We start from the raw sequence: 72,089 nt of genomic DNA on the forward strand, positions 1-72,089 counted from the left end.
ATCAAGTCCTGGAAAATTAATAGCAAAAGTGTTTTTCCTGGTTCTCTGTCACTTGAGTGGAGGAGAGCCCCAGTATTGCCATACCATGTTTTAAGGAGATGTAAAACCAGAAAAAGATGCACTTTTGCAAATGCCTATGCTGGGAATTAGAGTGGAACATCAAAAAACCAACCAACCTCTCCCCCCTCAAAAAAAACCGCCAAAACTAGATAAAACCCCACTCAAACTGGAAACAAAACAAAGCTGGAAGAATATAAGAGAATATTAAGGAAATTGGTTTAAGCAGATGGGCACAATCGTGTTAATTCTTTTTGTACACCATAAACAGGAAATTGCCACAAATTATTCCCCATTCTTATTCCCTGAGAGACCTAACTGTAAAAAAATATCATCCAAGCTGCACTGGTGTCATTGTTTGCACTCTGATTGGTGTCAACCAAGAGCATGAATATCTTTACAGCTCTTAACCATTTGCTCTCCCACTGGTTTGAAGTATTTTGTTGTGTTTAATGAAATGATCCAGTGCAAGCATATGGAATATCATAGAATGGAATAACAGAATCATAGAATATGTAGAGCTGGAAGGTTCCTTGAAGGCTATTTAGTTCCAACTCCCCTGCCATGAGCATGAACACTTTCCACTAGAGGAGGTTATTCAGAGCCCCATCCTTGATCTTGAACACTTTCAGGGGTAACGAGTTCACATTCTGTCTGGGCAACCTGTTCCAGTGCCTTGCCACCCTCACAGAATAGAATTTCTTCCTAAAGCCTAATCTAAGTCTACATGACATTCTACAAAGTCCTTCTCCAGCTCCCCTGTAGGTCCCCTTTAGGTACTGGAAAGCTGCAATAAGGCTTCCCTGGAACCTTCTCTTCTCCAGGGTGACAGTGGTTCTTCTCTGGACTTGTTCCAACAGGTCAAAATCTTTCTTGTGTATCTTTAACACTAGTGTAAACTTCAAAGTAACCCAAACATTTACAGTATAACTGGCAAGTTTATTTTTATAAGGAATATATTCTCCCACTTTAAAAAATCCTGTTTCAGTCTTAATGATGCCAGGATGCATTTTACACTAATCCAAGAGAAGCCAAAATGTCAAGTCATGTCAAAATTAGCAGGGATCATCATGTCAATCTAACATATTTTTTCTTTTTTTTTTTTTTTTTTCTAAATTTAGTTTTCCAAATATATTAAAAAGAAAGAGGAAATTTATGAAGATAAACACCAAGAAATCTGTGGGTTTAAATTGTAACCTGTCCCAGAGGAGTACTTTTGTATCATAGCAGGATTGCAGTTATAAAAAAAACACTATCTTTCCTCACTAATGTTTCTGAACTTCTACTTTAGGAGTAAATCATGTCTGCCTCCAGAGAATTTGTTTTTAACTGCATACAAATTATTCACTTAAGTGCTTATGCTAGAAAATAATTCTTCTTAAGCTGAAAATTGCCTGAAAGTTATATTATGAAGTGGGTTTTGTTGACTTAGATAGTTAGAAATTGTGGAGCTGTAGAATATATGGACAGATGTGATTCTGTACAAACACTTCATATGAAATCACATCTGGCAGAAATCATATCTCAATCACAGTAGAAGGACACTCGTGTCCTGTCAGTGGTACAAACATAACAGTACAAGAAATGGTCTTGCCAGTGCTTTTGGAAATTTTGCAAACATAAACACAACATGAGGGGACTTGTATACCGTCATTAAAGTGCTAACATGCATGTGGAGGTGCTTTTATCAAAATCTGATTGAGTTGGTTTCATTTAATCAAGAATTTTGTCACTGGAATAGAAAAGCTTAGGAAAGATCAAGAGCTCTGATTATTTTTTTCGTTTCAAGTGCATTTGGAGCAAAAACTTTGGAAAAAGTGACTGGCAAAATTCAAATGTGATCCATTTTGTTATGTCCAAGAGAGTAATGGAGGAAGCTGACCTGCTAATGTTGCATAAATCTTAATGCCTTAAACATGGCATGAGAATTTTCTAGAAACCTTCATTTTAAGCTTCATCACATAGTTTTCCACTGCCGTTGTTTCTCTTCAGAATCCAGGTGGTAATGAGGAAGACATATGGATTTTATAAGTTCAGAGTTTTCAGGGGCCATGTTTTCTGAAAATATTTCTGTGTTGTGAAAATTCCCATTTCAGGAGCTCATAAAAACTTCTGCTTTCTTCCCACATCTCTCTGGGGAGTGAAAGTAAAAAATGAACTGGTATGAATTCCTGTTTCTTTTCCCTACCAAATGCTTTGTTACCTTACACCATTTTTTAAATACTTTTAGGGGAATAAAACAATAGTTTTGTGTATTTTTGCATCATAAGCAAGGAGGGCAGAATTATCCTTATATCAAAATCTGAACAATAACCACGACTTTTTCTTTCTGTCTCTGACTTCATCTGCCATGGGAACAAGAGCATTTGATGTGGAAATACAAAGGAAAAAGGAGTCTCTTGAAAAACAGACCTTGCATGCACCTCTTCCATCTGCCTCACCCTCTTTGAAGCAGAGTTAGAGATTTTGCATAGGAGCATGTGGACGTGAGGAGTTCATGCTGACAGTTCATGCTACCAGCCATGTTTGGTTCTTAGTGATGCCCAGCTGAAGTCCATGGAGGCTCACAAAGTGCTGTTTGCTTCAGATGTAAATAATGATCTCAGAGCAGCAGTGGAGGAAACAAAGCACTTGAAATAACTCTGCTGTTGAGCAATGACAGGTGAAGAATGGGTGATGAACATTAGCTTGACAACTCTGCCAATACTTAAGCCAAGATCTTGTTGACAATACCTCTTTACAAGTCTCCTCCTGAGTTTTGAAGAACAAGTCTTGTTTTCATTTACACCTCTGCAGCTTCCTTGAAGCCAGAAACCTGAAACTGTGTTTACTCAATATTTAATCTCAACCTCACAGCAGTGCCAGGGGTTATACTCTCCTTGGTTGCAAATGAGCTGCTCTGCTAAGGAGTCACAGGAACAGAAGCATGTTGTGGTAGCACCTTGCCACTCCCCTATACGGGGCTAAACAAGTCATCAGCCTTTCCCCTCAAGGACTTATTTTGTTTTTAAGGCCAAATTCTCTCCTCCTGTATACCTCTTCATCCAGTGAAGGCAACTAGAGCAGAATTAAGTCCTCAATATATATAGCAACGGACTCAAAAAGAAGTTGTCAACTCTGTTTTATCAGATGGAGTTAAAACTGTTCAGCTAATAAGAAAAAGGTGATGGGCTCTGAGTCCTAATGAAGCACAAATAGTCATTCAGAGAACATTGGGAAATGGCAGCAAGATAGGCTGGTACTGTTTAGGATGAACCATGGGCCCCAGGCAGCACATTTTCCAACTGCAGATAGAAGCAATAAGTATTAAATTGCTACAACAGAATTATAAGGTAGTTAAGGCACACAGTTATCATTAAAGTAGTCCTTTTGTCTTTTGCCTTTAGAAAAATCCTAAGAATAGGTGTCTAATAGAAGATCCCTAATCAGTGTTAAGGGCTCAGTCTTGTACTTTGTGGTTCAAAACACTTCAAGTGAAATCATCTGTGTCCTGGCACCAGCAGAGATGCATAGATAGAAGGAGGAGTTGACATTTTTAAGTACCACATTTTTAACTAAACTGACTGTTTTCATCTGGTTCCTGTATCTAATGTAATAGTCAGTCCCCTGAGTTTAGTGATTAATTTCTTCAGAATTTATCCTACAGGTTTAAAGTGGCTGGATTTAATTTTAACACTTACCATGGGAGCCCCCTTCTTTCTGTAGCAATATATACCTGAACAAATACTAGTGAGAACATTCACCTTTCAAATTAAATTATATAAGTAAGTAGAGCCTGAAACAATAACCAAATATACTCTTGTCAATATAAGAACATGGTTAGACAAAAAGTTTATATGTGTCTATCATGTCCTGGCCTTATCTACTTTCTCAAATTGCATACTGCCATAATATGTTTAATATTCAAAGTTAATAACTTTGCTTTTAACAATCAATCAGGAAGTAATCAAATATCACATAAGGCACAGCATACCTAAACTAGGGTGTTTGTGAAATTAAATTTAAATTTTTAATTATTTTTCCTTCTATATTTTCCTACATTGGGTTAATCAAAAAAACATGAATAGAGTCAATAGAAAAATAAAAGGCTTTTTTGACAGAGAAATAACAGAAAAACTAATTGAATTTCAAGTTCTAATATCAAATATCTTGTCCAAATGATTCTATTGGTTTTGGTTGTGTTTTGTTTATTTGTTTGTCTGTAATTTTTTAATGTAGATTGTGAATAAAGATTAGATTATTTCTAATTATAGAAACTGAGAACTTAAAATTACCTTGTAGCAACTGTTCTGTGAACTCTCCTGATTAATAGCAAAGCACCAAATCACATCTCATAATTCTTTAAAGAATCATCCATAAATATTGTGAAAGTGTAAAGCCTGTTTACCAAGGCAGACTTTCCAAAATATTTCTGAAAGACTATCTGTGGTGAAATTCATACCAAATGCTCAGAGACACGGTAGCTCTCTGAATCCCTGGAAACAATGAACAGAAGAGTATGGGTAGGGCATTTTGCTTAGAAAGGAGCAGCCCTTGCTCCTTGGGAAAAGTAAATGGTTTTCTTTTCCTTTGCTTAGAAGCTTGTCTAGCTGTTGCTTGAAGGTGTGGTTTAGCAGCAGTTTACAAAGTTTGCTTTTGCCTGGGCTTTTTGAGTAGCCCAGGAACTCCACAGCTTCAGGCATGAAAAAATTTCCTGTCTCTAATCACAATGGGACTGACAGAGGCAAAAGTCTTAGAAAGCTGAGCAACACAAGAAACAGAAAAAACAATAGAGGTTGTAAGGAGAGAAGTGATAAAGGCATGTATAAAATTGAGATATATGGGTTATTTTGTTGCCAAAATTAAGGATGAGAGAAGAATGTAGGAAAAATCAAAGTGACAGGAATAATTTAAGCCTAAAACTACTGTTCAACAAATGGCCACCAAAGGCCCACCAATACAGTGATTCTGGGAACTTTCTGAATATTGGAGCAGTCCTGCCCGAACCCAGCTGCCTTGAAGTAGCTTTTCCGTGTGCACAGGGAACAAGACAATAACTTTAAAAATTTAAAATGACATTTGAGCAGATTGTGAAAGAAATTATTTAGTTTAGTTACATGCAGCAGCAAGATGTTGGTCAGAATGGTAGAGGATCCCTTGAGCTGCAAGTTTTTCATGAGATGGCCACCATATCTGTATATTTTATAAACACATGTAAGTCAGAGATTTTAAGGGACATTCAGCTTAATTTATTCATGGTATTGCTTCATGGCCATATGTATTCTTTTTTACTGGGGATAATTAAAATAGTGTATCTCTCTTTCTATGATGTGTCTGAATTTCTGTCCACTCATTCTCTGGCTAATGGGGCTGGAGCCATCCACAACTTTTTCTCTTGACCTCTGCTAATGTTAACACTTGACCTGCTGAGTACAACTCACTAGTGACCATTTGTCCCTTCTACCTGAAAAGACGTTTTCATTTTAAATAAGCAGTCCATTCCAGTCAAAGATAATTAATTGATTACAGTCTTAATGCATTTCATTCCTTCTCCACATTACCAGGCTACTCAAAAGATGCTTGCACTTGTTGCACATAACTCACAACAGGATTTGCCATCAGCTGCTGAAAATATCCTATACTTGTAAATTAAATTTTAATTACAAATGCTGTTAATTACTCTGTTATTTTCAAATGTTCTGTTTTGCTCCCTCCAAAAGAAGCTGACAGGTTTTTCTGTGTTGCACAATCATCCTGCTCATTAAGTGCAACGTTAATGTAAGAACGATCAGAGTGATCCTGTGGCTGGTCCCAGTTATACTGAAGAGCAGTTCCTCCAGATTCATTATGACTTCTTATTAAAACTAGGAATAAAATCTGGCTTTTTTGGTTTACACTGGGATGGTCCTGTGCCTTACCTTCTCTTTAGCACAAGTGGCTTAATTTAAAAACATGCAGTGTAGCAGTAATCACTTCCATTCCCTCAGAGGGGATTACAGGCTAATCTGCAAATGTTCACTGAAATTCTACCCTTACTCTCTGGGGACAAAATTATGGCACGATTAATGCAAGAGGGAGTTTTGCCATGGAGTTCAGTGGAGCAGGGCTTTCCAGCTTTGCTTTAACCTACTCACAGTACTGCTGTAATGTCTCATGAGTCATTTTAACAATGGATTGCACTGAGCTGGGAGCATAACTGGCACAATCTAATTTTTTAGGGCATGAGTTTTATACTGGAAAGGTCTACTAGGAGACACATTCTGTAAGCAAGCCTAAGAGAGAAATTCAAATATCCATGAATAGAAAAAATTACAGAGACCATTGAGATTTCCTGGTGGTTGTTGATACTGTGACTCAACCCATGTTTAGGGTAATAGGAAAGACTTCTCACAGATGTAGCTTCCACTTTGTGCCTTTCCTTAGACAGAGCTTGAGCAGTCTTAGGATCTCACTACTATAACATATTTTGTAGCTTCAATATTTGTTGGGTTTTTTGGGGTTTTTTTCGTTGTTCTTGTTGTTGTTGTTTTGTGTTTGTTTTTGGTTTGTGTGTTTGTTATTTGTTGTTGGTCCTGTCCATCTCAATTTCAAGTCCACACACAGAAAAAATTACCAGGTATGATCCTTGGGAAACAAAGTTGCAGAACTCTTGAAAAACATTTATTTTAATTCTAATTATCTAGTTAAGACTCTAGAACTTCAGAAAACCATTCAGACAAGAAAGGTATTCTAATTAATAAAAAAGAAACAATATTTCAAAGGAAAAACAAGATTAATTTATTTCACTACAGGTTTGAAACTAGACAATATTGTGAACTGTGTATGAGTACTTTTAATCATTTCAGAATTGTGCAAATAGAAAAGGAAACAACAGAGATCAAAATCTGTTACAGGCTTAGTTCATAATCAATTTTAAAATTCTCTTTGCCTCTGTAAATCTAATTCAGGCAATCAACTGCCCTGTCCCCAGAGGAATCCACAACTCCACTGAATTATTAAGTATCCTCCAGTCTGAGAGGTCCAGCTTCTTTTCTCAGTCACATAAATAAAACAAAGAAACTCCATTTTGGGGGAATAAGGATTCACTGGGGGAGTAGATTTTTACTCATGAAACAGAATAGAAAGTGATTTTCAACTTACTCTGAAAAAAATGTGAATATGAAAAGTATTTGTTTTGCTGGCTATCTTTCCATTTTTCTTTTTTTGCTTGTAGGTTGTGTTTTCTGGATATAATCAATAGGAAGGATGGTTCATTGCCTGGAGATACAATGGGTGGTAGAATCCCTCTGAGGCTTCTGAGATATGCAGAGATTGTGCACATTAACTGCTTCACACCTTCATGGCTTCATCTTTCCCTGGCCACAAAGCAGATGGAAAGGAAATCACAGGGTGTATGGGCTGCAATTATACCTATTCTTTGCAAGGAATAAAGCTCATTGTCTCCTCCATTCCAAGCTACACACCAGTTTAAAAACTGGGGAGGAAAATACCCTTGGTTAAAAGAAATACCACAGTCAAATCTTCTGGAGCAGAACTTGGGATGAGTACAGAAACAGATATTTGGATGAGGACAGCCAATTAGTAATCACAGAGCAATCTGAGTCTAAATTTTACATTTAGGTTATAACCTATGTTATAACCTATGTTATGTACCATATCTGGGATTCAACACTAATATAGCATGTTCCTTCCCCATTGGAACACTATCATTAAGTCCTGGGGTACCTGAAGCTTTAGAGTTAACCCCAAATGTTAATTCCTGTGACCTTAATACATAGGTTGCACTTCAGGCTCACCTATAGCTTTAGGCCTCATCAGACTGAAGCTGTATAAAATGTTTTGGTTTAAGAAAATTGGAAAATAAAGCTCCTCCCATATAGAAAAGTTTGGTGGAAAAATGTCAAAAACTGCTTTTTACTTACATGCTACGCCATCATTCAATCATGAAAGCTAAGTTTGTGGTTGTTTTTTTTTCAAGAAGCTTCAAAATGACATTTAAAAATGGTTTTAAATGCCTCAAGAAGCTTCACAAGACCAGAGACATGGCAGATGTACCTCCTGTACCTCCTGTTGGCAAGCTTGTGTTCTTTCCCAGCTGTGTGGCTCCCTGCACCACACCATCCCCTCCTGCTTCACAAAGGGGGCAGGGATGTGCTGCTATGAGTGGAGACCATCACAAATGGGTCCTTTGTTTTATTTTACTGTCATTCTTGCTGCTCTCAGGTGTGATGAAAATGAAGAGACAGAATGACACCTGAAGCCAGTGCTCTTCAACATGCTTCCACAAAATTCGTTGCATGTCCAGCCAAGCAAGGCAGAGAGAACTTTTTTATTAATTCTATATAATCCCTTTTTTTTTGCTTTTTTTTTAGTAACTGTATTTGTTTTACTACTTTCTTGCTGATAAATCTTTGAAAATAATTGCTCAAAAGGAAAAGTCTCTGTGCTTCCTAAGTGGATACAGCATCTCAGAGGATATCAGAGACTAAAGACAACATAATGAAAATGAAGAAAAAATTCCCCAGAATAACATGGAAAAATGCATTTCAATGTACCACTGGGTCTGATTCTTCTAAACAGTTAATGACCCCACTGCTCAACAAGGCTATGTCCAGAGGTTCTGCAGGATTTCAAAATGCAGACACCAATATGGGAGGGTATACTGCATTTCTAATGACCTGAAAAATAACTGAGTACTAGTCATTTAAGTATCTGAGAAGCTGGATCGTGTTGCTTGGTTCTGCATGATAAAATATAATATCAGAGAAATTTTGTTTTCCACAATGCATGCTTAAGAGAAAAGGAGGGAGAAGAAAGGAAGATAAAGAAGTTAGAGAATATTTTCTAATCTGCAAGTACATTCTAGTCTGGGGAAAAAATTCTTTTATAGGTATTAGATCAAAAACAACACATAAGCAAAGGAATGGGAGGAATCTTTGCTGAAAGAATAAATCATAGACCATCAAATAAAATTTTTGTTTCGAGACGAGAAGAGAGGTTTTATGTTTGTTTATTTCCTATACTTTCTCAAAAACAAGAACATTTTTAGCTAAGGGAATATTTTACAGCAGTATCCCATTCCTCTGGGGTAAATACAAGACATTGTTTAGCAACCTTTTATGATTGGAAGACCAAAATATCTTACTATATAAAGTACAACTGTGAAAAATGGTCAGCCAACAGACAAGTGGATGGATGACTTGAATGATTCATTAGATTAAGATTTTTTTAAGAGGCTTTCTCTTTGGAACTCCAACTGTAAAATCAGTAATGAAGCACAGCAATCATATAGGGATCATGGAGGCAAATAGGCAATGATAGTTTTCTCTGAAAAGAGGAGGAATCAGCACTCCTGTGCTCAAGGGCTTTATGTACATTAGATCAGAAGAAATTGCTGTGTAGCTGTTATGTGATGGGGTTACTAACTGCAGCTGAAGCAGCCCTGGCAGGAATTACTGATGGAGATGGAGTACAAGGCAGCTCTCTCTCCTTTGCTCTCATTTTCACCTGCTAGGACTAGAACCATCTCAAGGCTGCACAGGGCCAGGCTTGGATGTGATCAGCTTCACTGGCTGTTGAAAACAGAGCCTTTCTATTTTCATTAGCAGACAGTGTCCAGAAGAACAAAGAAAGTGGAAAAAGGAAAGGAAAATCAAACTGGGGACTTCTTGCCTGCTGGATGGATATCAAGAAACCTGACAGGCATGGAGCAGGAAGAAATCTTGTTTCCCTTGCAGGCTGTGAGATATTCTGGGCTAAGAGCAGACTTAACACTTGCATTACATGGATAATTTTTCACCAGGACAAACCAAGTACTTGCACATGTGAAAATACATTTTTCTGTAGATTGTGAAACACACTTTCATTTGAATGTTGAATTCTGTATTTGAGCTATTTTGCTCTGTACAACAGACATTCATGTTTTTATCTTTCTGGCAGACAGTGACCAAAGCCCTGGAGCCTGAGTGTTAAAGATATGAGTGAATACACAGACCTAAGCACTAATCAGTTGTTAAAACAGTACCAGGCCAGGGAGAGCTCTAAAACACATAACAGAGCACCACAAATAACACACACATGCTGTCAGCAGCAACTGTGAGACACTTGCTACAGAAGTACGTCTGGCATTTCTTATTTTTCTTCCTCTAGAAATTGCCACTCACAGGTTAAGTTGGCTGTGTTGGCCTTATGTCCTGGGCCTCCATCAGCTTTCTGAAGCTATTTGCCCTCCTACTCCCTATTCTTCTAAAAAAGGCCAGAGGAACCCTAATGGAACACAAGGTTTTTCACAAATTATCATTGCATTTTTAAATATACTTCTGCCACAGGATAAAACAATTAGGGAAAGATTCACTTGTAAAACATTCAGACATTACAATAGTGCTTTGGTAGGATGTTTTGGTAATGGAAAAATTCCTCTTAGAACACATTAATTTCTCACAAGCCCAATGATCATGCAGCTATTGGAAATTCCCCTTAGTGACATTTCTTCCTGACCAGACTGGACATTTCCTTGACAATTTCTTAAATTTGTTATATTCTGTAAAATTACTTAAGGACAGAAATGATGTTTCTAGATTTGTGTTTGGGGCTGAAGGATGCTAATCATGGGATAGATGTGAACAGCACAGTACAGAAACTGAAAGCACAGTTAGGGGTTTAATTTACTTTGACAATAGTCTCCACTGAAATCATCACTTCTCCACCCATGCAGCTAACCTCCCCAGGGAAGACACTGCAGGGAGCAGAAGCAAAACCAAGTATTACAGCAATCATTCATCTTTATTTTCCTTTGAAGACAATTGAAAAGGCAGAATCTGATGTTGAATTATAAAGATGGTTTAAGAGTAGATACAGCAGAGAAGATACAAGAAACTTTTGAGTTTGGTGGTATTTTTAATTAATTTTTGGTATCTGTTACTAGAGATTTCACTGATGCCAATGAGAGCTAATCTTGGCTATCACAGGATGAGCTTCCAGAGAAGTACCAAGTTTGAAGGAAGAAGCAGGGTGTTTCACTCCTTTTTTTTTTGACAGTGAGCCCACATCACCTTGAATTCAGCTCAAGAACAGATCTATTCTTTATATATTCACAGCATGCACAGTTTTAGTTGTATAGCAAGCATCCATTACCTGAAATGTGTTCATTGGTACCTATTTTTCCTGATATATCAGGGTGCAGTTTCTTTGCTCCTGTGGTAAATACTTTAAAAACTGACAATAAAATACCTTTTCAGTCCTACACATCTTCCTCCACATCCACCTCCACATTACCCTTTCATTAAAAAAGTGTCTTAAAAACAAACACAAAAGAAAATATATTCAAGAAAATAATGTCTAAACTCTTTGCTGCATATGAACTTAATGTTTTCAAAACCACAATGTATCAGACACAATTAGCATCCCATATGGAAAGATTTTCTAAATTACCTTATTACTACCCAATTACTACTACCAAAATTGCTAGAAAACTTAACTTACCATCTGTGTAGAGAAATCAGCAAGACCCTTTCTCCTGATTTTAATGTGTCTTCTAGAAGGTTTCAGTTTAACAGCAGACCGATCCTTTCTTCCCCTGGTATTTTTCTTAAATTCATTTTAATTTTTGACATCAAAAGCAAGTGTCCAGACTTGTGAAATGAAATGGAAATAGAAACAAAACAAACACAACAAATAACTTTTGGATTACCATTTGATGTAAACCTAGATCAAAGATGATTTTGGTACCTTGAAATACATTGGATACAGCTTGAAAAATATAGCATACTTCTTAAAGATTCTCTGGCATTATTTCAGTTTCAAATAGAACTTTCAGAGTAGGAAGGGCTTATCATAGAATATGAAGACACTCATTAAATCTCTAGCAATGAGTGAAGAAGGAGGTAGAACAGAGGCATCACTCATCAGCTTCTTTGCAGATACAGAGCCAGTTCAACAGGGTGACAGGGTAAATCCTGATTTGCTCTGCTGGTGGTCAGGTGTCTCTGAGAAAGGTGAAAATCCTCCCCTCCCTCTCCTCTTTTTCCAAGCAGAAAAGAATTCCTCATTAGTCAAATTGTTTTGAAATGTAGGCACATAATTTTCTGCAAACATTTCCTTATTTGTTTCATAAGATAGCCAGGAAGGTATTGCTGTATAAAGCTGGAAGGGGTGATATCTTGATAGAAAAATAAGCACTAAATGAAGCATCTTCATAAGAGAGGTTCTGAGTGGCAGAGACAGCAGAGCTGAGTTTGCCAGAGGGACTGCCAGACTACCTTATTCAGAGGAGAACTGTAGAAATCTCTTAATAAATGGTCCTTAAAATATGTGTGTGTGTATAGATTAGATATAGATGATATATACTGGGGAAATGTTTCTCTACTTATTTTTTCTAATTTCATTTTTCTGTTCTTTATCTATTAAGTGAGTGCAGGAGATATGACATACAGAGCAAGAAGTAGGTGTCTTCCTCAGAGACACCTACAAGTTCACAATAGGTTCTCAGAAGAATGAACTCCAAATTCTTATCTTAACAGTCATTTTGCTCTAATGAAACCTTTGACAATCCTGTCAACCTCCACAAGCAAAATCTTATATAATGAAAAATAATCTAATAAAGCCTGCTCTGATAAGGTAAATATCAAGTGTTAGAAAATAGCTGACTGTGTTTAATGATGTTGGACACAGCCACGATTCCTGTTCTCCCAAATTCTTTCATATGTTTGTAAACATATGAAGCACATGAATCAGAGTACTCATATATGGTGTTCCATTTAATAAAAAAGTAGCACCAATTGGCCTTGCACTATTCCACATAGGGATGCCTTCTTATGGCCTTTTGCTTCCATATCAAGTAATTCACAAGTACAGATGATGCAATGCTCATTCTAAGAACTACATGCTTTTGATAAGAAAATAGATGCATGGTGTAGATAATTGCATCTGAAATTTTCAGCAGCTCTAATATATTTACCTTCATTTTTTTTTGCTTTGTTTAAAGAAAACTGAGTCAGAAAAGGGCAGCCTGAGGGGGAAAAAAAAAAAAGCAAACAAAAATTAAAAAAAAATCTATACTTCCTCGTTCTTGCTCATTTACCTATTCTCCTTCACACTGCTGATTCCTCATGGGTTTAACAACATTTCTGGGGCCTCGACCTCTGAAGTCAAATGGGAAGACTTCTGCTTCCTAAGAGATACCTTAATTAGGTTTTGAAAGAGACATATTAATGCAACCAGAATTCCCTTGCATAATTTACATTGCTAGTTATAACCACAAAGTAAAATCAGCACGAAAAAAGAAATTTGGCTGCAAGATACTGGCTTGGATGTCTCAAGGATCACACTTTTAAAGACAAAATCTCTTTCATTATCTATTTACCAAATGTAAATACAATAGTTTGAAGAAAACATAATTTGTTACAGATTAGGAAGAAAAGATAACCAAACTTTCTATGTTTCAGCATGAAGCAGAAGGTAAAAAGCTTATAATGGTCAAGTTTGACAAATAAGTAATCTTAGAACATTAAAGATAATTGTACACAGCAAGTAGTACAAAGAAAACTTAAAGCACCAAGTACTGTAGCATGTCCACAAAATAATGTAGATGCAACACCATCTAAGGATAGCAGTCTATAGGTTATTACAACAAGCACAGTGCCAAAACAAAATTTAAATCCCAGAGAACTTAGGAAAAGTAGGAAAGAGACAATTATTTCACATGCATTGTGGACACCTGAATAGTAAATTATCTTTTCCTTGTACCTGTTTTTTTTTTTTTTTTTTTTTTTTTTTTTTTTTTTTTAATACCTTGATGGGATTGAGATTGAATGCCTGAAAAAATAATATTTAAACCAAGTATGTCTCCTTCCGGGATTTCATGATGAGACATTGAATGGCATCATGAAATTTGCAAACACACACTATAGTGCAGGAGAGAGATTTTCTGATTTTAAGGCATAGATTTTGACTGACATAAAACCACAGAAGTGTGTGAAAACTTCAATAGCCTTAAGAAAAAGAAAAAAAAAAAATCTGATAGGCAGTTTTAAGAGTTAGAGAGCAGATCCACAAGTGTTCACAGATCAGCTTTATTCCATCTTTACTGTAACTGCCTTAATTTTTCTAATTTCCATCTAGATGAGACATGTCTTGTGAACTTAACTGGAGTCAAACCATGGTATTACACATGGATCATTTCCAAAAGGAATCTTTACACTGGCATCCCCTTCATAAACACAGCTACTCCCTTCATCCAAACACTCTAAACCAACCAATTTTCCTCTTCCTCCTCAGACTCCCTGACTACCAAAAAGGACTTAAAAATAAATATTCACCTGGTTTTCATGATAAAGAATCAAATCAGATGATTAGCTGGCCTTAAGAGTGCATTCAGCTGTGATGAGTGGTAATTCTACCATGAAAAACAACTAATAAATGTTAAATTAGTTTCAGCTAAAAGCTCAAGGCACAAAGTTATGTACTGTATTTGCTGGACTTTTAACAAAGTGGAAAATGCTGCAGGTTAACTTTTAATGTGTACATAAAATGAAAATTTTTTTGGGCTTTGTACTGCTTTTATTACACCCACATGGCAAATCAAGGTATGCTGATGCACTCACTAACTAACGTTTAACTTCTCATAAAAATAACAATCTTCCCCACAGACACAGAAACAAGAACAGTTAGCAAGAAAATGTACATGACATATCTGATTACTAAGTTGTTCATTCCTAGGTGTTCAAAATAGAAGGGTTTAGCAGTGGCTTAAATCATTTGAGCAAATACCTTTGAAAGTTGAAGTCTGTCAAATTACACAACCACAGCACGAAGCTCAAAGTTTTACATCTACGTGGAAACTTAGAAATGAGGACAAGCATCAGTAGAGACAGAAAGACGAATGGAAAAAGGGATCAAAACTTTAAGCCCACACTGTGCCCTCTTAGCTGAATACACAGCTGTGTATTCAGCTTAATTTAAACTGCCTAGAAGTGTTTTCCATATACAAGTGCATTTTTTTTCAAATTTTAATAATACATGAATATATTAATTAGTAACGCTCCATGTGGCAAAAATGAGATGTAAGCAGACAAAGAACCACTAGTAAAGCATAAAAGTTCTTTCCTATTACTTGAAAGAGCATTTTTCCATCATTGGGAATTATACATTTGTTCAAAGGACCAAACTAGGCCTGATTTTCCTTCAAATCTTACTGCTTTGATGGTGTGCTGAATGTCTGCATAGGCTGTGACTTCCTTGGCATTCCCATGACCTTGACTTTGAGAAGGTGGCATTGACCACATTTAGATTAGGTGATTGTTGCAGGTCCCTTCCAACTGAAAAACTTTAACTAATTCTATTCTATTCTATTCTATTCTATTCTATTCTATTCTATTCTATTCTATTCTATTCTATTCTATTCTATTCTATTCTATTCTATTCCATTCCATTCCATTCCATTCCATTCCATTCCACTCCATTATTTTCTATTCAGCACCTCCAGTATCCACTTGGAAAGCTTTGTCTGAGGCTGCTCATGGTGGAGAGGCAGCTGCATTCATTTTAGCAAGAGCTTAAGGTGTAGAATAGCCAATTTACAGGCTAGCAGGGAGAACTACCCCAGGGAGTAGGCTGCAAAGAGCCTATTAGGCAGGCATGTCACATGTGGCAATCTCCAGACCCAGGACAGCTTATTCCCCACTGGTACCCAGCAAAGAGAACAGAATCTGACTGCATGATGGCTAATGTCACTTCACAGAATTGAGAGTGGGTATTTTTATAGCCCATTAAATAGTACAATCCTCTGTACTTATTTGCATTTGCAAATCCTGATCAATCTGTGCATTAAAGAGAAATGTTTATAAAGTGAAAGGCCTAAGGAGGGAGGGTGAAACCTTGTTTCACTAGCAGTTCTAGGAAAAAGGCTTTCAGATAACAAATCACTAGAAACACAGAAAATGTCTTTGTTAAGTATCCCGGTTTTCAGAATATGATAGAAAATATGCTCAACGCCGTTTTAATAAAAAAAAAAAAAAAAAAAAAAACAAAAACCAGGCTTTTATTTCCTTTCAACAATTAATCATATTCTAGCTGAAGAGAAATTTACCCCCAAAAGGCAGGATAAGAAACTCCTCACCACTCTGGAGCAGTCATGCTTAAGGAAGGAAACCCAGTTTTCAGAATCATAAGCTTCTTTGTTTAGGTTTGTTTTGCCTTGATGAAATCTGGAAAAACATATTTTTTGCCTCTAAATAAAAAATAATTCCTTTACACATGCTGATTTCATTATTATGTGGTCCTAATCACCATCTGAGCAAAACAGAAGGATTAAAAAAATCCCACTTCTTTGGGAAAAAAAGAAAAATCTGCAGACAATAAACATGGGAGTAAGCTCTGTAACCAATTCTGAATTCCTCTGTTATCTGAAGTGGCAGATCAAGACTTTTCTGCAGGTTAAACTTTTTTAATACTGCAAGTGAAATTTTGCCTTTCCAGCCCATTCAGATCCCAGCTCTAGCCTTCAGGAAAATTCAGTATTGAACTATAACATCTCTTAATATTTTATTTTCTCCTCATCTTTATTAAGACCTCTGTCAAGAGTTTTGAAGAGTCACAATTGTAACTATAGTTTTCTGTTGTCAAAATATTTTCATATCCAACTGCAAAAATCAGGGTTTCTCTGCACTTCTCATTGAAAATCAAGTCAGTTATCAAGAACTGAGATGGGAAATCCAACCTGATGAAAACCCCTCTGCTGCAGCAATGCTGAGTTGTATTCACCAGCATAGAATAAAAAGATTTTCTACTTTTTTAAAGTAAAACCTGAGAAGTTTACCAAGAGTTAAGACTAGTGCAAATTCCATGCAAAGCAAAATTTTCCACAGAAGATTAAGTTTAATACTTACTTATGTTCCTGAGGTAAAATAAACAGTGATTAATATAAGATGTGATTTACATACCAGTGTATTACTCACTGGACATTAAACAGTAAAGCCATGGAATTCACACTGCTTGGGGCATTCATGGGTTACCCAAAGCAAGATATTTAGTGCATGACAGACATGATTTATCACTCCACTACTTCTGATTTCTGTCCACGTATTATAGCAAAGTTGCACACAGGAGAAAAAGAGTAAAATGGCCATGAGTTAGTAGGTAAGGGAATTAAACTGTGAGACAGAACAGAAGAACATCATTGTGAGAGATGAATAATCTCTCTAACAGAAATACTCTGGTTAAAATGTATAATGAAATGAGGCAGTGCAGATAAGGTTATGTGTCTGGGCACACCTATTTAATACATCCTATAGAATATTCACTCCCATTTGAATCAGTTAGCTATATTGGAGAGACAGCTTTGAATTAGAATAAAGGCTAGAGGGTCTAAAATACATTTGAGAATAAACCTAAAGCTCTACCCATCCATACTGTGAAGAGGAAGATTGTGGCTCTGCACTCCTGTGCCAGCATGATGTTGGCATTAGTGCACTGAGGGGAATGGCCAGTGCTGCAATGCTGGTGTAGTGCAGAGCTGAACCAAGCCAATGAACTGCAGCCATAAACATCTTTTTAATTGCTCCTAATGAATTCTGAAATGGTTTGGCATTTAATTTCCATTTATAAAAATGTTTAAAAGGATGATTCATTCATTCATGACCAGATTCAGGTCATAGGAAAATAATACAATGTCATTTTTAAAATCTATTTAAAAATCTATTTAAGTTTTGGTTTTTTTTGCCTAAAGGCAAAGCTCATGGTATTCACATCTACAAAAGCTTCAACCACCACACAAAACATGCATTTGTGCATTTGTAAATGTATCAGGATGGCCTCTGAAAACAAGATTTCATGTCCATATATACCGCTGACCAAGAATTATAGAAAAGTTTGTCATGCTTTATATGCTTACAAAAAGGCACAAGACTTTCATTCCTTCTCCACTTCCCCATAACTATAAAACTCATCCATGTTGTGTCCCACCCTTAAGGGGTAGGGAGCCCCATGGTACTTACATTGCAGTTTTTCTGCTGTTTTTATGTTTAGAAGTGCTCTTTTTTTGACTGGAAATGCCCAAAAGATAATAAGTTATCTCATTGTGTATGCAATACATTTACAAGTTCCCTTCCTTTTTTCAATGCCTCATACATCTTCCATAAAGCCCTCATTAAACACTCCCAGACCAAAGATAATTTATTTATTGATACTAGGTAGTCCAAAGGTTGCCAAATTGGAGGAGGCTAAGTTATTAAAGGTTAAATCCTGAAGATGTATGGAATAGAAATTTAAGTAAATAGCTTTAGAGTTGACAGCTGGGGTTTTGGGGATTTTGTTTTTCATTTATTTTTCAATATTGATGAAGTAAGCTTGTGCACAGAAGCTCTTTCTTGGAAGCAAATAAAAAAATCACTTTATTACATGAAGAAAAAATGCCTGCCACATACTTGAAAGCACCCACTTGGAGCCCAATCTTGACTTTCTTTATATTAAAAAATGTATATTTTATCTTCTTCTGTTTAGTAGCCCTCCTTTTGAGGGATGCACAGCAAGATGATAGTATTATTCTCAGAAAACTATCTAAGATTAAGTATGATGATTGCTTCTTACAGATAAATTCTCTTCTCCAGACAATTTACCTGATTCCCAGCTCTTCCCTGGTGTCATGGCACACTGTAGCTAATGTCACATCTAGCTCTATCTAATCTGTTGTCTTATAAAATACCACAAAACTTATTTGTTTTCCACTCTCAAAATGTTCAGCTTTCAGGAACAAACTACTGACCTAGGCATTCCTCTGCTCTGCCCCTAACACTGGTATTCCAGTATTAGGGAAGACTGTGATGAACATTAAGGGTTTAGTCTGGTCTGATCTGCTGGAAGCTAACCCTGCCCATGGCAGGTGAATTGGAACTAGGTGATTATTAAGCTCCTTTCCAATCCTATGATCTAGGAGCATCCTTTCTATAATACCCACTCCTACATTTAACACTTGAAAAACTCAGTAACCATGAGTTGGTAAGCCCTTTTAGTAACTGAGTTTATCTTTTACCAGCAAAAAAATCATGTTATATTTGAAATTCCAGGGTGTATATGCATACTCTGTTCCTGTCTTTCCTGGAATTTTTGCTGTATTTATCCTCTCTGCTTTTTCTCTAAATAGTGGCAACAGCACAATGATTTGTGGTGGCTGCTTGCCCTTCTGCACTGTGCCAGTCTGCCAGTAGCTGACCTCAGCCAGGGGCAAGTCTTAGAATCAAGTCCACAGAAGTCTTAGAATCACAAAAAATTGTGAACAATCACATTCACAGTGGAAAGAGGAACTATAACCATGTGCCTCTGTGCAAACAAGAGATTTGGTGTTCTGCAGTAACCTTCTGTATTTAAAAAAAAAAAAAGGGTGGTCATGCACAGATTATGACACAAAATTGTTGGAAAAGGTGCAGAAATAAATGAATTCTACTTAGGATAATCTTATTCATAAAATCACATAATTTAAATAGCACTAAAGAGAAGGGAGGGAAAGAGATCTCCTGAGTCAGCCTCTCAGAGCTGAACTCAGTGAGGTTTGTGCAATTCTCCTTGCCCAGGAGGACAGCCATGGCTATACAGTATGTCAAGCCCAAAAGGCTTGGGTAAATTACAATTAAAAATAATAAAGCATGGGTTTGAGTGAATGGTTTCTGAGGAAAACTCATTTTTAACCTGGAGTTTATAATCTACACAACTCTTTGGTTTGGTTTGATTTGGTTTGGTTTGGTTTGGTTTGGTTTGGTTTGGTTTGGTTTGGTTTGGTTTGGTTTGGTTTGGTTTGGGGTTTTTTTCTTCTTTCAACACACTTCCTGGGGTCTAATTTTTTTTTTCCTTTTGTGAATCTATATCTTTTAAACCAAAGCAATTATATGATCCTTTGAACAGATTTTCCTTACTGTCAGTTGGTAAAATGTAAATCCCCTGCAAGAGATAATATAGCAATGTCTTCCTCATCACAACAAGCTACAGGCAAAATACAGACAAGCAGTTCTCCTGCTGTCTTAGACATGCCAGGCTTACCAGAATCACTAAGTCCACTAAATAATAAGTCAAAAATATGCTGTAACAGTCTGTATCTGTGCATGTGTATAATAACATCAATAGTGCCTGGAAGAAAAGTCTTTCTTGTTGGAAAAACAATGACTGTTTATATACAAAGCACAGAAGAAAATTAATTCTAGTTAAGATAATAATATTTACATGTATTATTTTTTTTAGTCTAAAATTAAGAGGAAATGAAAGAAGAGGGGAGGTTCTTTTTCCCATTTAATTGCCTAATGAGGTCCCTTAAAGTATATAAGTAATAGAGATTGGACTCTCTAATTGATTTAAAATGAAGGGTCTGTTTAAGGAAGAGATTATTTACTGTTTGCTTCTTGTGTTTCCTTCAGGACAATCACAGTGATGAAAAGATTTTGTCTGTACTGAGGTATGTCTTTTTTGAGTCTAACATCTGTTTGTATCCCTCAGTTTCGATGAGTTGTCAGGCTGTTGGTGAGACATTTGCGATTTGGAATAAGAGACTTCAGAATAAATGCACAAGCAAAATGTATTTAAGCATCTACTTCATAAAAGAATGAAAAGGTAAAAAAAAAGAAGAATGTAAAGAGGAAAATGGAGAAGGAGAAGGAGAAGGAGAAGGAGAAGGAGAAGGAGAAGGAGAAGGAGAAGGAGAAGGAGAAGGAGAAGGAGAAGGAGAAGGAGAAGGAGAAGGAGAAGGAAAAGGAGAAGGAAAAGGAAAAGGAAAAGGAAAAGGAAAAGGAAAAGGAAAAGGAAAAGGAAAAGGAAAAGGAAAAGGAAAAGGAAAAGGAAAAGGAAAAGGAAAAGGAAAAGGAAAAGGAAAAAAAGGAAAAGGAAAAGGAAAAGGAAAAGGAAAGGAAAAGGAAAACTTTTCCATGTTAAAGCCCACAGTGGTCTCTATACATACTTAATTATGCTTTTTTTTAATATCTAAAATAAATTAATAAGCACTTAATAGATGAATGCCATCCTTAAATAGAGCACAGGAATCTGTGTTATTATGACAAGCATTCTGATAATTTTGTCACAAGTTCTGTGAAAGTCATACTCTTCAGGTTTAGAAATTAGTTTGTAACAAAAATCTATCATGAACTTTTTTTTTTAACTCGGTTTTTTCCACCAATTTTTGGGAAGTATCAGCATGTGTCTGATAAGTGACCCAGACACAGAAGGAATCAGGAATGCAATCTGGAAAGAATAGCTCTGGCAAAGTGCTGAGCCACAGCAGAGAGAGGGAAGCAGGCAGTGCAGAGGGTAACTTCAGAGTGCAGAGTAACTTAATTCATAAGAAGAAGTTATTAGAATGTTCTTTTTTCAAGGGGGAGTTTGAAAAAGGTTTAAATAATCTGCAGAAGATATAGAGAACTGATTTGAGCAATATGAAAGACATTATGAGCTGACTACTGAAATGCTGAAATTTACTGAAAGGAAAGAAAAAGCATTTGGGCTAAGGTGTCACCATCTCAAAACTGAAACATTAAACATTAAACCACAGAGTTAAATTAAATCTCGTGGCTAAGAAAGAGTGAGAGAGGATGCAATGAGCTCTTCAAGCAGTATTCCAGAGAGGTTTGCTTGAGGACTTGCCTTAGTTTAGTTGTGTCTCCCCAGCTGTGCAGCACAGGGAACCAGGAGAGAAGTGAACTCTGTTCATGCCCTCTTGCTTCAGCCCAACAAGATGCTGCTGAGGGACACATATGACATAGAGATGTCAAAATAGCTTTATCAAACACCTTCTGATGATTAACTTTCAGCTTTCTGCATTTGAGCAGCTGCTTCCTAAAGGTGCCTGAGCAGGACAGCAGAGAGTGGTGCAGGATCTTGGGGACACTGGAAGGTCCAGAGGCCAAGGTGTCCCCAGGTCAAGCATCATGGACCAAACAACCCCAACTGCTGCTGTGTGGTTTGGGGCACTAAGTGCTCTGCAGCCTCAGGCATCCTTCAGCAGGGCAGTGTGTGCCCACACGTGCAGACCAGGCTGCAGCTGCTCAAACCACTCCACTGAGTAGCAGAGAGCACAAGAAAAATTCCCTGGAAAGAAATCCATCTGAGTGAGCTGTACCTGAGAGCAGAATACTGCTTCTTGCCAGTGGCTGAAAGACACTGATGAGCTCTCCTCTCAGCAATGACACTGTGACCTTTCTGAAGATATCCTGGACCTTTGGAGGAGGAACAATTTCTTTTACAGGTGCAGTTTTCCAATGAAAATATGCACTTTATAGACCCAAAACAAGACAATTAGGTAAGAAGAAGTGACCTCAATTAAATATTTATTGCACATGAAAAAAATGAAAAAAAAAAGTAAGTCTACATTTTTTTTGCAGATGTATGAAGCAGAGAAATTATTAATGAGGTGTTCTCAAGAGGGACATCCACCATGAGCTGTCTCTAGAGTCTTTTGCTTTATGTATTCATAGCAGTAGAAACCAAAGCAAGAATTCATAGCAGTATGCCAAATCTAAAATACTATCTGTTATTTACATTCTGCATGTAAAGTGGGTAAGTCACTACACAAGGTATTACATCATTACATTTCCAATATGTCAACTACATGTTTGCATGGAACTGTTTAATCTGAGAGCAGGTTAATAATCTGACGTGTTTAATCTGAGAGCAGGCAATTCATTATATTTTTCTTCAGTATTGGACCTATTTTGCAATTACAGAAGAAGCTCAGAAGCCACAGAAGTTAATTTTAGAGCCATTTATGCATTGAAATTCAATTTCCATGTGTTTCCCACCTACCTGTGCACCCACCTTCCCCAGCAGAGAATGTCATTTAGGGCTGCCCTTGAGATCTCATTTTTCACATATATTTTTCCCTGTCTGGGCGAGTGAACATCATTCCTTCCACTCACAGAGCTTTGTATGGGACAAGTCACTTCAGGCTTTTTGTCACTTAACTTCATCCACTGCCTGAGCTTCCAAATTTCTCACACAGCCTAATTGGGCTGACAGTGTGCTCTCAGGGGCTTCTCCAACCAGAGCACATTTTCAGTCTCATCTGTCTTGCAGGACTCTTTGAGGAGCTGAAAAACAGCTATCAGAATAAAAATCCTGAAGTCTAATGGAATTTCTTTTCTTTTCTTTCTTTCTTTCTTTTTTTTTCAGGGAAGACATTTCTCAAGAGTAAGATTTGTTGAAAACATGACAGGTTTTTAGCTCAAAGCTGCTGGGGTTTGCCTCATGCTAGTTTTCTCTGGCAAGTCATAGAGACACTGATAAAAACACTGTGTCTGCACCTGTACTGTGTTGTTCATGGGGGGATCTGATCAACAAAGCCAGAGACCTTGCTTTTTTTCAGCACAGCAGCAATCCTACAGAATTGAATAACCAATACAGGGATGAATTTCCTGGATAATGCTTGCCTTTTTCGAAGTAACATATGAATGCATATGTCTGAAACATTTTCTAACTTTCTAACCCTTCTGGGAGTTGGGGGAGCCTCAGCCTTCTTCATGGGGCTTGAAGTGCTCTACAAAGCAGTTGGCAGAGTTTTTTTATCAGTTTCTTTTCACTTGTGTAGATACTTGGAGCATCAGTCCTTTGTAGTGTTTGGATGTCATCACTCCTTTCTTCTTGAAACATTTGTCTCATATCTCAAAAGCTGCAGGTTCTTGCTTTGCACACTCCCTGGTTTCTGGACAGGAACATGTAGGGCTCTTCTGAAACCAGCACAAAAATTTTTTAAAGGACCTGGACACAGGGCAGACAGCTATCCTGGCAATTTGGAGACCTCAAAGCAGAGAGACACATGCTCTGTTGCCAGTTATCAAAAATGTGTCTTTATTGCTGACCCAGTTTCAGGATACCTCAAATTAACTGTGCATTAGCTGTAAATGAGCAGTAATGATGAAATGCTTTATGGGTTGATGAAGCAAGGTTTGGTGACACCTTGCCTGTTATTGAAGAGGAACTTTGGTGGTTGTGGTGCTGGTTCTGCCCCTTGGTGGAACTGTCTCTGCTCCCTCCCTCTACTATTCTGTCCCCAGCTCTCCTGTACAAGCTCTGCAGACCTTTCCTCTGCTCAGCCAGAAGCTTCAGACCTCTCTCACCTCCCACATCATCCAGCTTGCTGCAGAGCAAGAGTTGTCTCAATCTAGCTTATGTCACCACTCACTTCAATGCATATCACACATCTTTCATTAGAATCAGTGTCTTCACATTTCTTTGGTTGCCATCTTTGTTTTGTGGGTCTAGGATGAAAATGGAGATAGTCTATATTTTCAGTTTTTATTCTACATTTCTCACCAAATTATTGAGATTCTCAATATATGTTAATGAAGATTTTAACTTATTTTCACTACAGCAATATAGTTTTTTCTATGACAGTATTCATCTTTTCAGTAAAATTGGCACAATTCTGTTTGAGGTGAAAATATTAATTAAAGAGATTATCTGCTGAAAAGTATCTATGAACTTCTGCTTGAAGAAATCTAAGTTTTAGTTCACGTTTAGTTAGTTAAAAAATAGCTGTTGCAATTAACATTTTATCTTTCTAACATTATTCAATCTTGTGTCACCGCTTTCCCTCAAGTTTAGATATTTTAACAATGGCAATAAACACAGCACGTGCAAGGGATAATACATATATATCTTGTACAGTCATTAAGGATTTAAAGCACCACAAGAAAAACAGAGTTCATTGCTTTCCAGGGAGTCCTTTATCTGCAATGAATAAATAAATGTTTGATCAACAAGATCTTCCTTCATATTTTCTGTTTCTGCCACAGAAAAATTTAACTTGCCATCCAGACACCCAGCTGAATGGTTTAATAAGAATGTTTCCAGTTTTAGCATTAGGAAAGGAAGCTGTAAAGCTCATCCCCCTATCTGATTTAAGTGAAAATAAAAAGTTCAGCCTCTCTACTGAAGGAGATCAAGCCCCCCTATATAACTACACTAATTAGAGCCAGATGTATTCTTTTAGCTAAACAAACCTCTGAAACACATTTATTGTGCACTTAGTGCTGATTGATTTTTTTTCCTTGTGAAATGGTGAGAGTTTAAATTGTTTCAAAATTCTTTAGCACCATGAATATCTTTCTAGATATCTGTTTATGGAATAGTCCTCAATCTTTTAAAGTACCTGGCTATGCCTTTCTCTTTTGCAAAATTCACATGTGCAGGAGGTAGATAAATTTGGCTCCAAATACCTATTTTTTGCCCACTGGCTATTCTTTCATCTTAAAGAAAAATGAATTAAAATTTCGTGTTCAGAATCATGAAGCATATAGTAAATCAAATTCTAAGTTTTAGCTGAATGGAATTTTAATGTCACTGCTAATAATGTAAAATTTTGCTCTTAATTCTAAATAATATATTTACATATATATGCTCATAACATTTTTTCCAAGCCACAGATCAAAATGAACGAAAAATAGGGAGGTTTCTGCTCCTACTGGAAAATAAACAGAGAATCAATGTTGTAGCAAAACCAAATGTGCCCTAGACTTGTACTCTGGTATGATTCTGTGTCAAGCTTTTCAATGCATCATCTTGCATTATTTTGTAGCCTGCTTGTGTTGAAACTTGCTCCCATGAACACATTTACAGGAAGGTGGGTGTGCAATGAGAAGCATTAAGTAAGCAACTTTGACAAAAGATGTTGTTTCATCCTTGAAAGGCCATAGGATGTGAGAAGGATAACAGCAGGTATTTCAAATCTAGCCAGTAATGCAGCAGCCCACATCCTTGTGCCATCCTAGTGCTCTGATGTCAGGTCTCACTGTGTGACCTCTGCCTCCTCTGCCTTTGCTCCCTGGGCACTGTGTCCCAACAGCCTGGAAATCATGTGTTTTGGTCCAGAGAGGGAGTGGAGGATTCCCACACAGAAGAAGCAAAGAGGGAAACTCTCAGAATGCCTTTTTGTTCACTTAAAAAAAAAAAAATAAAAAAAAGTCTAGTTGAATAGGCTTCAATCTCTTTCTTTGTTACTGGAAACAGTAATCTCAAATTTAGACAGAAGATGAATTCCAAGAGAGCAGAGTACAAGCTTTTCTGGCTGCCATTTCCAAGCCTCACAGCTCTGGGAGATGTGGAGCTGACTTCACTGACTGGAAATGTTGGTCATCTGGACAAGCTCAACCCAGCTTTGACAAAGCCAACTTAATATCTCACTGGAGGCAGCCTCTGTTGTAGTGCTGCAATTCCCTCATGGGATGGATGAAGTGCCCAGAGATTTTGGCTCACACCTCTATGGGAAAACACCTGAAAATTCACAATCCCCTTTCCCCCTTCCAGCCTTCTTCCCCTTACTCTGCTGCCCTGGCTCCCAGTATCTTGTTCCCACAGGATGGTCCTGGCAACCTGGTGCAGTCCAAACCCAAGAAGGCAGCATAAACAGGCTGTCTTATATCTCCATGGCCACTGAGGTCCCATGTAGGCAAAGACTGATTGCCCAAGAGGGAAGGGGAGAGGCTCAACAGAAAAGAGACAAGACCTAAAGCCTTGTTTGATCAGAAGATTCATCAAAACTGGTATAGTTTGGCATGGTTTTACAACTTGGCCCTTCAAAATTAAATTTTTCTAGGTGATATTTTTTCCCACAATTAGTTCTACTTCGTGGCACTGTGTTTTTGAAGGATAAGTCAGCTGGAAAACCCTAAAAAAATAGCTTTCCAAAGAGAGTTTGGGTGACCTAACTCCTTGCAACTAGATGCAACTGAGTGAACTCAGTCAGAAAGGTCTTCTCTAAGTATCACAATGCCATACAAATACAGGCAAGTGGCAAACTGTCATCACTGTGGATGTGCTTGATGGATATTCTGGGGGAAAAAAGGGGTACTTTTTAAAGGTTTTCTGTATGTTCAGCATTGTACTTACTTGATCATTTGTGAAAAGAGCAAACCACTGTTGACATTCATCCACAGAGAAAAGTTTAAATTTTATACACTACTGCACCCATTATAGCTCAAGCAAAGTCCATGCTCTCAAGGTCACTCTTCTTTGTAATTCGGTCAACAAAATTTATTTTTTTGTCTTGCTCTTCTGTCTTTTGGGAATTTTTTGAGCAGAGCTCAAAATTAGTGTAGTGAATGTAGCTACAGAAATGAATTAAGATAGCAATTTGCTCTTTCTTTTGCTCAAGATAAAAAGATGCAGAGATGGGAAAGATTAAATGGAAGAGCTCAAGTGGGTGAATCTGACAAAATAATATTAAAAATATATATTTGCAATACCAGCTCTTTTCTCTTACCATGGACCCCAACTTACAGCTCATAACACTGTCTTGGGTTGCAATACAGGATGTGGCCAGAAATGTGTATTCTGTCACCATCTGTTGAAGCTGGGTGGGGCAGTGACCCTTATCTCCTGGCACATATTATCTGCTAATGGGCCATCTTTAAACCAGCTGGGGCAATCATCTTTATCTTTCCACAGCCCATCCTCCCTCCAGGAAGATATCATCTGCTGCTGGGCCATTCAGTCCCACTGTGTGACTGATAAAATTACATCATCCCACTGGGAGATGCTCCAGCCAGGGGGAGGAGCCAAGCCTTTCCTACCTAGATAAAAACTGAGGTTTTGGACAGCAAGGTACCTTCTTTCCACTGGATTCCAGAGGAAAACCAGACCTTCCCACATGATCTCTGGGCCTTCAGAGGAAAACTGCACCTTCTCCAGGAGCACTGCTCCAGCTGAACCTCATCTGCCACTGCAGGAGGATGCAGCCACCATTTAATGGGACTGCTGCCAACACCCTGACTGACTGACAGGGTGTCAGTTTGTATTCTGACTCTGTCAGTGTTTTTGCGATTGTTCTTTGCAATACTATATTTCTATTTTAATTTTCCTAGTAAAGAACTGTTATTCCTAATTCCCCTATCTTTGCCTGAGAGCCTCTTAATTTCAAAATTATAGTAATTTGGAGGAAGGGGGTTTACATTCTCCAAGAGAAGCTTCTGCCTTTATTGGCAGACACCTGTCCTTCAAACCAGGACAAACACCATTAGCAACAGCAACACTGATATACAATTTAGAGGCCTAGTGATTATAAAACAGTAGATACATTTTTTAAAGCAATCAGTAACTGTTATCTTGTCTTTTAAATATGATTCTGATTTTCAAAAAGCAACACACAGGCATTACACAAATTTTGTCATTTTAGAAGGGTATTTCTATTGCAGGATTTTTTTCTTTCTGTGTTTTTTTTTTTTAATCAGTTGTATTCTTCTTACTTTTTAAAGTTATTTTACGTTTACCAGAAAAAATTATAAAATGAAGGTTCACTCTCCCATAAATAAAGGTGATTTATGAGGGAAAATTAAGGCACAAAATAGGCAGAGCTTGCTTAAATAATTTGTAGTAACTGCCAAATTAAAAACTAGTGTAAAAGCAAATAAAAGATAACTATTTCTCAAGATACTACAGCAAGCTGCAAAATGAAATCCAGTAAATTATTATTTAAAACGAGATTTTTTTGAAAGTTACATTAATAAAACATATTAATTATACTGAGAAACAGTGTCTCAGCTGAAAAAAGCACAGTCATGATAAAGCAGTGGAGAACTTACTGCAGAGAAAAGTCCTGCATTGTCAATCTGATATTCAAAAGTCACCAGTAGTTACCTTTTTTCATCTCCACAGCTTTTGTGAAACTGCCTCCTGTGAGCCTTTGATGCATTAATTGGTGTTTTATACCATATGCGGTTTAAAAGGATTCTAAAGTTTAATCATCCTGCATTTAACATCTTCCCAGGGGTTGTCCACCTGACCAATTACATCTCAAGCTGACATTCTAATCAAAAGGCACTGAGCTGGAGTTGGCCTTCTCCAGAAGCAGACACACTTGTGCCTGGGGAGAGACTCTCGGGAGCATCCCTGAGACTGTAACTCACGATCCAGAATACACGGAGCAGTAGTCTTAGGAGCCAGAAACAGGCAGTGCAATAGGTCAGCACATCTTCCAGTTTCATAATTTCATGTTATGGGGTTTCAGGAGGATGAATAGGAGATGGAGGGAGTCAATTAGTCTGCCACGCTGAATGTTTCAATTTTTCCCTAGAAAAGTCAAAGCAGAATTCAAAGCAGAAGTTCTCTGGGAAGTGCTTTTTGACACGGCCTGACGGGGCCCTTCAGTACTTACTGTGACTGTCCCAGCTGAACACAAAAACCCACTGTGGATTTCGAGTCTTCTGAGCAAAGAGAGGTTTCAAGACAGTTAAAGAAACTATCTGGAAATCACAGCTATAGAACTCAGATGAAAAGTATAAATAAATAAATTCATGGTTGTTCACATGAAAATAATTAATTTGTATTTTGAAATAAACCAGCACTGACTGCAGAGAGCAGAAGAATAGATATTACGATATTATGTTCCTAGAAAGAAAGCAAAGGGGAAAAAAATTAAATCTACCACAATACAAAAAGAGAAAGGTTCAACAGAATGAATAAAATAGGTTTAACCACTCGTTTTCTCCTCACAGAAATCAAAAAGGGAAGGCATTAAGAAAATTACATTAGGATCAAAATATTTTCATTTATTTGAACAAATATTGCTCTAGTCTTTTATAAAATCAAATAAAAACAGAGATATTAGGGGCATATAACTTTGTCTTCTTGGTTAAGATGGTTAAGTTGGTTTCCATCAACTCTTTATTTCAGATGACCTTTAATACCTAAATATACACAGAATTCTTTTAGAAGAAAAACATCTCTTAAAATCTGATCTTATAACCAGTTATTTTGTGATTACCAATTGTTAAAGATTTATTTTGATTCTGACACTTTCATAGTCTTACTGTAAAAATGTCTACAACTAGACTTTCACTGAGGGCTTCATTTTAGAATACTGCTACATTATATCTGGGGATAAAAAAACCACTTCAATTAGAAATTTCAAACTTCAGGAAAATTATACTGTAATGTTTTCAGGACTTAAAAATATGCAAAAATATAATTTTCTTCTTTTTTATTCAATTCTTAACTTTGATGGTTTGAATACAGTAACTGAATGAAATTTCTCTTGCCTCACATATTTATGAGATTTCTTGTTATTAATTCTTTTCAATTTAAAGAATAGAATTACTGGATCCTTTTGAAGTTACTTCATCCATGGTGAAAATGGAAAAAAATAGAAAAGGATGAATCTTTTCTTCTCTAAGAAAAGGGAGATCAAAATTTCATTTCATGCTGTCAAATTGTTATGAGAAGGGTAATGTAAAAAAGAATACATTCTCTAAAAAAAAATAACATTTTTGTCAGTATTTTAATTTTTTTTACATAGTGCCTACTTTTAAAATTTTTCAAAACATCAGACCAAAACAGTCCTTATAGACAGACAAAATTTTTTGAACAGTAAAAATTAAAGAAAAAATGGGCTTAAATACTCTTCAGTAATTTGACAAGCTAAAATACTGAAGCTTAAAAAGTTTTCTCACTCAATATGAAAAGCTTCTTTTGAAAGGGGTAAGATTCGAAGCTGATTTTGAGAAACAAAACTCGAAATATTTTCAATCTCTTGCTAATATTTTGTGCTTAAGACAACATTTACAGCTGCAGAAACAGCCCCCAGAGCTCCGAGGAACTGTCAGCCCTGGGAAGCCCAGAGGGAATGGGAAGCACAGGGCAGAAAGTCTCTTTCAGTCATCTCATGCTGCTGGTGTCACCCTCACTTCTTTGTACCCAGCTCTGGCAGGAACAGAGGGAAGCAGGGAATTCCTGCTTGTTTGTTTGTATGGATGAGAAATAAATTTGAATCTCAGTGGTCTTTGGCTTACAAGAACCCAGATCAGAGCAAGGCTACTCCAGCAGTTATGCTGCCATTGACCCCAGCTGCACCATCAACCTCCTTGTTTTGCTCCATCTTCCAAAGCCCAGTGTCTGATAACTGGGGAGAAAAATACAAACTGATCCAACTGAGTCATCTAGCTGCAAGTAAGAACAGAGCCTCTTTGACATTTGGTTGATGTTTCTCTTTTGAGACCACTATATCATCTTTGAAATGCACTTTGGGTTTCTGCCTTCAATCCTGCATGCCCTGATTTAAACACTGAAGACAAAAGCACTGGCATCTATCACAGGAGCTGCTCAACACTTTCCACTTCCTATGACGCTGTTTTCTGCTGATCAAAACTCCATAAATATTATGATTTTATGTGGAACGTTCCATTCCTGGTATGTGTCTTAGGCTGTGTTTTTGTTTTGTTTTCTTTTTAAAATATTTTAGCCAAAAATAGTAGTGTATAAGAGTTTTCAAGAGTATATTTAAGGAAAAAAGCACATCGTTCTGACTATAGAGAATTAAAAAAACAACAAACAAACAAACCCAAACCAGCAACCAAATACTAAGCAAAACATTCAAAACAACAACAATATACCAAAACCAAAACAAAACAGGCAAGTGGCTGATAGATACACCTGAAGGCTGTGCTGACATTCAGCAGGACCTGGATAGACTGGAGAGAAGGGTGCAAAGAAAGGTGATGAGGTCCAGCAAGGGCAAGTGCAGGGTCCTGCTCCTGGGGAGGAATGACCCCAGTGCCTGGGGCTGACCTGCTGGAGAGCAGCTCTGCAGAGAAGGACCTGGGGGGTGACAAGCTGTCCATGAGCCAGCAGTGCCCTGATGGCCAGGAGGGCCAGTGGTGTCCTGGGGTGCATCAGGAGCAGCGTGGCCAGCAGGCCAAGGGAGGTGATCCTGCCCCTCTGCTCAGCCCTGCTGAGGCACCTCTGGAATGCGGTGTCCAGTTCTGGGCTCCTCAGCACAAGAAAGACAAGGAGCTACTGCAGAGGGTCCAATGGAGGCCTCAATGTGGGGTCTGGAACATCTTCTGTGAGGAGAGACTGGGGGAGCTGGGCCTGCTCAGCCTGGAGAAGAGAAGGATCCCATTAATGCATTTAAACCTCTCAAAGGAGGTGCCAAGAGGAGGTGCCAGACTCTTTTCAGTGGTGCCACTGACAGGAAAAGGAGCAATGTCCATATCTAAAACACAAGAAGTTTCACCTCAGAATGAGGCAGAACTTCTTTACACTGAGGGTGGTCCTGGAACAGGCTGCCCACATCATGGACTCTCCCTCTCTGGAGACGTTCAAAACCCACTGGGCATGTTCCTGTGTAACCTGCTCTAGGTGACCCTGCCTTGGCAGGGAAGTTAGACTTGAAAAACCTAGTTAAAGTAGGAAAATGCCCCAAGATGTGAGGCAGGAGGCTGCTTGGTGTGAAGAGGTCAGGCCAGACCAGGCAGGTGGATCCCCCTGGCTCCCTGACTGAGATTGGTGAGCTCAGTGTTTCCTGCCAGAGTGGGGCACAGGAAGAAGTCTGGTCAGGTCTCTTGCTGGATTTAAGGATTACATGGCCAAGGAGAAGAATATTGAGCCTACAAGCGGTATGTGGGGTGGCAGGGAGGGAAGAAAGGTAAAAGAAGTTTTCCCTAGCAGAAACCACTTCTCCTGGACAGATGCTCACTGCTCCCAGCTGGGAGCCCCTGAAGATTAAAAAGCTTCCAAGATTAAAAAGCTTCCAGGAGGAGAAGCAGCACCTTCCCACACACATTTTGGCAGGACCTGAGTTTTCCTGCCCTGCAATGTGGCACAGACAAGCCTTTCAATGTGCAGGAGTGCTGAACACCACTGTCCTGAGGAAGGCTTACTCAAGGGAGCACACTCCTCCTAAAAGTAGAGGTATATCTTTGTTGGAATTTATGGGAACTTTTAAGGAATGCAACACTGTAATAATATACAGGTCTGACTGTGGCCCATCATACAAAAATAAAAACTAAGAGAATAAAAACTGGGGGTTGCAAAGGCAAATTCAGAAAATTTAGAAGCAGTCCTAGTGAAGGACTATATATTCTTAATGCAGCTGCTCTAAGTGTACCAATTATTTGATCTAGGCAGCATCACATCCATCCACAGCAATGTGACAAAGTCCATTCAGTTCTCCAGGGCTCTGGCAGATTACCAGCCCCAGGATCTCTAAGCAAAGAATAATGCTAAAGAACATGAATTCTCCTCTTGAACACGGAGAATGCAATTTATCATTTTTCAGTGGATTCAACTGGCAGGATGAAAAATCCTACTGTGCATGCCTTAAATGAGCATCTACTGACACAGAGAGAAGATGCCACTGCTTCCCCAGAAAGCAAGAAAAAGATGTAGTCTCTGTTCCCTTCTCCTCAGCCAGAAACAGTAGGGCACTCTGCCTCCACGATGCTAATTAAAGATCAGATGTATTTTCAGATTTTGGGGATTCCTTCAGTGCATGGATCAGTCATTCCTAAGTAACCCAGGTTGCTTCTGCTTCACTGTGCTTTTTGTTGGAATTTCTTTTTTCTGTCTCTTTGATCCAAATATTTGACTGGTGTAAATTGGTACTGTTCCCTAGGGACTTATTTTTCAAAGATAAAAGAAAAATACTTTTTAAAAGTATTGCTTTATCGGTCTGATAGTAAAAAGATGAATAAGAATGTCTGCTGCTTGCAGTACACAACTGGTTGCCTTAGTAATACAGTCAAAACTGGATTGAAGGAACCCTGTATAGGAGAAGTAATATCACTAGAGAAGTGGAAAAATAACCCTGGCAGAAATGTTTATGGCAACTGGATTGAAAATGGACATTGAAAGAACAATTAATGGGCTCTTTTGCTGCTCTTCAGTTATGATTGAACAAACAGAACCCTGGCATTTTACAGTGGTCTTGCTGAGCAAACTGGCTTTACTCATAGTAAGAGTTATATGATCAGATAAAGCTACTGTCATTTAGTGTAGAAGGGAATGCAGCATTGATGGGTTAATCTCAGTACTTATAGCAGCCTAAACTGGAATCCCTTCTCCCTGTCATGGTGCAACTGCAGTCATTACCAGTTCTGTAACAACATCTTTTCCTCTGTTTCACACAAAAACACACTGTGGATAACTCTTAAAAAAAAAAAAAAAAAAAAAAAAAAAAAAGGAAGAAAAAAGAGGAAAAGTTTTATTGTACAATATCTATTACAATCAGTTTTTACTATTTATGTTATTTGAAGGCACAGTCAGTGATATATTTTTATTTTTGTCGTTTGCTATATATTTTCTATATATGCCTAGGTAGTCAGGACTAGCAGTTTTAGATGTACAAACACACATACAAATCCAGAGAGGTTTAGTAAACCAGAATATTGAGATTTAGAAGAGTGAGAAGATTACTTTCAATGACCTACACTGTTGCAGATTTACCAGATAACTTTTAGGAAATGTGCATTTGATAGGAAATTCATTGCCTAAATGGGTGTCCTTAGATTTGGTTTATCAGTTTATGATATGCAAAACTTTTTTCCTTGTCTTTACGTTTCACTGCTCATAGACTTGTCCAACCTGACCCTCATGTGCTTTTACTCCTTCTTCGAAGGCTCCCAAACACCTTTGCTTTGTTTTGTAGGGTTTTGTTTGTTTGGGTCATCTTTTTAAATTAAAAATTAAAGATTCTGTCTCCACTTGAAGTCTTGACCCAAAGCAGATTTTCTTGTGAGCTCTGGCACTGCTTCCACCAGGGGTTCTCCCTGTTCTCTTTGTACTCCAAGTCTCTCCCCTGGAGCATTCTCACAGAACCACGCAGTCAGCTCTTTCAGCAGCAGAGTTACGTGACTATCCAGCAAAGAATTTCCCAAGAAAGATTCCTCTGATCCATTCCAGTGATGGCAAAAAGAAGAACACAGTTAAGTAGGGTCCAAATACTGAGCAAAGAATTTAAAAAGGGAATTAACTGGGGCAGGGTGCAGGAAAGGGGTGTGGGTGTGTTAGTGTGTGTGTATGGAGTTAACAGTATTCATTAATAGTATTAATGTTCTCAAGGGCTGGACTGCTGCAGACTAACAGCTTACTCAGCACTTCCATGAAATGCATTTTTTTCTTACCTTAGGTGACAGAAAGCCCCCCTTTTCAAACAGGTGCCTGATAAACCTTGTGCTAGAGCAAACTAATTGGTATTATATAACCTATTTCCAAAATAAAAGCAAACTTTGCTAATGTCACTTGAATTTCATTTTCCTTTTTCTGTAGTGTCTCCAAGAAATTGAAACTAGTCAAAAAGAACAAGTGCATACAAATAGTGCTGACAGAGTTGCAAACACACAGTATATTTATATTCCCAGGGTACCAGTGGAGGCTTTTTCCTGGTTTAGAGAAGCTCTAGAAAAGGATTAAATCAAAGCAGTATGGAGGTGCTTTCTATAGTCACAGTTACATGTATCAATTGTTCTGCTGAAATAAATGCTTTAATACATAATATTTATACATTTATGCATTAAACTGACAATGATATCTTAATTTTCCTAGTCATATATGGTGGAGTCCTAGAGTTCAAGCTGCTGCTTCTGTGTGTCTTCTACAGCTGCTCTTCATCTTCCTTGCTCTCCCTTCAGTTTTGTGATATTTCTCTTTCTTGGCCCCAGCACAACATGGAAGGAGAGTGTTGCCCTTTTTTTCAGTGTCATAGGTGGGGGAGCACAGAAGACCTGGAGAAGTAGGTTTGAGCCATACATGTGTCTTTATATCCTGATCATGTGTGCTCACAATTTTATTAATATAAATCTTGTGACCTTTTTTTTTTTTGAAAAAGACTAAAATTCAAACTTTGTACTGAAGAACACAACATAGATTTTGGGCTGTCTTGTGCCTTGGATCATAGCATCCTCTTACTAAGTCACACATTTCCAGTTAGAACCCCTGATTAGAAGCAGTGGTTTCTTCACCATAGACAGATCCAGAATTAAGTACATGTTCACTTAATTCATAACTTCCCTTCTGTCCCGTGCAGAATGAATCAACATATTCCCACAAGTCTTCCTAATACAGAATCTTACATTAGGAACCAATAATAAAGTACATCTGGGAAGATTAAGCCACCACATGCCTTGGCATAATTTGAATAAATATCAATGAACTGTGTGCATGCTGGAATTAATGTAAATTGTGCTTTCATTAAATAAAATCATTATTACCCATTTATCCTATTTTAATAATAAAATCCCCTCTAGGCATAAAGTTTATTTCATAAAAGGTCTATTTAAGTAGGTAAAATTGTTGTGCTTATATTGTTAGTCAACCAATTTCTACATATAAAATGAAGGATGTAATTCATATTCAGTGCCTGAAACACATTATTACAGGCATATTCAGGGAAGAAAAACTCACTTTGTCAATAGAAATATTTCCAAAAACAAATTTAAGTAAAAATTACCAAAGAAAACCTTTTTTTAACATGCTTTTACTTCTGCTTTATTTTGAAAGATTGACTCCTACACATTTCATTTTACTGCACTATAGTTTCACTTGGGAAATTGTATCACCTATTTTAACTTTAGTTATCATGAAATTTTTGCTCTAAGGAGCAGGAGCTCTGTGAAACTTGTCATGGGGCAAAGGAGCCCCTAAGAGCAGAGTGGCTTTCACTCCTTGTCTTGCTTCCCAGGGCTCATATGAAGGGGGTTGCCTTCTCTTTTCTTGCCTATTTTTCTTCTGTCCTGAAGTGCTGTGCAAGAGAATTCACTGGTGGCATCATTAGCATGATAGCATCATGCAGCAGCTGCTTTCACCTCCAAAGCACTTTGTAAGCATTAGTTTAATTGATCTTTTGCATGAATCAAGATAAAAGAGTATTTTATCAGCATTATCTGAACATAACCAAGACTTCCTCTTTTTGATAAGCTATTACTATTTCTGAGATTTTTCTGCTCACAAATCTGTTCCTAGCTTGCATATATAAGGATAGCTTTCAAGGGCTTACTCAGAATATTAAAATCTTACCTATTGATTGTGGCCTGCATTGATTTTAATGGGTTTGTTCCTGGCAGTGTGGTATTCATAGCTTTGGTATTTGTTCCCTTTATTTATTTATATTCAAGGCTTTATTCTTTGGATAGCTGAGGCAGCATTGCAAATTATTTTTGAAAATTTTGCTGTGAGTGGTCATGTGCTAGTGTTAGTTAAGAGCATCCAGTCTAGCCTAAAGGTTCTGGGACTGCTGAGATATTGAATTTGCTTTGGTGTGTACACTGGCCAGGTGAATACATATGTGAGCTTTAGTGACTCAGTGGGAACACACTTGCTAATCTTTACAAGCTCCCCATGAAACACCATGGCATCTGTTCCCATCTTTATGAACTCCCAGTAAAAATGATGCCTTACAAATGGAGGACAGAAATACCCATAATTAAACTTAAAAAAAATCCCCACCCACTTAGTACCATAATGAGGATTAAAAAAACCTTTGATGTCCATAAAATGTGCTTTGAGATTTCTTTCTTATTTCCTAATCTAGGAGATACATTGTCCTACTTCCTGTATCAAGGAGAATCATAGTTCCTCTCACATTGCTATTCCTGTTTGTGTTACTGTAGAATTTCAGGATTGAGATTTCAGGCTACAAAGCTTCAATATGTAAAAACACAATGAAATAAAACTCCCTTTCCCAAATAATTTCCCATATGGGAAAAACCAGGCAGATGTACAACAGATAGAGTCATAACAAGACAGCAAGTTTTTAGCACACCACTGTAAACACTGGTCATCACATATGTCATCTTTTCAAAGACTTATTAGGTCTAGAAATTGATGTGATTAATAGGGTTCAGAGTAATATCATTCTCTCCATTAATTTGCTATTTCATATCCTCAGTAAATTCATATTTATCAATTAACTGAATATTTAGTTCCATTTCAGTCTTCTGGAGTCTGAGGAAATGAACTGCTGAGGAATTTTACTGAGAAGTAACCACATGCATTTCCAATACTGATTTAATTTCTGATATCGAACTTCTTATTTCCCTAAATTGCAGATACAGATGAGAAATGACTGTGTGAGACTTACAGGAAAATTCCACTATATTGAAAACCAGGCATCCCAAATATGAATATAAAAGAAATATACGGATGAAAAATAAAAATTTCTGGTACCAGTGCCTGAAACTCATTGTTACTTCTGAACATCAGCAGATGACCTACCTACTTAAATGTTTGCCTAGTATGTAGAGACATTATGTTCTAGCTAGATCATTTTTACTATTTACAAGTTTTAACTTTTTTTTATAGTCTTTTTAACAGACACAGGGAAAATCAAGATTGGTTTACATGCTATCAATAGCATTTTCTCATGTGATCTTTTTAAAAGTGATAAAAGGAAACAGTGCACAGTCTCTGAGACTCTGAAATGTATTATTATTTTGATTGAGCTTTTGGTAATGCAAATTGTATGCCACTGTGTTTCAGGACAAGAAGTAATCATCAACAGTGAAATGAAGAGGAAAGAAATGAAAAGATGGACAGCAAAGGAATTTTATTTATTTGACTAAAGACTGAAAATGAACAAAAGCGAGTAGGTACAAGGATAGGACAAGCCTGACATCTCAGATAAACACAGACTGAAATTAAGAAAAAGTGAAAGTAAAACAAGTTAAAACATTTAAAACTGTGATCAAATAATAGATTAAAGAGTTTGGCACCTTTTTTCCCTTTTTTTAATCAGGCAAGTCTTTCTTGTTTTAGCTAATGAGACAGTGATGGGAAACTTTTTCACCTTTTCTTCATTATTTCAACTGGTTCTGACCCATTTGCTGACTATAGTGTCATCTAAGACTTAATAACTTGGTAATTGCTAACATTCTTGTTTGCATAAGAATTTTTAATTTGAATGCAGTGTCCATTTATGCTTATAAATAATGATCAGTATTGCTGAATTAGTTATTCTGATTGTTCTATTTATGTAGAACATAGCAGCCCTCAGCCTCTAAAAACCCCCACTTTTAGAGTGTTTTACTAACTTTCCTTGTCTCCTCATCACAGGTGTGTGTGAGAAATCCACTGTGAAATGCTAAGCCTTTCTGGCCTTTTGTAGGATATTCAGCAGAACATTGGGCACCACACTGATCCACACGAGAGATGTGCAGGGAGGAAATTACAGATAGGAGCAAAATAGGAATCAGCTTAAGGCCTGATGGCCATTTTCCTAAGCTGCCCCTGCTTGAAAGCTTACTTTTTAAATATTTACAGTGCAATAATGATTATCTCTATCCTGACAGTGCAACTGAAATCTGTCAAGCTGTTAGTTCTGTTAACACTCCAGGCCTTACAGTTCTTATCACAGAGAGCCTATGGAGAAAACTCAGTTCCCTCAATGCCACAAAATTAACATAAACTTTTTTTTCTTGCAAGTATAACATGTATGTTGACATTCTTTGCAAGGGAAACATCATCAGGGCTGCATAGTTATCTGAAGTTACCAGCTCTCACTTTTCTCTTTGATACTCACTTCAAACCCCATTACTCCATCCAGTGCCAGCTGGCATGCCAAAATGCAGTAGGGCAAGTAGACCCTGTGCTCTCACTGTAAAATCCTCACTGTTCCTCCATGAGATGTCAAGCCATCCTGAATGGATGTGGCACTGTGGAACAAGCTGGCTTACTGCAGTAATCATCCTCTTTACATTACCAGATCTCACAGATAATTATTGCATTGCAGAAGGCAATCTGGTAGGAAAGCTCCATACTGGCATATTTGTGTGAATATCTATTGAAATGAACTTCAGTGCCCTGAGTCATTTATAGAACAAGACTAGAAGACTTAGAAACCATTCTGGGCCTTAAAGGTCTCTGAATCAATGACATTAGTGAGGGGATGATGCACAGCCAGTCTTGACAAAATGACCTCTAATGGTTTGTTCTTCTTCTACAGCCTTTTACACCTCTAAAAAATTCAGAAAGCAGCATATTTGCCTGCCTCATTGTCCAGACCTCTTCTTTAATGTGTAGCTCTCTCAAACCTTCCAGATCCACACATTTCCCTTCACTATGTTGTTGTGAGTTTCCTGAAAGAAGTGGTCTTGTTGATGAACTTCTGACACAGACCTGTGTTTTCACATAAAGACAGGTCTCTTCACATGTCTAGAATTTCGAGACATTTTTTAATTGAATATAGATTGCACCCTCTGTTTGCCTTTTGCTTTCACCTTCTTTCACCTTCCACTGAAAAACACCTTTCAGCAAAGTTACTTCCTTAAGTGAATATAATCTTTACCACAATCCAGCTAAAAGATTAAATTCAATTTTACCTTGTTTTTCCAAGGCTATAAAGTACAGCAACTAAGTGAACAGCTGTTGTCCAAGTACAACCAATACCACTCTACAGGAAAAAGCCTATAAAATTCTAAGTGAATTCAGTCCTGAAAGAAAACAAACAAAAAACTCCAACAATTTTATACTCCTTCCTGCAGAGTGTCAGCTGCCCAGGACTTAATGCCACAGTGAAGTTTCTTTAAAAGGCTTAACAGTCAGTGTAGCATAATGCAATTGAAATCATTGGAGGTCTGCTCAGCTGTATCAGCTGCGGATATAACTGGAATATTAAAATTCACAAACACTCTCTGTTGCTGAGTATGCCACTCTGCAGTTTTGCTAAAACACAGTGCAGAGATGAGAAAATATGTAAATAAATTTCTAATAAGGCAGCTTTAGGTTTAAGTGTATGGAAATAAAATTAGAAACATTCTGGCATAAAATCTCTGCACTTAAAAATAACAAGAACAAGAACAACAACAACAACAAAAGAGGAAGCCTTTCTTCATTGACAGTTAAATATTTCTGATAGGCTTTTACTATTCTGAGTAAGTTTGTATGTGAAAGTGTGCAGGCAATATTTCAACATGGCTATACATACATGCTTAGAGGTTTAGAAATTATTGGTCAGGCAGCATGTTTCTAAATTTAATAGCATTGTTCTGGTTTTGTTCTTATGTCACATCTCTCACTGGAATATCCAAGTGTTTCTCAGCTGCACATGGAGTAATGTTACTGCCATCAGTGCTGTGCTATCTATACCCACAAACTCTCCCCAAAGGGTGAACAGTGTGCATTAAAGCAGCTTATCTTGGTTTGTTATCAAATGCTGATGTTTTCTGAGATGTTTGGAGAAGCATTATGCAGCTCAAACATATGTTCAACCTTACAGCACAGGGAGTTGCTGGGTGAGACATCTAAGGGTTTGGCAACCAAATTGGTACCCCTCTAAAAAGCACCTGGTTGAAGAAAGAAAATGCCTAATTTCATTCATAAATTACATATCTAAGCCTCTAGACCATATCAAAAAGCATTAGTTATTTATTTGAAATTAAAGGGCTTCTTCCCTTCCTGATTCCCTCCACTGTTTTCTTTCAGATTGATGAAATAATCCCAGATGACATATTCTTACTTACATTTACAATGATGGTTTGCAACTCAACCAATACACTTTGGAGATATCAGAGTTGAAGTACCCCAGAGTATCTTCAGGGAAATATTAAATACCAGGTTTATTACAATATCAAGATATAAAAAATTAAATTAAAGCTTTTTTACATTTGAAACTTCTTTTTTTTGAGGAAAAATAAACTTACATTTCCTCCCTTCATTCCCTGTCTAGTATGTGAGCTGCCACACATTTCTGAAATCTTTGGTAGTTACTGCAGTTTGAAATTTTCCTTTTTTCTAACACTGTGCCTGACCCTGCTAGACTCGTGGCCTCTGAGCAAGCCTTGCTACAGCTTGGAGGTTCATTAAGCCAAATGCAGAACTATACAAGGTAGCATTTAGTGTAGGTGTGAAAATTCAGCTGAATCCAAATAACACCTCTCATTTGTTTAGCTTATCTCCCATATTTCTTGCAGCTCTGATAGCCCTTAGCCTTTACTCTGATATTTTACAAGCTTGAACCTCATATCCTTTTGTTCTTTATTCCTTTTCACTTGCCTTTTTAAAATTTGTGTCTCAGGATAAATTAGTAGTGATGATCAGTGGCTGGGTTGTTTTGAAAAATTCTGCTTCCTGAAAGTAACCAGATGTGGGATTTCAGCAGGGCATTCATTAGGCCAGCATAAGTCAATTTAATAAAAAATAAGAAATTCTAGATGTATACTGAGAGAAGCTGGCAGATCTAAGTGCTCCCTAGACAGAAGAAAATTCTTTTTTTCTGTGTGTTGTTATGCACCAACAAAGAAATTAAAGCTGGTGATTTTGAAAGACTTAGGATCCAAAACAGTAATGAAGAGAGAAAAACTGTAACAGGAATTTCTTTGTAGTCATCTGCAAAGTTTGACAGAATTTTGAGGTTTGATCCTCAAATACATGCAAAATGAGGCCTGTGAATAACTAGAGGCAAACTGAATTTGTCTGCCTGTGGTTTGCTCATGGCCAGGAATTGTTTCCAATGGACAGCTAGAATCTTTTTGGCTTTGACTTTGGACATAGGTGAATACTTACAGCTTCATTATTAGAAACACTGCTCCTGCTCCATTTGAAATGTACTTAGAGGTAAAATAGTGCCTCCCTGCACCCCAGATTTCTTTAGCTTACATGTGATCAGAAAGATGGCTTTACCAAAAAGCTACTTTGAACATAGTAAGTAAGCTTTATACTTACTGTAATTTTCCTGAGATAAGTATTTTCCATTAAGTTTTACAGGGTTATATTTCCATAATAGGTTTATTTAGAATGGTTCAAAGCCCTACTTAAAATATGCATAAAAATGAGTACCAAAGGCAAGTTATACTATATAATCTACTATGAGAGAGGAAAAATATTAAAAGAGTCAAAGGGTCTTAAGTATATGTACTGCAAGCATAAGCTTCAGCAGCTTCATCTTCTATTTTGTTTTTCCTTGCAGTACCTCAGAAACATATGTATGACATGGAAGTCATACATGAATGATAAAATGCTACTCAAAATTAACAATAATTGGGCTTTAATTTTGTTGGGATTTTTAATGATACACATTTCCAAGCCTCTGTTTAAAACAAACAAACAAACAAACAAACAAACAGATAAACAAACAAACCAAAACAAAACCAAACCAAAACAACCCCAAAGAAACAAAAACCCAAACGAACCCAAACAAACCCAAACATCAGAGTAAAAAACTGTTTTTCTGAAATAGCTCTGTTCAATACTGGAATCACTGTCTGCAGTAAAATCTAAGAACAAAATTAGTTCAAGGTTAGAACTGCTTCTAGACTCCCAAGCCACAGGGAGCTGTGGCCTTGCTGAACCAGACTCGTGCCTCTGCCAGAGCAGCCCAAGGACATCTCTGAGATGCCTGGCACTGGATCTTCCTCTGCAGTACTCAGGGCATTGGGAGGCAGGGGCTGCTCCTTCTCAAGCAGCTCTACCAGAGACTGGCAGGGCTTCATCCTAGGGAAGACGGCTCAGAAATTTCAAGGAGAGTTAGACAGTTAAATCCCTGGAGGCTCCTTTTCCCTGGAGAAAAGTAAGGAAGTAAAAGATTATTATTTCCACTCTATGTATTAAAAAAAAAAAAAAAAAAAGCCCAACGGTTACTTAACATACTGTGACATTTAGAACAAATTGGTTGTGTTTCTAAAATACCATTTGCACTTATCTATAAAGTGTCTGTATTTCCTGATGATAAAGATCATGGACCTCAGTAGATTATCTGCAGAACAACAGAGAAAGAAAAGGCTATCAGTGCCCATATATATATATATATATATATATATATACATATATATATATATATATATATATATATATATATATATATACTTTAGCTTTGGGTTTTTTTAGGAAGCACAGACATTTGAAGGATCACAGATTCATCTGTTCACCTTGCCATCAGGGGTCAGCAGTGGGGCTGGCCTGCACCCTGGAGAGAGCACTGAGAGGGGTCCCAGCTGTGCACCCAGCAGAGGACACCCACCCCCATTTTATGACCTCTGGCCCATCACAGCTGAGTGAGCTGGCTGAGATGGCCTGGAGGGACCCCCTCCCTTCTCTGCAGCATCTTGGGGTGTCACTGAGGAACCCATTTCAGCTGGCATGTGCTACCTCTTCAAGAATATTTTGATCAGATTCCAAGCTCTTGCATGCAAACAGCAATTCCAGGAACTGGTTTAATGATAATTTCACTCCTGAGTGAACCAAAATTGCAAGGAATTCAAGACCCTAGGCATAGGCTTATAGCCCTTCTAATGCAGCCCTGCCCTGCATACACTGTAGATGCATTAGTAATGTATATTCCACCAAACTTTGCCTGGAGGGTCTCAACGAGATACAAGAAAATACAAATTGGATTAATCTAAACTCATATTTGTTTGAACTTCAGGGCACATAAGTCCATTATATAGGCAAGCCAAAAGAAAAAATAGGAAGAAATAAAAAAGAGAACCTAAACACACTAACAACTGCTTCTAATAGGAGCAAAAATATCTGTGAACTCTTTAATATGAACTTGGAAGGATTTATATAATTGCAAAGGAGCAGAGTTGTACTTGTGTCTCCAGCCCTAGCAGAACTAAGCCTCATACCATTAATAACAGAAATACAGCTTTACCTCCTTTTTCAGGGAGTTATTTAAAGTGAGAATGCCCTGTAACAAAGAGTAGAGGCTAAACAGCTTTGGCTATTAATTCAGTTTTAATAGGGATTGTTATGTACTGTAGCATCATTCTCTGTTCACATCAATGTTCCTGTTTTCTCTCCTCTCCTTTCCTTAGTGTGAAAGCTGTCTCTTCTTACTAATTAAATTTCATTACCTCCCACTGAAGAGAAGAGACTGAGAGATTACTGGCTGACTGCCTTTGACACAGTTAATCAATCCCCAGAGAACAAATAATGACCCTATTTTTCTTTCTTTTTTAACTTGCAATTTTTTTTTCCCATCCTGAGACAATTTCCCAGGTCATTTGAATTTATGTCCATCTTCAGTTTCAGGACCCCAATGATAAGTAATTCTGTGGTCATGTAAATAATCAATAAGAGGAAAGTTATTCATCTCATCTTTGGTAAAAATATTAAACTTGCAATGTCATTTTTCCCTTAAAGCTTTAGTATTTTTCATGGAAAACACAAGAATCTTGTTTCTGGGAACACCACCAGCACTGTATTCACCCAGTCTTATCTACAAAGTTATTTACATAGGAGCTGGACATCAGTTACAGGGTTTCCTTTACTTGTACCTCATGTTTTTAATTATAAGCATTATAATTCATATAGAGCAGAGCTCCACTGATTTAAGAGTAGTGACATCACCTGTGAATTCTACTGTAGTTTTTAATTTATGGCAAACATAAATGGGTGTTAAGGACACTTGTCAAGTAGTAAATCTGACCAATTCAGAAAGACAAGCTGAAAGAAATAAGTAAACCTCCTAAGAAAAGGAGCCTGTATGACTTTTTACTTATGTGTATCTGTAATGCAGGGCACATATACCTTTTTTCTCATTCAGATAAAGCACAACTTTTACCTTCAGACACGGGATAATAAGATTAAATTTCTTCCAAACTAAGTTGCACTTCAGGTGCTGTGTAAACTGTGGTAGCCCTCAGTGGATCAGGATGGCAACCTTACTTGAACTTTAAAGCATCAATACACAGAACATTTGCATACATGCAAATAGATATGGGTCAGTTTTAGCCTCTGATGTAATTTCTCTCTGTCCCTATCAATTTCCAAACTGAGAACTTTAAAAAATTTCTGTTTTCCTGCTGACTGCACAAGACCACATCCCTGTGGTGAAACTTTGTGGGACTCAATTACATTTATGTGATCTCTTACTATATGTAAGCATTTAACAACCCACTGTCATAAACCACCCAAGTGTCTAAGCCCCTTGACTATACAATTTGCCATGATAGCACTGAGGGAATGGTCTATATCTCTTTCTTGATCTGTAAAGCTACTGTTGTACCACTCTTTCAGATTTGCCTCTTCCTTTAGAGCAGCTTTCTTAGCTGGGATATATATATATATTTTGTACACAACCTAGCAGTTCTGCTGCAGTGGGAATCAGTGTGTTAAAGGTGATGGACTCTTTAATTTTATTATTATAACGATTGCTTAATGGATTAAATAACTACCTGCTGGTTTATGGAAGCCTCAGTTTTGCAGACTCTCTCCATGGTTTAATGAGGAAAGTATCAACATATTTTTATTTCCAGAGCTGTCTAAATCCTCTTCTTACCATGACAGGTGTTACCTACACAGTATGAGCCACTCTCCAATTAATTGTAAGACAGCTATGTAACCTAATAATTAGGAGTGGCAAATATTAATTTAGAGGGTTTCAGACAAAGCAACACTCACTTTCAAAACTAGACAAATTTCCTAAAATAAGAAGCAAAACCTAAAATTCAAGCAAATCCATGACTAAAGGACGTATGGAAAAAGTTATCTTTTTTTTTTTTTAAATAAATTAATATGAAGATGTTCACAAAAGGAGCTGTGCATATTGGTCCTGCTATTCTGAATAGCATCTTGCTTATATTACGGGAAGAGTAAGAAGGAAGATGTGAATACATTATTTCATATCTATAATTATCTAGAACACAAGGTTGCCCAGAAGTAAGGTTTTGGGTTTAGGACTCTTTCGTAGACATGCTGAATTAATATAGACAAGTTTCAGAGTTTATGTCTTTATCTCTTTGATCTTTGTCATCTGAACATAGATATTTGGAAACAAAACAAGCTTTCCTATCTCACAGGATATTGCAGGCATGAAAGACATTGTGATGTTAAAGAGTTATGCAGGTATTCCCTGGATGAAATATGTCTGAGTTTTCTTTATCCCATGAAAATGATAGGGTTGTGGGGGTTTTTGTCCTCATAAATGAGACCTCCTTTTAAAACCCCCATAAAATATGAATGTGGTCTATCAATACAGAGCACTGATAGTAACCTTATACAAAATTAGAACACACTATATTTTTAGGAAAAAATATTTCAAATTCTTTGGAAAGTCCAATCAATTATAAATTAAGTAGAATGACCTTTGGAATCTTATTATAAATGTCACTTTCCTAACATCTGAAGTTAAAATGTGAAACCCTCCACTCCTCTGCTTAAGTCAGTAGCAAAACTCTGATGAATTTCAGTATGATGGAGCTTTTGCTGAAGTTGTTTGCTCATTATTACCATTATAATTTATAGCATTACTATGCTACATCATTATTCCTTTCAAACCAGCTGCAATACTTGTCATTTAATACTCCTGTGAAATTGGTATTGATATTCATTACACGTAGATTGGAAAGGAAAGCATCTGTTTTATGCAGTGACTAAATGATACAAGCTAGTCAAGTAAATCTGAGTAAAACTGGACCATTTATGTCCTCTTGCTGTTGTCAGTCATATTTGTAGGTGGAAAAAAAGATTCATTCTTTCCTTGCCTGAAGCAACATATGAGCAGTTCATGGCAACTGTAATCAACACTGATGTTAAATGATGCTTGAAAGATTATTTTATTTTGTTTTAAAGTCTCATTCTGTTCTGGCATCATCAGCCTATTTTTCACTTTCATGATATTTTTGGGATATGAAGAAAATACATTAATATGCAATATACAGCATATATGTCCATATGCAATATAAAGCTAATGTGTTCCAGGAAAAACAACAAATCATATGAAAAAATAAAGAATAAAAAATTAAATTCATAAAAATACCATTTAAGTTAATATTTGAAGGAATTACAGAATTTAGAGTTTCTGGGGTCTGTTTTATGTTTACTAGAATGGTACTATAAAACAACTGGTGCAAATCCCTTTGAGTCTGTCACTGACTACAGGCAAAGGATAAAACCCTGTGGTAAACAAAAATACAGCACATTTCCATGATCTCTGCTCAGAAAAAAGATGCATTGAATTCATAAGAGCTGTTTGCTTGGGAGGAGCTGGGAAAGCACTAGCCTGGCCTGTGGTAGCTCCTGTTTTCAAACTCTAATTATGTCACATCTGCAGAAGAGAAAGGAAACAGTGCAGAGCTAATGACTGTAAGTATTTTACTGTTACCTATTTTTCTGCTTTAGGCTTGTGTGATTCAGTGCATTATATTTTGTGTATATAGACTTGAATCCTTTAAGAACCCAAGGAAGGGACTCGTTTGACCTTACTTCAAACTTCTAGATGTGGAGGTCAGCAACAAAGCTGGTTGTCTAGACTCCAGAATTTTGGCAGAAAAAGTAGGATATCGTAAGATACAAATCAACTTCAGGCAGATACCTGAATTAGGTAACATCAGTCACACATAGAATGCTTTTTTTCTTGTCAGTCATCATAAAGATAGCACAGACCCGTGGTTCAGATACAGACTAAAGCATTATAGTTTAGCATTATGGTTTGGTCAGTTTAGTCTGCTCCTCCAGGTGCATCAAAACCTTTTATTACAATACCAGGTCACAGTTTAATACAGAAATCCCTCAAACAAAGAAGGGGGAAAACCTATTTAGCCTTTTGGACAGTAAACCCTTGGGTTGCTGTCTCTTCTTAGATTCTAGATGAATCCTTGCTCTCTGTAGCATTTCCCAAGATACAGAGGGCAAGGATTCATCTAGAAAGACTTCAGTGTTAGGCTTCATAAGCCCTGTATGTGACAGCACTAAGTACTAGAAGTACTAGTGGCACTAGAAGTACTGGGCACTAATTATAGCTGGTTTATTGTGTTATTGTGGGGACCCAAACATGACACTGAGCTCCTGGGGCTGCTATGCAAGCACTTGCCTAGAGAGCAGCTGCCTCACAGCACCTGAATAGCAGGTGGGCTGAGAATCCCTCTGCTCTGAACAGTGAACAGCTAAGGGTGTATGTGCAAGTCAGGATCAGCTGTGGTGAGCAGAGCTGGAAGAACTTGGTTGTGATTCCCACTTTTAACAGGAAAAATCCTACTCTTTCCCCCATACTAGGAGTAACACCCCTAGAAGTGTTATTTCTTTCAGCTTACAAACTCACTGACTTGGTGTGTGCAGACTTCTTTGCAATTAGAAAAAAAGAAAAAAATATTACCCCTAAATAACCTAAAACATGTTCTTCAGCTATATAGAATGATACTTGTGTTAAACATGGAATCACATCAGGTTATCTCGGGCCTATCAGGTCATATCATGTTATGTCAGCAGTGATGTAATATTTCTGAGCTACTATCCAGAATGATTTGGTAAAATATGGCACACATCATGTCTGAATAATAAAATTGGAAAGATTTTGAAATCGAGTTATAGCTGTTTTAGCAAGTGACTGGCTCACATCAAATTGTACCATGCAAGTACTGAATGCTGTATAAACTTTTTCTGATTTTCCTCTCTGTTGCTTTAAAAAGTGACTGCTACTTGCCCATAAGACTGCCTGTCTACAAATTTTTGTCAAAATCATCTGAAAGTGTTGAAATATAGATCTCGAATTGCCACTGGGCAAGTAATATCTACTTATGGTTCTTTGTAGTCAGATCATCTTTGTTTCTGCTGAAAGAGAGCAGCTCAATCCCTTTGGCTCCAAGATGCTGTCTGGTAAACTGTTCTGTGACAGTTTTTTCTACACAAATTATTTTAAGAGATTGAGAGTCTACTCTTTTAGTCCAGATCACATTTCTGTTTCTCATTTAATCCCAAAGACCAGACTAAAGAATGGTAAATTCAGTCTGGATGCACTCAACTGAAGAACTTGAGCCTTTATTCCCAGTAAATCTGGCCTCCAGTTATTTAGACTGGTGTTTCACCCTGTCTAAAACTATAATCTGAATTGATAAGATAGTTTTTAACAGGCTAAAATAATATCACCATATATTATGCTCAAATATGTGCCCCAAAGCTAGCAATTGGCTCAAAAGGTTTACATTCTTTTCTGTATCACGTGTCTTAAAGGAAAAAAAATGTGCAGTCTCCAGAAACCATGGTAACAGCACAAAATTTCCCTAAATAAATGGTCATGTAGTACTAGGCACTGTAGCCATCACCAGTGCTGCAATGGCTTTGGCACAAGTCAGCAGAGATCCCAGTCCCTGCTATTAGCATGGACACCCTCTGCTACAATGACCAGCCTTTCACATTATATCACCTCAGCTTCACATAAAGACAGAGGAGCAGAAGACTAAAATGATACATTACATATCTTCAAAGATTTCCCAGCATTAAGAAATCTAATTTGCTATTAGCTATGATTTTGAAACTTTTCTAGAATAGAACTGTGCACTTAAGTCTCTGTAGGTCCTGTGGAAATATACCCCTTAAGTAGTTACCCTAGATTCAGTTTAAAATACTATAGCATCTTTTATCACTGAGAGGTATTTTTCAGCATAAATAAAGGTAATGATATCAAATCTCACATTTAAATGGACCAAGGAGTGTATATATACTGTACTTTAATCCTTACCAGAGCCCTGGAGCCAGCAACAACTTGTGTGAGCACAGAGAAGCACAGAGTCCCAGGTGGCCATGCCCTGAGGGCTTTTCTGTTCCTTGTCAAAGAATTAGGCTCAGAAGCACTGCAAAATCCCAGAGCAGTGCTATGTGAAGTGTCAGACAGCTGACTGTCACAGGGGCTTGATTTGAGGTAGCTGCTCTAGGTCTCAGGTAAAGATTTCAAGTTTGCTATGGATAGATAAGTAAAGAAGGACAAAACTCAGTCCCACAAAGGAAGTAGCTTCTGTCTCTTCCCAGCTGCAGCTCCATTCCATGATAAAACAAAGCTTGTGAAAGGAACAGTCCCTTTGCATCTTTCCTGAAGTATGGGATGTTTTTGACTAAGTTTAATATAGGTTACTATGAAAGATATTGTTCTATATGTGGCTGTCTAAAGCGAGGAAAATTTAATGTTAAATATTTTTATTATAAGAACAACTTATGTGGAAAATGCACAATATGTCAAGCACATAAGCTCTTCCATGGGTGGAGGGAAACGAGGGTTTTTTTATTTCCAGTTGTATCAATTGTCTTATAGGAGTTATTACATTCTTTACAAACTTGGATGAGCTTAAAACTAATTTGGAATGGCCATGCACACACAGATCTTTCCCCATGCAGTATAATATTTTAAAATTCAAGGCAAAAGCCTTCCTCGGACTTTGCAGCAGGATATCTGTCTGCAATTGTGCTACCTGTCAACAGCTCTGCTATGGGACTTCTTTAATGTAACTTTTTATCCACTGAAATGAATACCTTCAACACAGAGACCAGCCTGTTCTTTATGCCTGTGTGAGGCCCATTCAAAGACTGGAAAATATTTACTGGAAGTGTACCTAGCAATGAGACAGCTGTAGAAATTGTTTAGTTGAACTCTTTTGGAAGTTTGGAGCACCTGTTCAATACCTTCATGCTGGCATGACTGGATTATGTCATTATGTAATGACTGCAGGTTTCTGAGCCTTACTGGGTGGAGAATCAAGCAGGTAAGTAATTTAGGACTACACAACAGGGGAAGGGGAGCTTTAGGAGTTTAAATATGACTCTAGATCCCAGTTAAGTCCTGGGAACCACTCCCTTTACCACCTCTGCCTCCAGCAGAAAGGCCTGTACCCTGTAAGAAGCAACATAAGAGAAAGTAAAATGCTGCAACAACATTTTCTATATTTCTTGCAGGCCTTTCCAAAGATTAAGTCATTGTACTGTGAAGGTGAACTGTAGCCTATAAAAACTGGGAGTTTTTGGTAATGGGATGAAGAATATGACAGATGTATTCTCATCATCTCTGAGAACAGGGAACAAATGGTATAAAAATAGCACTCATCCAGTGTCATTACAAATGTCTACTATTTAAAAAAAAAAAACTTATAAAAATGAATGCTAAAACATTACAAACTCTATAAAACATACTACAGTAGGAGCAATGATAATTACTGCCAAAACAAAAATGGTTTGACAACAAAAGTGAAGCTTCGTACCAAATTTTCTAACAGTTAAAATAAAAAGATTTTTGTTCCCTTCAGAACTTCAGCCATTTTTTTCCTTATTATGTTGTTTTCAAAGGTTATACCTTTTGTAGTCCCTATACCTGGCATCTGATCATTTTTTGTGTGTGTGGTAATGATTTCAAAGTTAATGCTCAAGTGGGAAACCCTTTGAATTGTGATTTTATAGTAGTTCATTTTGGACAAGTTGTCTATGTGCTATTGTATGTTTAGAGCAGCAACGAGGTGATTACTTAAAAGAATCCAATTAAACTGTATTTACCCCTAAATGTCTAGAGGGCTAATGTCTATGGTCACAGTTGAATCATGTGATCAGTATAATGAGAAAGGATTGATCTAATTTCTATTCCTTTTAACTTTTAAATCATATTGTGCCATGAGTGTACTTATTAAATTTTCTGTATCACTTGCACTTCTCATGTACATGCTTACAACTTGCTAATTTGGGCACTAATGAATCTTCTAAGCCCCAGGATTAATTACTCTGTAAAACCTAATATCTGGGGGGCAAGAGTGTTGAAATTTTGCTAGACTGAACTTACTTCTTTAAGGGTAGCAAAAAGAATAAACAAGTTTAATAGCTTAAAGCACCTAATCTTGGAATAGAGAACATGAACTGGTTTCAAAGTCAGTCGTATCCTACATGGACAGAAGGATCTAGCAACAGGAAATCTATCTGCAGATCTTGGTTTCCAAATTAATCCTCATTACAATTAAATAGAGCATATCCTATTTTTAGACATTGAAAGATGTTTTATTAACACTTTTTAGCAAATTAGTATTTGAACACTCAAAAAACTCATGTGGCTGCCCATGGTCAACAGTGCATTTTTTAACTTTGATATATATGGTAGGATATAAACTTCAAGAAACAATGGTACTATTTCTTACAAATGACAATTTAATGACAGAAATATGAAGTGATTGACTCTGCAGCTTGAACTGGGTTGGGCTTCAGACATTTATGAAAGTAAGAAATCTCATTGAATCTGCAATTCAGAGTAAGGCCATGTTATAAAAAACTATCCATCGAGAAAATGATATTCTTTTTGTCATGAACCTTTTAACTGCATTTCTCAAAAATGAATAATTGAAAAAAAATAATTTTGTTAAATTGCTGTCTGACTGATACAGTATTTCCATAATGATGGAACCATGAGAAAATGTTTCTATCTAATAGAAAGCGAATTAAAAGCCCCAATGAGTATTTTGGTGGATGAATTCACATACAAAAAATTATCTCAATAAAGTGCATTAATAAATTACATTATCATCCCAAAGGGCCTGCTATGGTATTTTAAACTTTATTCTTGAAGCACAGAAAACATGCATACTTTCAAATAATATCATAAAATTGCTAAACAATGTTGCTTGTTTGTGTTAAGCACAAATTACTGCTTGCTGTACAAATGGTAATATTTGTTTATGAAAGATTTTGGGTTTAGTTTACACATTATTCCAGTCAGATAAACAAATGGCAAGTTATGTTTCAGCAAATAATTTTTTTGTAAAGATAGTTTCAGAAAGTCTCTTATAGTTTCCTCTGTCTATCCTATAGCATGTTGCTATATAGATTTTTAAATTTTGAAGCTCCATATACTCAAAAATAGATAAAGGAAATAGAGGGTGACTGCAAGCTGTGACAACAGAGAGCTTATTTCCTGTTTGTTTCACTCTAACCTTTATTAATCTTTACATTTGTTTCAGACATAGGATGTTCTGTGAAAATCCAGTTCAGAATATTTGAATACCACTGACTGGAAAAATCATGATGGCATAACTTCTGCACATAAAGCTATTGGCCATATATCTGTGCTGTTCCATTTTTATTACAGTGTAGCTTTAGCTTCCAGGAGATTACCCAGTTAGCTAAATCCCTGCTAAATATTTATTTGTATCCAAATCTCCTTTACATGTGCAAATCCCGATTACACAAATTTTGTATATGGCATCTCTGCAGTGTTTGGGACACAGAAATCTCTGTATGGAAGTGTCATGGCCCCAGAGCTGCTGTTCCCTGCAGGCTGGCAGCCTGGAAGGGGCTCTTCAGTTTGCAAAGAGCTGTGGACACCCTGGGGAGAAGAAGTGCACACACATTTGTCCCAGGAAGGATCTGGGGAGTACCTGTCAGAAATGCCCATGGCATGGAAATGCCTGTCATTAATTTGCTGATTTTACCTCAGTCAGATGGAGTGCTGCTGCAGGTGAAGCTCCCAGACCTCCCCCAGCTCCCACCTTGGCACCTCCAGCCTGGGCTGAGCACAAGGATTCTGATCTTCTGGGCATAGAGAACTTCTGGGTGCAAACACTACCTAAAGCCCATTGGTATGCTGTTCTTTAAAGCAGAAATGAAGATTGCCATGAGAAAGAGAATGCCATGAGAGAACTTCAGTGAGCTTACAAGGCACAAGAACTTTTGCACTACTTAAGAGTAGGCTAATTTCTGTAATGTCTGAAGGAAAAATCAATATATGACTATCAAAGATTTTTTTTTTTTTTAATTTCCCTTGGCTTTTTCAACCTTTTCCTTGAATTCAAGCTGAGAAGAATAAAAATTAAACAATTGTCAAAGGCTACATCAAGCTGCTACAACTAATAGGCATAGCAGGAAACTTAGCAATAATAATGCTTTAAATCAAAATTATTGGCAGAAAGCAAGCAATCAGTGTGATTTGAGAACTTTCCATGAGAAAGATTTTTCAATGAAATAATGCTCTTGCAAACAAGTAAGTTTCCCAAGGAAAACTTTAGTTTTGAAAGAAAAAAAAAAGCATGACTATTATTTAGAAAAAGGGAAATGTCTGCATCCCACCATGTATACCTTCTAGTATCCTATGACTCTGTATGTCATAGGCAAAAAATATGACAAGTGTAAAATTACATTGTTGTTTACATTAGGCTTTTTCTGTGGGTTTTTTTTAAATTATTATTATTTTCTGCCTGAAAGATTTTGATTTTATTTTTTTTTTTTGATAAAAGTTTTATAGACAGATACAACTCTCTGTCTGAAAACGGTAAATTTTTAATTGGAAAACTTTTGTTGTGTATTTTAATATTTTTTTATGGTTAATTGCAATCTATTAAAACAATGTAAACATTTTCTATTCACTTTATTCTTTTTTTTTTTTCGTATCTTACCTTTGCCCAAAAAAATAAAAATTGAAAAAAAGGGGAAATAAAACACTTCATTACAGGTAAAACAAAATACAGACAAACACTTAAACATGTTTTCTGAAATGTGAATAAAAATATGAAAATTATAATAACACCTTTGTTTTTTGATGATTATAGGGTATTGCAAAAAACTTACTACTTTCAACAAGGATGATGGAGAAGTGTGAAAAAAAAAAAGAGTATGTCAATCTTTTGTTTTTTCCCAGGTCCGTGATTAGGAGTAAAACTCTAATGCCATTTAAGACAACGCCAGCTACACTGAAAATTACAATTTGAAACGTCTAAGAGCTGCTTTCCTACCCCAGAGTTATTTCCCAAAAGACAGACCATCCATCAGCTCGGGTGGGGTCACACATGCCTCCCACACAGCTTTGCTCACCCACCTTCCTCCCCCACAATGAAATACCTGATTGTGCTCAACAGCACAGCGAGGCTTCTTTCTAAAATTCAGTGAAAACCTCAGCCTTCCACCATTTCCAAAGGATTGCTGTGTTACTGTTCAGCAAACATTTTAATAATAGGCAATAATGCTGCCTTTAGCACAAGCTTTACTGCAGAAATTAGTATCTCAACAAATATGACAGTGTGAGGGCATTTTGAGTTTTGTCGTCTGGAGTAAGTAACAAATGTGAACTTGGCAGTTGCCATCTGGTTAATTCAATTACAATCAATAATTAAATGATGAGTGAAAGCATGAAGAGGAGGAAACCTGTGAGCATCTCGACTGATGAAAGTCTGAATACAAATGACAACAGCCATGGCCATAGTTAAGCTGCAACATCTGCAGACTAAATAAAGAGGATGTAAGTTGGCTGGGTAAAAGTAAAAAAAATAACTATTAGAAAAAAAAAAACAACATAATAATCTAATTTCATTGCTTTTCTCAATAGAAATGAAACATGGAGGAGAAAAATACCTGCACAGTTTAGAACAATTTTGGCAAATGATATAGAATCTCATCAAATTTCCTGTGGAAGATTTACTGAAGTTGTTTTGGACACAAATGCTCAAGACAAAATAAAACTGTGATTTCCACACACGGACATTGTGTACTTTGTACTTTAATAGAAAATTTATTGCTTGGGTGTTGACAGCACATTTTCAAATGCAAGATCTAGCTAGAGGGGTTCCTGCTGTGCCCTCAGTAATGCATTTGAAATAAATCCTTGTTACACACTGCAAGGTACTCTAGTCCAAATACATGCAGCTGCTAAGATGATGGTGGCAGTTTAATTTTTATAATATCTCTTCTGTTTTCCTGCTTTGAATTAAGCATCACCCACTTTCCTCTCTTAAATTCCTCTTTTCTGTCAACAGCGAGCTGGAAAGTATTGCATTGACCACAAGTGTAGCAAATTGATTATGAATTGGTCAAGGGACTAAACACTGAACAGTAATGAACAGCCTGAGCTGTCTGTGACTGCTCCATATTGTTTATAAAGATGTTAAACAGAACTGACTGCCTCTTGCAGCATTGCCCATGGGAGCAGCACCGTGAAGAGTGCTAGATGTGATCTGAGGGTTTCTGCTAATTATCACAAGAGAAACACAGAGCTCTTTAAATGTACAGCAGAGGAAAACCTCACTGGGTCTGAAGAAAGAGCAGCTGGAGTTGCAGTCACATTCATCTGCTTCCTGCACTCCCTTCTCCCTGCCCAGACCTGCATCCAGTGAACACAGATAATCTGTGGGCATCCTTTGGCAATCCCTAGAACTTGGTTTCAGAGAGGAACCCAGCAAAAGTCACTGCAGTGTCATTTATTGTAAGCCCACAATATTTTGACATTGCTTGTTAAACTATTTATTAAGAGCTCATTAATTTACTTTTCTTCTCTAGCAAGAATGGCTCAATTCTTTATGCCTCTGAACTGCAGCCTGGCACAACAACAAGGTCTGAAATTCTGTTTGATTATCTCTGTTAACAAACAAAATGAGCACAGTTTTCTAAAAGGCTTTTTCAGCTTGGAAATTTTTTAAATTGGCTGCTGACTGAATTTAGTCTGTGAATGTTTGGCATTTCTGCAAAGCTTCAATACTGAATTTTTGCACTTTTATGAATTGTGTGTTGTTACATCTGCAGGTTCAGGTAGCAGTTCATTCCAGTATTAAAATCATTTTCTTATCCTTTTATTTATCCCCTAACTATTATAGTCTTTGCATCCTTTTCACTTGAGAACTTCCACACAAAAGGAGGACTGTCAGCTGGCTTAGTGATCAAGTATTTTTAGACTCAGATTTTCTTACAATATAAACTTAGGCACAAAATCCATTCATGATGATGACACTCTCAAACTGTCATCTCTGTACATAAGAAGTCTAAATCTAAACTCCAGGTGGACAGCAGTGAGCTAGGCAACTAAAAGTGGCTCTGCACTTACACAGACTAACATAAACTAAATATTTAAATGTGTTTTGTGATACTGCCAGGATCTATCTTTGTCAAGGTTCAAAATATTAACCCACCAGTGAGACAGCACAATCTTTGGAAAATATTTCTGTAAATTTTATCTTCAAAGTAGAGAGCATATTAAAGATTTTTCCTGGAGGAAATCAACATCTCCTTTGCTTTTGGCAAAACCTCACTGATGGTTCTGAGCCCCTTCTTTCACATACCCAAACACACACAAACCCACACACCCCTTTGGTTAGAAGTACTGTATATCACAATTGGTTTAATCCTACATGAGCAGAACTATGGACATTCTGCAGGTCAGATATCATTTCCTGAATGGCTGTAGTTCATAAATACACCTTGAATTCCTTGGTGAAGATTCGAATTTCTTGTCAGTGGCATAGCCACATTCTCCAAGAGCTTCCAGCCCATCACTGAACCTAGCAAATGCTAATCCATGCACTCTGCTCAACTTCTGTGTGTGTGTAGTCACTCAGGCTATTTCTCCAAGAAGCCCTCAATGGGGTGCACAAGAAGAAGGGAATAACTCTGATCCTCCCAGTGCAACAAGATGTTCAGCAGGGAGCACAGTCCACATTTGAGTCTTGGTAGTATTGTAGGAAATGCAATAATGCTTGTCATATAATTCTGAATCATCAAGACAGATCAAACAGAGAGGGAGTTCCTTTAAATTCCTTCTGAGTTTAGTCATTTTAAATAGCTCTGCATTTAAAAAAAAAAAAAAATGTGTTTAACCCTCAGGCTAGAAATCTTAGTACACAAAAAATACTATTTTAGCAAGACTTGTCTTGCTGTCAGTTCACCCAGGAGAAAGCTAAATTGAAATATACTTTAGAACTTAATACATAGCAGTTTGGTCACTTAGTAAATAATTTCTTAGATATTGTAGATGTTTTTACTGGTGCAATATTTAATATTCAGCACATTTAAGAAGACCAAAAGTCATAGAAAGTTGACTAAACACTTCAATTATCACCACTTAATCTTCTTGCCTTTTTCAAGTTATGATAAACATGAGGCCATATCCCCATCACCCAGACTGCATGGATCTTGTTGCCACCAACAGGCAGAGCACAACAGGTCTGCTGAAGTCACTGGGATTCCCCTGGATGTCAAGAGCAGCAGCCCAGCTCCTACCCTTTAATTTGCATTGCCTCAGGACAAGACCCTCCCAAACACCAACAGGGGAAGCGAAGGAGATCCCAACACCATGGAGAACCACAGATTTTATGAAAAAATTTCCCTCCTGCTTGTTGCTTTCAATAGCTCCTGTTTGTCCAAGAAATTGAAAGACACCATTAAAATTCAAGACTTGTAACTGGTGCTGATGCCCATGTACTGAATTGAGAAGCTGTATGATAAAATTAACAAATCTTTGACCACACCTCTACCTCCTGCACACTAACCCACCTCTTGTAGGATTATCTTGGTATTCCAAATCTCAGCGCAGTTTTGCACAGCTGTAGCATCATAATACCTTAAGTAATAATAATTTTTAAAAAATTGAAAAACAGCCTGCAAAGACATATTTTATTTTTTTTCCCAGGTGCAGCAGGTGCTCACCCAAAATTATGCAGCTCTGGTGTCTGGGATGCACAATATGCTGGAGATAGCTCAATCTCTGAGATTTTTACAGCCCATGAAGGAAAGAGAAAGTTATGCTTAGCAAAAAATGAAAAACTATTCTTATCAGAGCTCCCTATCAGACAGTAAATCAACTACAAAATAGTCTGTAAAATATATATGTGTGTATCTAAATGTATGCACACATATAAATGCACATGCACAGACCCAGTGACCCCTGCTCAGGAATGTCCTGCTGTTCTGCAGGGCACTGGGCACACTTCTGGGATATCTGCCAGACACACTGAATACTTTCCCGAGGGAAAGGCTTGACTGTGGCTGCAGGCTGGAAGCTGAGGAGCTTCCCTGCCTGCTGTCTGCCAGGGCTCTGGGGGCAGAGGCTGAAGGAGCAGGCACTGTGCCACAAACCAGAGCATCCCTTCAGAAGACTGAAGCAGCACAGTCTCAGCCCTGGGAGCCTGTGAGCATCCCCTGCCCGTGCCATGGCTGGGGCTGAGGGCTGTCTGGGAGCACCCTGTGCTGGATCCATGGTGCTCATGTGCGTGCCCTGCTCACCCACCCTCATTTTGGTGTTTTGTTTTGGTGATTTGAGGAGGGTGTGTGCTGCTGTTTCTCTCAGATAGTCAGCTGTGGGACTCTGCAGTGCTCATGGCACTGAGTAACCCCTCAAGGAGGGACCCTGCTGCCATTCCTGCACAAGTAATGGATGGTTATCATTAGGGAAAAAAAACTATTTGCAGCATTACTAAATGTACACACATGACACTACCCTCACAGCCTGAATTTAAAAATCTGTTTCTTGTTTGGAGTGATTGAATGAAGGTTCATTGGAAATCTGTTTCAAACTTTGAGACACTTGCAACCACTCCCCTCCAGTTCCCACTTGCAGTTTCTCCTTTGTAAGTGCTCTGTTCTTCCCGTTGTGCTTTCCATCCCCACGGTCATAGGAGATTGTTTTCATCTCCATGTGCATGGCTGCTGCACCACATGGGCTTTGAAGATAGTTGTGTGAACATTCTCAGGGGGATTCTGCATGCAAAATATATTTTTTTTCTCTGCAGAGTATATGTTGCTATCCATTCAGAGAATAGTCCCAAAGAAAAAAAATTTCCTCCAGGAACATGTGCAAGGCATAAATAAAAGGGGTCAGAAATATCACTAGAGCGTATTTTATCTTCCACATTTGAATTAGGTAATTATTTTCAGGGTTACCTTCCAATATTTGTATCATCAAGAAAACTTTTCTCAGATTTTAGAACAATCTTTTTTTCAGACACCTCTTCAATGAAACCCATAACAAATCTAGCCTCCCAGCATATCATTTGCTGGTCTCCAAAGTGTCTGTCTTAGGTTCCCTGCCCAAACTCTGAGTCATATCTGAAACAGTATTTCTATGAAAATAAGAATTGTGTGATTCTGTGGGTTTTTCCAAAGAAACTCTTCCACAAAGCTACCAAAAATGTCATGACAGGAACTTTTTCACATTTTTCTTTTTTCTGCAGTGCTTTTAATTAGACGGCATTTTTTCTGTCTATCCTCCTCTTAAATTGACAAATTAAAGCATAAGTTGTTCTTTAATGATTCAGCCTCTGCAGAGGTTGAATTTTGTGTTCTGTGCATGAAGAGCATATTCTATTATACCTGTTAATTATTTTTCTGCACTCAGTTTCTGGGGGCCTGTGTTCAATCAGCCTTTTTCCACAGGGACATGTAGTGGTGACTAATTTTACATGACTTCCTACTGTAGTGTGTATCTGCTGTTTCATTTCCTTCTTGCTAATGCCTGCAAATATGGCTCTCTTTATCTGCAGCTCTCTGGGACATGCTTGTGAAATTCAGCTTCTGAAAAGGATTTGTGGCATAATATCTCTGCTGGAGATATTGTAAGATAATACTTTTTCTGTAGCAACAGGGAAGAAATTAGCCCATATATCCGGTGGGATATTGTGAAAGCAGTTGAGAGGGACAAACTAATTACACTATCTCCTCAGCAGAAGACAGATTAAGAGAGCTACATCAGTTAAAAATTGTCAAGAAAGCTTACTCATGATTTTATCCATCTTGTAAATACAATGTCTTATGTTAAACTGATAAACCTAAAATCAGCATGTGTAGAATCTATGTCAGGAGAGGACAGGGATGGGATTTTTTAAAAGGCATTTAAATAATTTGGCCTATTTATTGTGCTTGCAAATCACTTACAGTCTTCTTGGAAATTTCCAAATTAAATTATAAGCACTTCTACCCAGGCTGTAATATTCACTTAATTCTTTTATTTGAGTATCTTCCATTCTGATGTATTTCCAATCACTAGATGCTAGCAAGTGCTTGACAGAATTATTTAAAAGGTAAGTACTGGAAGCATACTGTGGAGTAACTACTGGCACATGTTGGATTTTAGATTGATTTTCACTCCATATATCTGCTTTTTTTTCTCTCTCTGTAAATATATGTGTTTGCATAGATAGATAGATACAGATGTACAACTTATGTACATATAAATTTCAAGTATCTACCTGTTGCTTCCTCAGAAGATTTACTCATTAGAGAAGGTTTTAACTTGTTGAAGTGAGTCACTGCATAATCTTGTAAACTCACTGGTTTCTTCTTGGTTAAACACATCCAAACCATTTTTTAATAAAAACATCTAATCAGAAGGAATAGACATGTTTTCATTGCTGTCTACATGCCTGGTGTTAGTTTAAAAATATTGTTCTAAACTTAAGCAAAACCCCAAAATTACAATGTATGAAACCCAAAATATCAATGGCAAAATTTGGGTGCTCCAAGCTATTTCATGAGCTTCTTGTGCAGATTTCTTCTGGGATTGCAGAGTCATTTAGCTTGTGAGAGGCTCAGAGAGGTCAGTTAGCCACCTTTGAAATCAGATCCAACTCAGACCAGCTCACACAGGTTCTTTGGGCCATGGGTAGACAAGGCCTTATCCAGTCAAGATCCATTCAGGCTTCTTTCATAGATCTCATACTAAAACACAGGAGTACATTGGTATCATCTCTTCAGCTCAAATAAACACTGTTAAGCCTTGAAACTGAATTGCAGGTTAAAGGATCAACTTTTCCAAGATCACACAAGAAGCCTCAAGACAATATAGTAAAGATGAACCAAATCTTAGTAGTTTAGATTTGTTATTTCACTTAAAATGCCTTAAAGAGATAAAGCTCCTTAAAGATAGACTGTACTAACACTTAATTACTCATTAGTGAATCAGAAATCTTCATGTCTACACTCCTCATTTTCAGCCTGTGGCATTATTGTCCCTTTCAGTTCTTCAGGCTATCCCTCTATTGTTCCTGCATTTTTTCCTCTTACCTGTCTTGGCAGAATCAATGTCCTTTTCTCTTCTGTGTTAATAGCCTCTTCCACAGTTATAATCTCTTCCAACAGTTTATTCCTACGGACATGAACTTCAGGAATCTGTAGACAAAAAATAGTCTTCTTCAAATAAAAAAAGATAAGCAATGACACAAAAGTTGTCACCATAAGCCACATTGGCATTGGCATGCCAGCACATAGTGGTGTGTTGTGGCAGTGGGAGATCTGGTGAGACAGAGGAATAAAACTACCCAGGGGCAAGAAAGGTATTCCCATTTGCTGGAAAAATTCAGAAATGGTGGAAGGTTTTAGCATCACAAATTGTGTTAGGCAAAGATCAGTCCAGCAAGGGGAATGAGAGGTAAAGGATGACATTATGAAGAGTACAAAAAGTGAAGCAAAGCACTACAGAAATCAGGAACAGAGACATGATGAGATCAGGTCAACACATTGATAAAATTATCTTTCTTGATATTGCCTCAAGCTTGCCTTAAAATATGATGTTTTCCTTTATATTATTATTTTCTTTAGTATGTTCACTTCCATTCCATTCTTTTCCATTTTTTGCTTTAAAATTAAATGTGTTTAAAAACCGTATTGATACTACTATCAAAAATTAGAGAAAATCAACCCATTTATTTATCCAGTGCATGGTTCTTATAAATACTTCTTTCCCAGAACAGAGAAAACTTATTCCTCCTTCTTGATATCTCTATGGGTTTAATCTGCCCAAAAGTAGAAATAGCAGTTTCTGTTTCTTCCGTTTGTTCCAGGGAGAGAGTGGACCTTCAAAACAGACAGTTACTTCCTGATAACAGGAGCTTTGTCAACAGTCCAGAACAGCTGGTGCAAACTGAAACTGTTTTAGGGGAGCAATTATCCACTAACAGAAGATGCTGTATTTAGGGCCAGAAGCAGAATAGCCTGCAGTTGGCTTGTGGATTCCAGACCTTGTTAAAATATACTCAGAAAGCTTGGGTAGCCTTTGTAACAGCTTGAACTTTTTTGTTTTGTTTCAGTTGTCTTGTTCATGAGATACAGTGAAAAAGAGCACAAGGCCAAGTTCACAGTGGCCATTTCTATACTATCTTTCAACAGCATCCCTGGCAAGATTGTTAATGTCAAATTCTACTGGGCACTCTGAGCTTGCCCCAGTTACAGCACCTGAGGAAGAAGCTCACAGTATCTGAGCTTCAGAAAGCCCCTCAATGTCACCATCACTCACCAGCTGAGCCAGCCACTTGGATAGAATTATCACAGAATCATGGGATGCTTTGGGTTGGAAGGGATTAAAAGGTCAGCTAGATCCAACCCCCTTGTCATGGAGAGGTGGCTCCCACAGGGCCAGATTGCTCAAAGTCCCATCTAGGTGCTCTTGAACACTTACAGGTTGAGACATCCCCAGATTCTCTGTGCAACCTCTTTTAGTGCTCACCACCACACAGTAAAGGAATGTGGGAATCCTTAAAATCAGAGGGTCTTGGGAAAGTTGCAACAAAGCAGGCCTCAGAGACAGCAAACTGCAATTAGATCTAAGTGGGAAGCACAAGGCATGTCAGCAGAAAAGTTATATGAGATGTAGAAAGCAAGGGCGAATAGGAAAATGGTCTTGGCTAGAATAACTCTCTAAGCTGCAGAAAGATCTATCTAGCAAGATATTAGGAAGGTCTAAGCTTGATAATGGAGGTCTGTGCATTGTATTTTAAGGCTTACAAGCAGGTATTGTATTTGAAATAAGCAAGCATTGTTTTAACCAAAGGTATATGTACCTATAGTGGTTGGATAAAACTACTGTCAATATGTTTTTGCTTTTTGTGATTGGTCAGAAAACTTTCAAAGTGCGTTGTAACATCACATTCTCTGGCTGTTGCTGAGGACATGAGCTGCTGGCATCTTCCTGCTGTCCCAGCCTTGAAATGAGACTGGTGCTCGGGAGGAAAGGAAAAATAATAATAAAGCAGCTCAAGACACGTTCCACAGCAGTCCCATCCCATTTGTGATTCTGTGCATAAACCCCTGGCCAGCAATAAAGAAATTCTTTTTTCATTTCCCTTTCTGATCTGCTCATAAAATAGCCCACAAATCCATATTTTTCATCTGTGCCAACACTGCCAAAGATGAAACTCTATTGGTGCAGCCCATTTGCACAGAGCTAGTGTAGGAATAGCAGTAGGCATGAGGAGTGTGCACACACCTTTTAAACCCAACCACTGGCCAGCTCCACCTCAGGCTGAAGCCCATTCCTCCAGCAAAGTATCCCCTTTGTAGTTTGTAGTTCACAACATGGTAACCACACATTGTGGTCTTTCCACAGATGTGAATTACATGGGAATGTTTTCTTGACTTGCTAAAAGCTTCCAGACAAACAGGCAGTAAGAAATAGGAAAATATGATAAGTCCTGTGCCAGAAGGAACTTCAATGATCCCTGTTCAAGGGAAGTATGGATTATTTTGAAAATATTTAGAAAAGATGATTTATGTCAGAGAAAAAGCAGCTGTCAAATGCTATTTGCTATGAAGGGACAGTTTTTGTTCCGGTGTCCTCACAGCCCACTCTTGGCTGAGCAGCAGAATGCTGAATTTCCAGCTCAGTGCCCTGGCACAGCCCATCTTTCCCCATGACCCAGCTCCTGCAGACCTGAGGGAAAGATGTTTGCTGGTGAGGTGGATAGTGTTTGTCCTCTGGGACTGGAAAGGGCTGTGCCATGATGCCTTGAACATACTAAAGCCTGGCATGGCAGCAAGGGAGAATGGTGCAGAATCAAAGGGCTGAGCCCTGTTCAGTAGGTCTGAGACTTGGCAGGCTAGGACAAGCAGGTCTGAGCTTTTGGCAGTAGGGTGAATGTCCTCACTGTCCTATAAATCAGTAAATGCCAGGAGGCAAGGATCCTTCTCACTACATCTCTGCTACCTGTAAGGGATCTAACACAGAGGTACTGGTTAATATTTCCTGATCAGTAGAAAATTATCTCACTTCATTGATTGAGTCTCCAAATATTCCAGATTCTTGATAACTGACTAATGAGTTTAAAACTGCAGAAAAAGCTTGGTTTCCTTACATTTAAGCAGCTTCTTCTGAGAAAACATTCCCTTTGGCACACAGGTGCCAGCTGTTCTGACAAGAAGCAGCCATGGGAGAATCTGGTTTTGAGGATACCAGTTTGCTAGATTAATTTCCCCCTTTGTGGCACTCAACATGCCTCAAAACACTGCTTGAAGAAATTTTATGTTGTTGAAATGTCTGCTTTGGAATTTTTACTTTCCTTCCTCAGTGCTTCTTGCATAGCTGCTGCTGTTGGATTAACTCAGAGCATTCCTCCAGTCCCAGCACTGCCTGTCCCACATCACCATGTTCAAGGAGCTTTCAGACACAGAAGAGGCAGAAAGCTCTTTTGTACTTCTGGCCTTTACCCTAACTACTTGAATGCATCCATGCCTTCTGACCCCTCTGTACTGTAACCCTTTGCCCTCCTGGGGCTTTCCTGGCACAGGAACCTTGTGTGTCACTGGACACCAGACTCCTCTGGCAGGGCTTGCAATGCTGCTTTACCCTGGACACCACTGTAAAACACAGCTGTGTGATGAGGGCTGAGAGAGGAAGGAGCATCATGTGCAGCCCTCTGTCTAATGTAGGCATCAATAATGCAGTGAGCTCCCAAATTGCAGAGAAAAAGCCAATTTTCACCAAGAAAGCTGTGAGTGTCAGGCTTTTGGCAGATGTTTTGGGGAGTTTTTGCTGGAACCTACTGCACTTTCTCCCATGTACCCTATGGAAAATTGTCACAAGTAGGACTCTCATCCTCCCTGAACAAACATCACTCCTAGTTTAAGAAAGAGATAGTTAATTGCTTCCCTTGAAACAATGGGCACATTGCAAAATTACTTCTGAAGGGGAAACATTATGAGAGTCAGGCAGGTGCTCAAAAATTGTTATGTCTGTTACTCTCTTAATTAATAAAAAAGTGACATAAAAATATGGGCACATTTATGGGATCATCTTTCTCTGCCAACTACTTTTAATAATTATTTGCAAATCGAAAGAGAAATAAAAAGAGAAAACCATTTCCTAGAACATATTTTTTTGTAAATTTAGATTGCTATTTAAGCTAAGCAACAGATGAGTATCTTTAGACAATATACAATTATTCAAGTTTAACCAACCTGACACCCAATACACTGCTAGATACAAAGCACAAAAATTGGAGGGCAAATATCAGGGGCACTGGTTTGAATTATGCTGTTCTAAGGTGCAAACTTTGCCTGGATATTGCAGAATTTCAGCAAGGCCTTTTCCTCTGCATTACCACTATATTTTTATTGACCCAACACTGAACTTCAACAGCTTCCTTTCCTCACCAAAAAGTATAGGAATGGCACATCTGAACAGTGGTGTATAAGATTTAGCCATGGTATGGCACTGTTCCTTAGCATAAGCAAAATAAAAATTGCTTATTCTGTTTGGATAAATTCCAAAGCCATTCAAGTCACTAAGCCTTTTAAGCCAATTATTCTTTTGAAGTTCAATTTGCTATATTGTGACCTTTCCACAAATATGATTTGGTTAAGGAAAAAATGTACAGCACCTTGATTGAATGAAAGATCAAAAACTTTCCAGTGTTCTGTGGTGACAATAAAAAAACTAAAAACTAAAATAAGTACCTGGGGACTACTTGTCTACAAATTTGCAGAGAGGAAATTTAAAAAAAAAACAAATATGTATTGTATCATACTATGTTTATGCTCATGACACCCGGTCTGGCAGCCCAAAGACCAATTTCCATGCTATATTTATGGTTTCCACTCTGGAATCCTGCAGTAATAATCAGCTCTTAGAGCACTGTTTTTGGGACTATCTATGTGGAAATTTAGATACATAGCCACTTTCCTACAAGCCTTCTCCTCCCTTTCTGTGTCTGTTGTGATGTGAAATTGCCTCCATGAAGATGAAAACCTGGCTAGCAGATCTAATGCTCTTGTGTGAGCACCATCATGTTTGAGTGGAAGCTCTGAAAATCCATGGAGATTCCAAGGCCAAAGCTACAGAAGGAAGTTATGGAGTTCCATGTCAATCTGTAGAAAAAATACCATATCCAGGAATTTGTTCTAAGTTGCTACTTAAGCTTTCTCTTTTCATCTCCTGTTTTGCTGTTCTATCAGCATTCATTCCTTACAGCATTCCTCTGCTTACATTGTACACAAGTTTGGAGTTGTGCCATGTGTTTCACTGGATTTACCCATCAAACCAATGCAGTTATCCATGTCCTGTCACACTCACAGCTGCATTACTCTCCTCGAAAATGAAGCTTAAAATAGGGCCACATTCATTACCAAAATTCACCAAAACTTCCTGGAAGTTGTTACCATATATTTTTTGCTGGATATTTATGGACTTAAATATATATTTATCTATCTCTATTACAGTGTTTTTCTATTTTGCTTGGGTTAATGTAGGGCAATGTGAAAAATTAAAAAGAAGAAACAAGTTGTTGTTGTTGTTTAACTTTTACCAAAACAAAAAAAAAAAAAACAAAAAACAAAAAACAAAAAACAAAAAAAAAAAAAAAAAAAAAAAAAAAAAAAAAAAAAAAAAAAAAAAGAAAATTTTGTGGCACAATGCCTCAGCAAGCTGAAAGGAATTTGGCATGCTACCATATGATTATGCTAATCACCTTATTTTCTTTTCTTTCATATTTTACCTCATCCATATAAATATCCACTCCTTCCTGTTCCACATTCTGAAGAGTAAAAGTATCTTGAGGCAAAAAGCTGAACTTGTCATGTGAAAGCTGATACCAAGTAATCAATTGAAAAATACTTAATTTTGCTAAGCTTTCTACTGATCAATAACTCCATGACTCAGCTGGATTTTGATACCTGAAGCCATTTCTCCATCTGGCAGACAAGCTTTCAGCTTTTCCTTCTTTAAAACAAGGATTTCCCAGAATCATTCTTGCTGAGAAATACTTTCTTATGTCAATACACAAAAACCATTGCTCACAACCAAAGAAAAAAAAAGTGAAAAAAATTCATGCCAATGCCTGAAATACTAAAACAAATTATCTATCTTTCCAGCACATTTTTGTTAACAAAAATGTTACAATGTTCTGTTAACATCTTCTTAGCCATCCTGCTATATTTTTTGCATACTTCTTTTTTACCTATCAATCAGCTGCAATGCAAAGAAATCTGTAATAAATACACATACAAAGAGTGATAAACAAATCTTAAGCCATTTTGCAACCATGTCAACACAAAAATTCAAATAACAGAGCTCTAAGAAGTGCTTATATCTCATTAACATGAGCACAAAAATATCACCAGTTCAAGAACACTATAGATTTCACAGTTTCATCAGTGCATTTATTATTTTTTTGTATTTATAGTTTGCATTTAAAGATACAAATATGTAATTTCTTTTCTTCTCCAAGATTATCTGTCTTTTCAAACCAAATAATTGTTTTCACTATTGATAAAAGAAACTCCAGCTAGATAGTAGGTATTTGTTTATAGAGCTATCACAGAAATTTTATTTACAAATACTTTTTCCATCATGATAGGATAGGTGACAAAATATCTGTGTCATGTCACTAGAAAGTTTAGAGATTAGGTATGAGCAAGAATTCCAATAAAGTTGCACCAGAAACAAAATTTTTCTTTTACATGTGAAGAAATAATCATTAGAGCGTGGTTTATAAAGGAAATGTCTTTTTTCTTTCCTTGGTGACATTACAACCAGCCTGTATCACTGCTGAGCAGCACCTTCATCTATAATATAAATGTAATCTTCCCCATTACTAGCTGACTATTACAGCTTTGCTCATTTCTGTATGCAGCAGCATTCATTATCTTGTTCTTTAATGCATTATCCAATTTCCCAATAGATCCTAATAGCTAGAAAACTTGTCCTCACAACTTGGTCCTGAAATAATTAAAATTTATAAAACATTTAGATATACAGTTTCATTTTATGGCTAAGCTGGGTCCATTCTGGGCTTTTTTATGCCCACAGTTAACATATATATTTAAAGCTCTATTTTCTTGTTTCTTGGTGTGGTGCATCTCAGACTTTTTGCACTGTTATGAGTAACAGATGTGCCTTGCCTTTTCAAACTGAGTCAAACTGGAATGCTTGACCAAGAAAGCATTTTTATCTTTGGGGTTCACTTGAGTTTTGTGTAAAGAAAAGAAGTAAATATCTTCTAAACCAGGATAGGCTGTGAGAAAAGCATTCATTTCTAATACACTGTGATGAGTTGCTTATGCACAACTGTTTAAAAGAAACAGGGTACCCTTTTCATTACCCCATGCAGGACTGAGAGGTCCACAACTCTCATCTGAAAAGTGCAAAATGATGTCCCTGTGTTTATTTGTCTGGGAGATGAGGGAGCAGAGTGTGGCAGCCACGGTTGCACAGCTGCTCTGGGGCATGAGAACAGGGCTGGCTTTTTGCTGCAAGGGCAGGAGTTTGCTTCCAAATGTTTGGTTACCTTGATGTGACCTCTTGGAGACACACTTTCTTCCTCGTGATCATTCCTGGGTCAATGCCACCATTGTCTTTGTGCCAGGCCAGCAGGGAAAACAAGATTAAGGCTTTCCAGAGAAGGAAATCAAAACGTTTACAAACATCCTTTGCTGGGTGACTATAAAAACAACTGGATGAAAGGGAAACTAAATTTTAGGCAAATCAATTACTCAGGGAAATCCTAAGCTTTCATCAGGAAAATTTCCCTGATGTTCTTGAGAGGACAAGGTTAGCTTGTGCTTCCAGATGTGAAGGCATCTGTCTGCATCCACAGGGCCACCAGTGAGGAATGCAAAGGGGGCCCACCTCAAGAAAGATGAAACCTCTTTCCTACAGTTTGTGCATTTTATAAGTGCATTTTAAGAGAATTGTATCCACTGTATTTTGGGCAGAGCTGCAGGGCATCTCTGTCAGAGATGTGGTCTGTGCTAGGAGCTCTTTATTAGGGCCCTTGAGCTTGGCTCCTGTTCCACCCTTGCTTGAAGCCCACCTTGGGAAAAGCACAACCCTCCAAGGGTAGGTAGGTGTGTTCTATTCCAGCAGAAGAGCAGAGATCAGAGAACTTCAGTCAGGCAAAATGGTGGCTTGAAAACATACCAGCCCACAGGCTCAGACAAAACCAGACCTTGCTTACTGCATAATTACCTTTCATTTTCCTGCTCCTCAGAACTGTCTTGTGTGTTATCAGCTCTAACAATTCCACACTAGCCATGCTCAGGCTTGTTTGAATAATGGCTTCTAGTCTACTCAAATTCCCCATCCACAGATAAAGCTAAGAAACACAGTTAAGCTATGCAGGAGGCAGGGAGAGGAGGGGAAATAAAGCAGCAGAATTCACCCAGCCTTAGAAAATCTTGGCTGTCTCAGTTTTAGTGACTTCTAATTGAGAGAACCCTAAAGAGATTATTTTAAAAATTATATTTTCAAGGCCACTTTATTTTTCAGGGAACCTGAGACCTGACATCTGAACAATAGCAATGAACCAGTGCCCCCAAGCACACATTGGTGTTTTAAAATGCATCTGTGTGTCTGACTATTTATTTCAGATTTCTCAATCTGTTGTGGCAGGAAACTGGAATAGGTGTGGGGCATAGGTGTGTGGCAAATTAGAAATAGGTGGTGACAGGCAGAATGCTTAAAGCACAGCAGAATACATTCCAGAATACATTCTTTTCTGAAACCACCAAGTAATTACTTATTTCTGCTGACACTGGTATTTTCTGTAATAGCAGTAATGAAGATATCAGGTGCATGAGGAAAAAATGGTCAGCTTTGAGTCTACAGTAAATGACCAATATCTTTTGCAAATTTCTTATTTTTAAAATGTAGCCTTAGCATGTCTCTAGTTTTTCCTCCACTTCATTGTAATGTATATGCTCACTCCTGCCATTGTCCAGTCCTCTTTAATTTTGTGTCAAATCCTACCCCAAATATTGATGTTTCTGCCATCTCATATTTCTTATAAGACATCAAAATGGTATTACTGGCAAGGGGAAATATAGCTTAGTGTCTAGCAGGTATCTGCTGGAGGAATACACAATGCAGATATGTGTATATATTCCCACTTACAGAGCTTCATCCAAAACTGGCAGAGATGGGAGAAGGAGGAGGACATTGGTGCTGTCTGTGCTCCTGTGTGTGCTCTGTGTCTCTCACTGTGTGTGGGCTTGTGCTTCTGGGTCAGTCTTGCCACTGGTTGGACCTCAGGCTGCAGCAGCCTCACCTCTGTCAGGACACTGCCAGATTCAGCCCTGCTTGCCTCAACTCTTTTTATACTTACAAACTGCAAATATTTGAATGAAAACTTTCTCATATTACTGAATTAACTGAGCTACATTATCAACAATATAAATATTTGTAAGGAAAGATCTCTGTGCTTGTGTTTACTGAAGTACCATTAAAATCAATAATATTTTTTCCACATAATTCATCAGTACCCAGTCACTTTATATTTTACCCAGTCACTTTATATTTTTAAACATAATCATGGAGAAGAGACTCACAAAGCAATGAAGTAAAGCCAGTTATCCAAATAGGTAAGAGGCAGAATTTGAGCTTAAAAGAACAATCAAATGTGGCTGAACATGTGGTTGGTTGTTTAAGAAAGCAAACAGACTCTGCACGGTGTTGTGGATTTTATGTAATAAACATAAAAAGATTTCTGACTCTATGGGGATCATTGGCCAAGAATTAGTTCCTACAACAGGTCAGAAAAAAAATGAAATTAAATACTCTGCTGTGGCTCATCAGAGTAAATATACAAAACAATACAGTGTGTGCTCTAGATCACTTTGTGTGGCATCTTGATAACACCTTAAAACATTCCCTTTGTGGTATTCTGATACTTTATCTTTTGAGAAAAAAAAATACATAA

This window comes from Oenanthe melanoleuca, chromosome 3 (assembly GCF_029582105.1).
Source record: "Oenanthe melanoleuca isolate GR-GAL-2019-014 chromosome 3, OMel1.0, whole genome shotgun sequence".
In the NCBI taxonomy this organism is placed as follows: domain Eukaryota; kingdom Metazoa; phylum Chordata; class Aves; order Passeriformes; family Muscicapidae; genus Oenanthe; species Oenanthe melanoleuca.